The sequence below is a fragment of the Serinus canaria genome, chromosome 5 (assembly GCF_022539315.1).
Source record: "Serinus canaria isolate serCan28SL12 chromosome 5, serCan2020, whole genome shotgun sequence".
Lineage (NCBI taxonomy): Eukaryota > Metazoa > Chordata > Aves > Passeriformes > Fringillidae > Serinus > Serinus canaria.
This window is the reverse complement of record NC_066319.1, coordinates 32,451,033-32,523,121: the sequence shown is the minus strand read 5'-3', so window position 1 is coordinate 32,523,121 and position 72,089 is coordinate 32,451,033. Positions and strand designations below refer to the sequence as shown.

The 72,089-nt window shown below is 38.3% G+C and overlaps 2 protein-coding genes across 2 annotated transcripts; both read right to left on the bottom strand.

Annotated features, from left to right (window-relative positions):
* Window positions 1-46,211: 46,211 nt before the first annotated feature.
* On the bottom strand, window positions 46,212-48,202 carry LOC103826944 (outer dense fiber protein 3-like). The gene is made up of 6 exons (XM_050975626.1): window positions 48,091-48,202; window positions 47,776-47,976; window positions 47,453-47,554; window positions 46,979-47,100; window positions 46,417-46,554; window positions 46,212-46,307 (listed from the first exon to the last, which is right to left on the bottom strand). Exons 1-6 carry the CDS (start codon window positions 48,194-48,196, stop codon window positions 46,212-46,214), a joined length of 765 nt encoding a protein of 254 aa, XP_050831583.1. The 5' UTR covers window positions 48,197-48,202.
* A 1,989-nt stretch (window positions 48,203-50,191) lies between these two features.
* Window positions 50,192-52,102, bottom strand: LOC127059711 (outer dense fiber protein 3-like). Its single transcript, XM_050975625.1, has 6 exons — window positions 51,991-52,102; window positions 51,676-51,876; window positions 51,352-51,453; window positions 50,878-50,999; window positions 50,390-50,527; window positions 50,192-50,287 (listed from the first exon to the last, which is right to left on the bottom strand). The coding sequence occupies exons 1-6, from the start codon at window positions 52,094-52,096 to the stop codon at window positions 50,192-50,194; spliced, it is 765 nt and encodes a 254-aa protein (XP_050831582.1). The 5' UTR covers window positions 52,097-52,102.
* Window positions 52,103-72,089: the final 19,987 nt, after the last annotated feature.

Sequence of the window (72,089 nt, the reverse complement as noted above, 5' to 3'; positions counted from 1 at the left end):
GGTCTGCACTGGATTTTCAGGAGAAATACATCACTTCAGCACTGGTGCACTGTTAACAAACTCTATCAGGTTCCAGGGACATGGAATTGTGCCTCACCTCAATTCCTATTATGCAATTCATTGTTTGGTTATAGAGAATATACTGCTGAAATTCAACTAACAAGGCAACCTACAAAAACTAAAATAATTCAGTACCCTGTAGCTGATGTAGGAAAACTGAGAAGCTGCAGTTCCCTTTCCTATATTTTATATGGAATGCAACTAGTGTAAACAATTAATATTTTCAACATCCTCATATGCAGCAGTCTCACAGGATAAAGTACCAGTAAGAATAAAGGATTAAAAAAGAAAGTTCACATAGAATCAGACAGTTATGTAGGATGTAGTCAATAAATTATATACAGGAGAAGATTATTCACTTAAGAAAATTTTGCAGCAGAGAACAGCAGTAATTGCTAAAGCTTCCTTCCCATCTGAGTGAGCTAAAAGAGTTTGGTCAATTCCTGTCAGATCAGCTCATGTAAGTGTATTTCATGTAGGAAAATTGAGATTCCTAGTCTGATCAACAGAAATCTATTTTATCTTTCCCACCTTAGTGGACTACCGAATTCAAGTCTCATTAATCCACCCTTCTGAAAACTAGCAACACAACCAAAATATTTTGAAAATGATAATCCAAACTAGAAACAGAAACTTTAGTGATCATTTGTGTATTTTGCAGTTGTTTGCAATGCACTGTTTATATTCTGCTAATGTCGCTATATTTTTATTATTTTGAAAAGAATTAGAATACCAACAGTGATAAATTACATTTTTGCATTTCACAGAGTAACTATAATATAACATAATAGTTTTGAATGCTCACTGCATTTTTCTTGGGAACAAAGAATGAGCAGGAATTGTCCTCCCTGAAGAATCTTCAGGCCAGGATATACTAGGCATAAATACTCCTCCAAGATTTTGAGTAGATGACAGGATTTTCTCAGCTTGCTGACTTTCACTGATTAAGGATCAAAAAGGGCCATATGTGCTGTCTTTCCAAGCTATAGATGCATTGACATAGCAATATTGCATAAGAGGTTGTTCTGTGCTGAGGACACAGAGGTATTTGTGCTTAACTGGTCTTTATTCTCTGTGCAGGAGAGAGTGTGTATAAACAGAGACAAAATATCTCCTGAAAGCCACAACAGATAAGCATTCTCAGTTGAAATAAATGAAGTTATTCAGTAAGATTGAGCATTGTTAATTGAGATCATCATCACAGAGTTTTCTGGGAGAATATTGGAAGCAAGATAAAAAAGATTTAGAGAGATTAAATTCTCAATAGAGGCAGAAAAAAAGAATATTTGTAAATACAAATCTAACAGGGGAAAAATCCATAACAAGTAAAAACAGTGTGAAAATGGCATGGCAGAAAGTACCTCCAGTGGGTGTATAAACAGAGAGCAATATTGATTAAGCTGTATTCTAATCAATACACAGATACTTCAATGCTTTACATGCAGTGGCTTGGACAACCTGAAGAGAACATTGTTCTACTGAGTGCAAAGGTTAGATACCTATGCTCTAGCAACTGTGGAGATCTGATACTGCCAAATTATTATAGGGAGTCAGATTCTTACACAAAATGCCAAAATTTCTAAGCATCAAGGAGGCAGGCAACACTGGCAGAAATGTGTTGTTCAATTGATTTTAATATAAATATTTGAATAAACCTTAAAATGGCACTTCAACTATAGGGCATTTATCAGCTTAATCTAAGGAAGCCTTCTCTAAATTAATCTCTGATAATATTAGTGAACAGTAGAGATATTGGATAACTACATGGACATCTGAATTTCTTTACACCATCATTGTTTTTACACCATCATTACACACAGTGTATTTTATAAGAAATACTTTATTTTCCTTACGTTTTGTCAAAAGCCCATCAATATTGTTTGGATGTCAAAAGGTTTGCTTTACTGTGAGCACTTTATTGAGGAAAAAATCTCCTCCAGCTGATAGCCAACAGAAAATTTCTGCATAGAATAAGTGACTGACTCAGTGAATGACACCTGCTTCAGCTTTACCCTTCCTCTTCCTTGGCATAGGGAATAAGTTTGAAATAGCACTTTCTAAATCTGCACATTTCTTAAAAACCATGTCTGCCACGAGCTAAATTGCCTTTGATAGTCTGCAACTGCCTCTGCAGGTTTGATGGCAGTCTCAGCAATTTGGCAGAAAGGTGAGGCCAGTTTTCCCAACCAGTGTCAATGTTCAGGAATTTGCAGCTGCCCAATTCCCTGCAGACCAAAACTTGTTTGATCTCAGTCTCTGCCATCTGCTGCTGCTATCTCATGACCAAACCAGAGGAGTCATTTCCCAAACTAAGTGATCATCATCTGCAGTAATACAGGTTTGGGTTGGTACACCCCAAGAGCATTTTAATCTTCCCAAAGGTCTGAAGATATACTGTACTAGACATAAAAAAGGTTTTGTAGCTTATTCTTCTACACTGGCTTTATTTCAGGAAGCTGAAAATTGAAATGTCTTGGTATAAACAAAAGCCTCTGGAGCTGTATCTGCTCTACATATAATCTGAACAGAGTTGAAAGTGGTCATCAATGTCACTACTGCATCACTTTGTGCTGTGAACACTTCACTGGTTGAATTCAGTGGTAACTACAGATGCTCAGCAACTCTTACTATCAGGCACATAAAAATACATCTTCTGAACAAGCCATGCATACAAATACACAGACCTGAGAGAAAGAAAAGATTGCCTCAATAATGTGCAATGTGTTACACTAATCCCTTCATGTGATACATCTCAGCAAACATTTATAAACAACCTTGGGTATGCATCACAACATAATTTTTCGTTTTTAGAACAGTTGTTAGCTTTTTTTCCCAAATTGAAAAATATTCACAAGAAATGCTTTTGAGTAAATCTGAGCAGTTTATGTGTTAATCAGCAATTGATATTTGCAACCACATGGGAAAATATTTTTCAGGACTGGCATCTGATTTCCTGACTTACCTGGAGATGTCAGATAAAAACACTGTATTAAAAGATCAAAACTCGAGTTGCAAGCTCCAACAGGTAAAAGACAATTAAGAATGGCTAAAAGCAATAGCTCTGTCTTTGCTAATGTAATGCTTCAGTCCAGTGTAACAAAATACTAACGAAAACATTGTCGTGGCACTGATGGACAGATTTCACATTTACTCTAGGATTACACTAACAATTATCACCAAGGTCCAGGCTGAACATGCCCTGAATAATCTGGAATGCCTGCCTGGCTGTTAAAACTTTTTACATACCAGAAGACTTCCCTAACTTGAGTAAAGAAAATAATTTAGGATGGTAAGAGACTTTTAATTGTTTTAATACATTAGGATGATCCTAGAGCTATTTGTACTCCAGGGCTGACTTTGTATTATACAAAGTATTGAGAATTGAAGTAAAGCCCACTGATCTAAGGAAAGTGCAGTGGAAATAAATGCTTTGCTCAGGGGAAAAAACATTGACATTTGATCCCACTTCTCTGCTTTGAGGGTCTCACAAGGAGCATTTCTAAACAGAGCAAGCAGAAAGGGTTTTTTATGCCTTGGTGAAATCCTGGTAGAGTTTATCTGAGATCAGTTAAGATGAGTGGAAATTAAAATAAAGTTCAAGAATACAAAATATCAATGTATGTAGTGCTGCTTGGAGACATAATAAAAAGAGCTGTTTCCTGCATGTGCCTCGTAGATTGGTTGGTTGCTTTAAAGATTTTTTAATGGGCTTAAGAAAATAGATCTGAGCTTAATCAAATTTAGCACCAACTACTTTTTAAGTCTGCAGCCTATGACACTGCCAGTCAAAGCGGGAAACAAACTGACAAAAAAAGCAGATTATTCGTTTTGTCCACTCTTTTAACTTAAAATGTAGTTAAATATATCTCTATAATGGGATCACATCTTTGCACATTTATTGTACTCTTTGGGATTTTGAAGTCTAATTTGAATTTTCAATTGTATATTTAAATAATAAAAAAAATCAAGCAATGTGAACTTAAAATACTAATTTCTCTTTCAAATACATTTTCAAAGTTTAAAGCATAAGAACAACAGTTTTGTTTCTTCTTGCTAGGGAAATACACGAACATGAAACAGGTTCAAACAGCTATTTTATACCAAAATATAGATGAAAAATATCCTGACACACAAAAACCACTAAACCAATTCACTGCTATCCAGATAGACTTTTGCTGTGACTCTTGAGTGTCCTCATTGAGTAAGTCAATAAACTTACTTTAATACCATCACCACTCTCCCTCCTTTGGCCTTTTGTTTTTCTGTTGCTTCTGCATTTTCCTATGGAGGATTAGGCCAAAATATCTTTTGAGACAGGGTCCTCACTCTGCTTCTGAAGACAATAAGGTGCCTTGGCCAAACAGGGGGAAGTGTGAAATAATAAACAAGCCAGCCAACCAGCCCTCACACTTCATCATCTCACAGTGGCTTACAATATCTGAATGCATTGTTCCATCTCATAAAATCTGGCCATGATACAGGACTTTGGGGAATCAGGAAATAAGGAAATTTCTGTCACTGTTGGCTCTCCCTACATTATACAGGGGCTGAGTCTGATGAACACAGATACCATGACTGCTGTGTTTCCTCAAATAAAAGCAGACAAGGCAGGTCACAGCTGATATTTCTCACAGACTTCTCTGATCTTGCCTCTTGCCCTTCAGCAGACTAAAGGCCTACGTAGCCAGTCTAACCAGAATTTTGCATTATCTTGGTTTTCTTGTCAAAGTAAAAAAAGGAAACTAAGCAATTCTGATTTCCAGAACATTCCAATTAATAGCTAAGAGGTAGAAAGGAATAATATTGGGCATGGGTTTAGAGCACCTGCAATATGGTCTCATGTTGCTGGTCACTGAATTGGTACAAACCCATGGAGAAATCCTAAGTTACAAATTAGTGGACAGATTTTATTGATTCAGCTGTTGTTTTTTTTTTTATCACGTATCTCTGGGCAGAGAGTTGAGTATCCCTGGAACTGTTCAAAGCTGGGTTAGGCAAGGTTCTGAGCAACTTGACCTAGTTGAAGATGTCCCTGCTTGCCTATGTTTAAAGGTCCCTTCCAAACCAAACTATTATATGATTCTATGACTCTACAAAAAATGAAGGTAAGAAGCATATCTGAGGCAAAACATACATTCTTATAGAAAATATGCACACTGGAAGAGCTGTGGGTGGAATAGTAATAATCCCTGAATAGTGTCTGTAGAGAAGATATGGTGTTTTTTCCAGCTTTGAAAGCCACAGGCTTTCCTTCAAATAACCAAATATTGCTCAAGAATGCTGGGAAATCTATGGCAAGGATGACACTCTTTCAAGAGAAAAAGAAAAAAAAAAAGTAGCAAATAATAACAAAATCTCCACTCAACTAGTCTTTCTCCTTCTCTCTCAAGTTATGCCCCAATAATTTTTTTTTTATATCTTCCATAGTAAACTCCTCCTTCTTTCTTAAAGCAGTAATAAATCACAATATTCATTGGTTTCTTTTCCTCACATAGAGGAGTTTCTGAGCATACCTTTAAATGTCATTTTTAAAAAAAGCCCATCTTCATAAACTCATACTTTTCTAACCATGTCAGAGGTTTCAGTGGAGTTACTCATTTCTTAAGAGCCCAGTTTGGGTTCCACCAGACAAAAGGGAAAACTTCATTTCAGCTATGCCCTGTTTCCTTTTTTCTTGTAGTGCCTCTGGGCTGCTTAGAGACACAACAGAACCCTACATTGCCTCATTGCCCCCACTCTCTGTAGCCTGACAGGCCAAACACAGACATAAAATAACACATTCTTTGGCTTCCTAATGAGCAAATCTATCTAAGAGAAATGCCTGCACATACAACATTAAAGAATGAATGCATAAATAAACAACAGGTGCCACTTTATATAATCATGCAATTATGCATGGAGGAATCTAAACACAAATGTAGCAAAGCTAGCAAAACATGAATCAAAACACGTCATCAAAATCTTCCCATTCCTCTGCTGGGAACTTCCCAAGATTTTTTAAATACAGACAAAGTTAATTTATGACCAAAAGCTTTGCCACAGTATTGTGATGCCACTTGAATTGGACTCCAGATCTTAGTTTGCATTTTAGTGTTTCTGGCCCTTATTTTGGTATTAACATGACAACACATCCAATTTTCCATAGTATTGGTGGCTTCAACTTTACAGGGATGACAGTATTTAGTATTTTGCATATTTCACCTATTTAACGAAGTCTGATTTTCACAATCTTGTAATTTATATTTTAAATTGTTGGAAGCAGATAATTTAAATGCTTATATGGAGTTCTACATTACATATGGATTCTGTGTGCCTCTGGATTCCATCTGTGGACATACTGAGATTTGCCCTTTATTATGGAAACTTTCGCCTCCCATAATATTAGGAGCCCTAAATCATACATCAAAAACAAGACTGTACTTGCTTGCTATCTATTTCTTTATATAAGGAAAAAGCTTTTAATGTTTTTATAGGCATTCACCTAGATGATCACATTTTGCCAAAATCAGTAGATTTTTCTCAGTTCCATAAGGAAAGTAAGGAATTGCAAATAATCTTAGTGCAAATTTTAAGCAAACTGCTATCAACTATTTTGAAGATAAAAAGCTAGAATTTATTTCAGCCTTAACTAACCTCTCTTATCCATTGTGATGGGTCTCTTCTACAGAAAAATCTTCTTTTCCCAATAAAGGTACCCAAGCCCTGTTACAACATGATACACCACTAGTCATGTTTGGATTCAAGATTAGGCTAGCAAAATAATACTGTGTAAAAATACCACACCCAAGTTATGCTTATGGTCAGCTACAGCCTGTTCCAAAGGAAGAAAATCAGTTGTACACTCTTATTTCTTAACATGCAGATCTCTGAACCTTCAGCCAGACAGCACTGAAGCCCAGCTTTGCTCTGCAGGTACAAAGTAGCCTTTTACACAACACTGGTGTTATTCACATCTTTCTTAAAGTACAATATGAACAATTTAGCAAGCTTCTAATCTGTTTAGTGGACTCCACATGCAAAGGTGTTATTAAATATTTATTTTTAAGCTGACCTGGCTTATAATGACTCATCATATTGCAGGAAATGAAAAAATTGCATTCCCCTGCTTTTTCCTGTGAAAATAGAAATTTATGTTCAAAGATTCTATCTTTCTCTACCTGCTAGATATAAATATGTCAGAGATACATTAAAATGGCATTCAATATAGACTACTATTTTAAAAACAAACTTGTCATTCTCCTCCCGCTGAATTGCTCATAAATTCAAGTATGAATAAAGATATCAGATTACATTAAATGCATTTTGGTATCTGTAACTTTCTGCAATGAATTAAAACTGGCTGATCACGTCTCAAGTGCATTTCATTTTCCATTGATTCATGTACTGCAATATAACCTTCAAAATTCCCTTATGCCAACAAACTCATTCAGATATGCTGAGTGCAGGAGCAGATTAAAGTGGCTATAAGATTGAAAACTGCATCAAGACATCAGAGAATGCAGTAGAGGTATAATGAAAGTGTAAACAAAACCTGTAAATATAGAAATTACCTTTCATATAATCCACTACTGAATTCAGTGGAGAGTTTTGGTGTAAGAAGAAGACATTAAACCAGAAAAAATTGGAACCATCACTATATTGAGACTGTTTCATCCTGCTCCATTTAAGAATTTTTGCTTCAGGACTCAGCACTGAAAAATATTTACTCTTCTGTTCTCTGAAAATAGACTTTATCCCAAAGTAAAATTTAAAGCTAAGGTGTTTTAAAGGTAGAACTAAAAGAGCATTGCATCTTTGTCACCTGTTTTTTTGGTTTTTTTTTTTTTTGAAGTTACTTTCAAAAATAACCTTTCTTACTTTGCTTGTATATGAGCTTTTTGCTGCTGATTTGTGAAATCCAATCCATCCTTTAAAGGCTTTTTAAGCAAAAGTGCATAATTACTGACTTAGTAGCTTCTAGTTTTTCAGTGGTAGCTTTGGTTATGGATGAATGCTTTCAACAGAAGTTAAAAGAGAAAATGATTCATTAATGATGCCAAATCAGAGCTTTGTCTGCTTAGTGAAGCCTGACATAATCTTCAGGGTTCAGTTAGCACAGAGAGCTTATACAGGGTCTTAGTTTTCCAAAATGAAAATATCCAAAAAATGTTTTCTTGCATAACTTTTATCTCCAAGACTCTATCAGCAGAAGTTGCCTATGACACTAAACAGTTAAATGACACGAATGGGGGGGGGTGGGTGGAGATGAGAAGGAAAAAAAGAATAAAAAGAGGCACATCTGGCAGCAAGGAAAATAAAACCATTTTTGTAATTCAGTATCTCTGTTTATGGACCTTTTGTTGTCATCCTCCTCATTTCTATAGACTTCTCCTCCCCAAAGATTGCACTCATCTAACACACCCAGCCAGCAGCACTTAGACACCTGGTAAAGGACATGTTTAGAGACCTGGTTGTTCTTAATCTGTGCATTCATTTTAAACTGTGCTAAAATACCTTTGCCTTGTAGTTGGGTGGATCCTTTGATTCTGAACTAGACTGGTTTTCATGCATGGAGATGATTTGCAAGTGGGAGATTGGGGATTCAGACCATGCATCTGCACCAGCTGCTGGGTCGGGGCCACTCTAATTCCCATGCATGTGACCAGCTTCATGCCACTGCATTTCCGAGTTTCTGAGCTGGCATAGTGATGTGCTGAATCAAACCCATCATGAAAGGCACAGGATCAAAGGAGGAAATACTTGTAACCACTCACCCAAGTGCCTGCCCTTTATATAGCTTACCTCTTGCACCAAGTAGATCAGGGCTGATAAATAGCTGGAGTGCAGTTTCAGCCCTCGTAACATGCTATGAAAACATCTTGCATTCAGTGGCTAATCCAGACTTCTCCCTTCCCTGCCAGACCACAAACCTTTCATCATAAACTTCTCCATTCATCTTACACTGGCATGAAGAGGCGACCCATATTGGATACATCTACAGATGTTTTATTAGTAGCACATGTTTTGGATGCTGGAATTATATGAGAACATACTGTGATCCAGCTGCAGGTGTTTACTAAATAGGAAATAAGTAGAAATATCATGGAGGCACTCTAGGAATGAAGCAATTCAATATTAATTTAATTTACTCAGTGTTTATGTTAGCTGATTTAAATCTAAATCTGCTGCTCTTCTGAGTTTATTCCTATTCCCAAGACACACATTTCCCTAGACATGGTTACCTCAGCCCCCTGAGCACCCCTCCTGAGCCAGCATTGGAAGCAAGGAAATGCCAGCTCCACAGGGAAGGGGTGCTGACACGAGGGGTCCTGGGAGCCCCAGGGGAGGCCAGAGAGCAACAGTCATGGTTGTGCACGTCCTCAGAGGCATGGCAGATGTTGTGCAAAAGTTTAGATGATTCTATATTTAGATTTATGTAAGTAATATCCGTTTCCTGAGTTTTTTTTTTTCCTTATAAATGGTCTCTACATGCTGCACAGATAAAATCGGGAGAGGTGGTGCAGGAGGAGAGGGGAGTGAAAAGAAGTGTTTTAATGCCACTAACAGCTCATTGAGTTATGATTGTTTCTGTTTCAAAAACCCAGGTGATAGAAAGGGTTTTTCAAGTGAATTGTCAGGTAATTAGAACAGAAAAGTATTCATTTCCTCTTATCACTCATAGTTGTAATAGCTTTATCCTTTCTCCATGTAACTTTTGTCTTCTAAAACACAGCTGCTACCCTGAAGGAAGAATAAAACAGGACCCTTGTAAATTTAATAACAAAAGGCCATGAATAAATATCTCATCTCTTTTGGAATGAATACTTTAATTTAAGGAAGACAACTATAAGCTCTTCAATAGCTGCTATCTTAGGTAATCCCATAGGATATAGGGAAGAATCAATTACCATGTTCAAACTTGGAGAAATCCATGTTCAAATACAGCACAAGAAAACCCAGATAAGAAATCAAAGCATGAAAGACAGCATTTCTTTTTATTTCATACTTTTGAACTTGAAAAACAGGTTATTTGCAAAAACTAAAAGTTTTTGGCCCTTAATTGTTAGCAATTAAAAACATATGTTTAATAAGCTCATAATAGAGGGTTTATTTTTTCATTCACTAACAACATAGTTAAACACACAGTTAATTTCTGTAACACTTCAAATTCAAGGAACATATATTAAAAAATAACAGGCAATTTAAAATTAGACTTCTTCTTATTAGAAGGTGCATCCTGTAAACTGTCAAGACTTGCAAAAATGTGACAAAACATACATCAGTGCAGAGAGGTATGTCAGAAGTTTAACAAAAACAATTTTCCTAGGGTTAAGAAGTGCTTAAACTGCTGTTATTAATAATAACTTCTGATTATTTTATGACCACACAATAAGCATCTGTACTATCATTTCTGAGATTGTTGGGACTGCACACAGTATTCAAAACATGGATATACCAGTTACTCTATAGTAATGATATTTGGGGTTTATTTCTATTAAGGCAATTTACAATAGTCTGTTTATCTTTTTTACACTATAAATTGAGCTGATGTAAGCTGAGAAACAACTCCAAAGCATATAGAGGTGCAACAAGTATTTTATGATCTATCATTTTTATCCATAATTAGGTTATATATTTTTATGTGAACTGGTTTTTAGACAATTATTTTTAAATTCTTCAGCAGCTCTTTGAAGATTTATCAAGAACTGTCTGGCTTGCTTAATTAGATATCCACGTTTCTCTTTCAGAATAATTTTTCTCAGTTATATGCAAAAAAAATTAAACACAGGAAGCTTGGGAAACCTCTTTTCATTTTGAGCTGCTAATGAATTCCTAGTCTCTGCTACCTAAATTTAGTATGTTGTCAATCTGTGAGATGACCTTCCTTCTTATGACAACTTATTTTCTGCAAAAATTTGTAGGGGGAGATTTTATCTAAAGGTGCTTTCCTAAAGACAAAACTTTAACAGTCCTACTATTCTTCACTGCTTTCTTTGTGTATCTTCAAACATTTAATGATAGCCTAAGGTGTAACACCTCCTTACAAAAGCAATGTTGGCCTTTTACTGGCACATATTAATTAATGTATTGTAATCCTTTTCTTATTATACCCTCTGTATTTTATGCATGACCAAAGGTTTATTAGTTGATATTTCACCACATAGTCTTGTAATGCTGTTTAAGATCATTTGCCATCTTCTGTTCCTCTCATAAGGTACATTGTTTCTGTGAGACTAGAACCAAAATCACAACTCCTCACATTGCAACTTAAACCTAACAACAACTAATGGCTTTGGGACTCACGAGAAATATTCAGTTCACATTTTTCTCTAGGCAGAAAAATATTTATCTATTTAGCAAGGTAGTTACACATTGCTCTTGTGAGGAGGACATTATCTATACTTATTGTCAAAAACACAGAACATTGTCTGCTAAAACTATTTTGCAAATCAGTACACCTGCAGTTCAAGACTGAACCAAGAATATTCAATATTGATGTAAAGACACACTGTATCTACTTCCTGTGGGCTTCTCTTGTCTATATTCTCAGGTGACATACTAAAACTATTTCCAAAGTATCAGTATTTGTGGTTGATGAAGATCATGTACCCTTTTATTCATAAAAACAGTGAGCTGACTTCCATAGTGATATTTCTTGCACTGATTGAGAGCTATAATGTATTACACAAGAGTGCTCACACAGGCTAATTTCTTGTGTCTAATGTGCAGTAAATATACACAGCAGACTGGTGCACACTAGCAGCCTCATTTTAGACAAACAATCTCAGGTAAAATGCAGAAGTCAAGACTTTCTAGTTTCTAAAAACCAAATATGTGTCAAACAAGCCCTTTGTTCTATCACCAATAAAACTCTTGACTTTGTTCTTCTATATGACTCTCACTTCATTTTATGGTCTTCATTTCATTATTTCTAATAAATCAAAGAAGAGACTGACTCATCAAGGAAAATTGTGTAAAAGCAGGACAAAGATAGAGATAAATCCAGGAGATGTGGATGAAGGAAAGAAAATTGATTTATTTGCAGAAAGTTTTCTGTGGAGTAAGCCTGGAAATGAGAATGTGTTGTGAAATGTGGAGGGCATTAAATCATGTCTAAACCCAAGTTAAAACACCCAGTACACTGAACTGTTTTGAGTCAGAAAACTTTCAGGTGAAATTACAGTTCTGAAAAATACAGGCAAAATTAATGTGTGAAGGCCAAATATATGGTAACTTCACTGAAGTAGGAATGGTACTACTTCAAACTCTTTTGTCTTTAATTATTTCCCAAGTTTTACAGTTGAGTTGTATAGCTTGAAGAAAATGCTGACATCCTGCAAGTGTCTGCTGCAGTCTGTAGGTTGAACCCAAGGAAAATATGTATTGTCCCAGAGGCCATTTAACAAAATTTGATTAAGTCAATATTTGGGGGTAAAAGGCTTTAAAATCTTCCTGTCCAGGCTAGATAGATAGATAGATAGATAGATAGATAGATAGATAGATAGATAGATAGATAGATAGATAGATAGATAGTTGAAACAGATTCCAATGCCTTGCTTATCTTTTGACATCCCTTTTGCATTGAAATTGGAAAAGTATTCCTCTTTTTTCTTTCTTTTTCTGGTCAATAGAAACTTGTTTGCAAAGGCACAAAACAGTGATGTTCATCAGTCATGTAGAGCACAATGTACCAGTATTTAGTATCATCAAATTACCTTTCCTTTTATGCACATCACCCTGAGCTATCTGGTTTTCCCCTGGGCACACAATCATGTCCTGTATAAATTTAAAATACTTCTGTACTGGGAAAACAAAATTTCTGTGGTTTTTTGACACACAGTTTAAAATTCAGAAATAAGATTGCAATATGAGCATAAATGAAATAATACAGGCTAAATAAACTTGTTGAGAAACAAAGTAAAAGATAATCCTTCACAGGGAGAAATCCATGGCATGTGAAAGAATATTTTATTTTCTTGCTACAGTTTTTGCACATTGCATATACATTACTTGGGACAAGAACATGTCAGTACAACTGTGATTTTGCGTGAGTGCGTGTGAAAACAGGCATGAAGAATATTTAATTTAAAAATAAAAATTTATTAAGAAGTGATGTACATTAATACTGACCCTTTATCCATCAATACTAGGCTTTCTTTTCCTGTTGCATTTCTTATATTTACATTATTTTTATGCTCCAAAATATTTTATTTGTTCTCTCAGACACAAACACTAAAGCTAATTACATTTGCACATTTCATGTAATACTGAAGCAAACAATAACAACAAGAGCAATATTATAATATAAGGGAAAAAATGTTTATTTTTCTGTTTAGAATACTTTTTAGCTGGCAGTGAGGGCATTTAGGGCTGTTGCACCTAAAACAGCTACCTCTGTTGAAGGTGCCTATGCATCCTCTGTTCTGTTCATTGTCCAAACACCCAGACTTGCAGTGTCTGCCAGCTCTTGGGGAGAGGTTTGCACTGGACTTGACTGGGCTGTCAATCCTAATCTGGAGAAATCACTTTTGAGGGCATGTAACCCTGCACAGTAGAGACCAAGATCAGACAATTATTTGGAAAAGAGTAAAAAGTGGAATGTTATCTAACTCACATTGAAAATAAATGAAATAAATCAGTGTTATTTTCCATAAAGATTAAATAACAATAATCAATGTTATTTAGCAATTTAACAATTCAAATCTCAAATGAAAAACCATTCTTTCAGTGTGTCATTCTAACCTTTCACCCTCTTCGGACAATAGAACAAATTCCATTACTGCTCAATCTGAATTTATACAGATTATAGAATAGAATAAACCTAGAAGCTAATACTTGTATACGTTAATTCCATTTCTTTGCTTCCAACAAGACTAAAGGAAAATATTTATCAATGTGTGTACTTTTGAACAGTTATTTAAGATATTTAACAATATATGTACTTTTTGTACTTGGAAAACTAGTAGAATGTTATGTTGACTCTGATTCATGACTTTAGATATTATTCTGTGGAGCAGAGAAGTTTGGATTTACTTCCCTGAACATCCAAAATCCAGAAACAGCTGCAAAAAAAGCAAAGGATTTTTCTTTCTCATAATTTTTTTTCCTAAGAAAAATTCCAGGGTTTTCTTTGTATTTTCTGTCAAAAGCATGATTCATAGCATGTCTGGTTTCGAATAAAGAATCTTAGGAATGTTAAGAATATTAGCCCAGGATCTTAAAATCCTTTGATCATCCCTGCAAAGGTACAACACCTTTATCTCCTTGTTCTCCCTCTTTCCTGTCTTGTGGAAAGCAATTTTAGCTTTGTAACACTGAGTTAATAGATTAGTCTATAGGTGGTTTTTTGCTTTATTTTTTGTTTTCCATTTCCCTGTCATCTAGTGGTATAATGCAGTTGATACAGAGCCAGTAAGACCAACACAGAGCTCCTAGTTTAGTCACTTAACCCGTGAGGAGATAGAAAATAGAAAGCATATTCCTCACAAATTAAATGTGTATCCACAGGAAACCAGTAATTCTAATAGCCTCAAAAGACTTACCTATTCTGTCTAAATTAGCTGTGTATATGATACAAAATAAACTTTTTGTTCTCATTTTAATGCTGCTCCAGATTTCTCCATTCCAACTATAAATTTAAATGGAGAAATGACATCATGACTTCAGGCTCAGTAACTGAGAAAAAACCTCACGCAGTGGTAGATATGAATTAATCAATGGTCATGGAAGATAGCAGAAGTGATTCAAACAAGGTGGAAGCCTCAGCTGACTTAATTTGCATTAAAAAACCAAACTGAGCAAATTATGCAATTGAGGCAAATGATATTATTTGTAGAGAGACCTGGATTAAGGACCCATGATGCATGGGAGATTAAGTGAAAGGGTCAAGAAAAAAGTGCAACTTTAAAATAATTCAGTGTTATCTCTGGAATCAGACCTCTTTATCCTAGACCTGCAGAAAGCCTGTGGATCTATGTTGGTATGTGGTTTGAAAGCTGCAGGCTTTTAAATTTTTTTTTTGATTGATGTTAAAAATACTACTTTAAAGAAAGATAAACTCTGCTTTTGAAGAATGCTCCTGGCCTGTTATGAGAGGACCCTAAAAGGGTTGGACTTTTGGGCTTTTTTAAAATACTGATCTAAGTATTGCCCATTTTGCATTAAGACATATTACAGCTTTTGCTAAGAAAAAATTATTCTAGAGGCATTGCTTGATATTAGCTGAAAAAACTTATTCTTTGTTGAATTTGAACTGCTAATAATTACATGATTAAACAAAACTTGAAATACCTTCTTAGGATAGATTATTTTTACAAATCTGGCACTGAGGCATTTCCAGATGATACCATAAATTCATATTTGTCAAAGATTTGCCAAATATTTGTAACAAGCATCAACAGCAGTATTTATTAATCACTTATGAGTCTTAAAACAGTAACCATACTGTGACAGTGCAGAAGCCTTTTTAGATCTTCAGATTTGCTTTATAAAACTGAAAAAATACTTTTAAAGTGTACATGTAGCATGTATAAAAGGGATTAAATTAATCTGCACAAGCTCTCAGAAGTGACAGACCCAGCATATGAAAAGGACTGTAATCACTTCACCTGATCTCCACTTAATTTCATAAGCTCTGCAAACTACTCATACACCTGTACCATTTAACAGGTGATGAAGAAACAAGTGACATGTGAAGTTAGTCAACAGGCCATGCATTTGGGACACGTATCAATGCAGCCAGTTATAATGTGTGTATAGTGTGAATCCAGGTGTAAGGAAAATTTCATATGATTTGGATTTTTTGTGAGTTCAGATCAAGTCAGGAGAGACAACCCTGTGACCAAAAAGCAGCACAGTCTGACAAAGGAGGTTGACTAGAACTAGGCTAGTTCCCTTTCCAGGTCCCACTGATTTTCTCCAGGCTCAGTCTGGTTAGTTCTCCCTACTGGTTAAGGCCAAGTAGGAAATCCTCTCTGTCAGTTCTGATTCTATGAACAGTGAAGAACTAATTGGCAAAAATGCTGCAATAGTGATTACACATGAAATTCTGTTTGTGTAAAACCAGAAATTTTATGCATGCTTTTATATACATATATATGCTCTGGATTGTGCCAGCAGGTACATTCACTAATTCAAAATTTTAGACATTTTAAGTCCACGTGAACCATTGAGCCCTGGAGTAGTATGTGACATCTAAATTTAACATGAAATCTAAGTTTCCTTTATGAGGGATGGCAAATTGTTCCAAAATGGCCATGGTATCAGAAAGAACACCAGGAAAACTTGTCCCCTTTGACAAAACTGGGCAGCATTTTACAAAAGCACTTTACACCAGAAAGTCTGCAGATCTCTGAAATTGTAACATGATTTCACAGGCTTTGCAAATAAATATAGGACATATAAACACTGCTTTGGATTACCAACAGTCCTAAATTTAAAATTCCTGTCCATTCCTTTGCATCACTGCTTCATCTTGCAGTGACTGCTTATGAAAGAGTCACAAGCTTCTACATTACCTAAAAACTGTACATATAATATTTGTGCTTATTTGAAAAGTAATCTGTAATGTTTCTGCCTAGAGAAAATTTTCAGGAGTTAAATGGCTGAATACAAGCTGTAAAAGCAAATTTCATGGAAAAGTCAAAATATTTAAAATTCTGAAAAAGGGCTCCTTTTCATAATTCACAAGAATAAGAGGAATTTAAAAAATAAATAAATAGCTGCTTATTATTATTACTATAATTATCATACTACATTATGGTTAAATCATATAGATTCATTTATTCCGGTACATATATCTAAATTTTATATTTTGTTATGATATGAAATGTATGCTATAGACCTTTAGTCAGAAACTACTTTAAATAAAGGCATCGTTTGACATCACATTTTTTCAAGGTAGTATAAAACTTCATTTTAGACTAGAATTTTTCTCTCTATCCCTTCTTTTGCCTTTCTTATTTTGTTTGCTTTTTTTTTTTAATTGGCATAACATCTATGCTAGCAACTGATAATACTGCCTCATTCTCCTTATGTTCTATCCAAATTAATCTCTTTATGTTTCCCTTTTTTCTTGCTGCTGCCTTATTTACAATCTTCTTAGCATGGCTAAATCAAAATTTCAATTTTAATTTCTTTTGATTTCTCTTTCTTTCAATTTGTGTATTATTATGCATAACGATGGAGTTTCTTCCTCTGAAATGTATCATTCCTTTCCAGCTATACTTTCGATCTGTGCATCAGCTGGGGTATCAATGAATGCCCCTGTACTTGTATTTGGCCTTGGTGCACATCATCTTGCATTATTCTATACTGGTCAGTGTCACCTCTCAAGGCTTCTACTAAAAGTGTTTAGGGTTGCAATACCTTTCAAGAATTAAAATTTAACAGGAGCTATTTTACTTCTGGCACTAAGTGACTAACACACCCTGCCTGCAGGATTGTTTTACTTACCATTTCTAGGAAGTAATCACTAAACCTTTCCCATTCTCCATTTAGCTTTTCTATGCTGAGAGTATCCAAAAATATCAAGGAAGCCATTTAAAAATAAAAAATCTATAATAATCTATAATAACTTTCCTACCCAAACTGATTACTTTTTCCAGTGTACGGCTTGCTACAAAAGCAACATACATTAAATAATGCATTCTCTTGGGAAAATGTGAAGTGATTATGAAATTTAAGACAAATATGTAAAAAGAGAGCTAGCAAAAAATAGCACAGATAAAATTAGGGTAAGATAGGTTGAGGCTTTCTTCCCAGAGGAAAAGTAACCTAGAAAATGTGACTAAGAACCATAGAAAACTATAGGAAAAGGCCACTGAGAGGCATTATTTAGACTTGTGCTATTTTTGTACAAGTTATGGAAAAGTGAAGCCTGGGAAGAAGGAAGAGCTACATATTTTTAGCATTTTCTACTCTATTGCTCTTTCTGTCTTTCTCTGTAATGTGTGAGTACATATTTTAAAACTACATAGAAGCATCATAGGTTAATTTGGGGCATAATGGAAGCTTTATAAGCTGCATGTAATAGAAAATTATTAAAAAAATAATTTCCTTATGTGATCTCTTTATAATGTTCAGTGATTCAGGAAGAGCACTTCCATGAGTTTTCTCACCTTCAAAGATAGTTACTAAGGAAAAAACCCATCAACCATAAATAGTTTTCAAGTTATTTACTTGACGATGTATACAAATGGAGACACAGGCTTTGGGAACAGCAAACACTGTAATCTCTGATGCTTGTGATTACCACTCCAGCTGTGCTGTTCCATTCCAACTTAAATAAAATCAGGAATGCATCCAGTCCATTGATCTGTGCCTGAATGTCTGCAAAGATGTTAACATTTTATGCAAATATACAACCTTTACATTTGAAGTTTTGTCCATGGGTGTTGACATTATGTATCCAGGTGAAATGGCATCACTTTACCTCAACAAAATAGCTAATTCTGAAATTATAAATATACAAGGTACAGGGACAGAATTGTATCATTTATTTCTTTCTTAAATATCCCACCATAGCTTAGGTTAGACAATATTAAAATTAAAACAATGTCCTTGTTCAGGAAAAACTGTTTTCCTGCGAAACAAATGGGATTCCTTGTGATGGAAAACTGCAAAATTTTGTACCAGTGGTACAAAAAGGCTTTTCTCTTTGAATGCCTTACATCCTCGTGCCTCCACAAAATACAGGCAATGCATCCCACAGGACTGTTTTACACTCTGGTGTCTTCTTACATTATTTCAGGCATATTCAAGTGTGTGAAAAATTTTGCATTATTTCTCCTGCAAATCTTTTCCATGCAAAGAAGGTATAGAAGCAGAAATAGTGCATCAGCGATGTGCTCTTTTCTGTTCACAGGGTTAATTTTTTGCCAATTGTTGATTTTGAAAACAAAATAGATCTTATTAGCACTGCATATATTCACTTAAATCTTGTCATGTAGTCTCCAGTTCATGCTGTTCCAAATACCCAGCACTTTAAGTTTGTAATTGTTTCTGCTGTAGGGGTATTTATAACAAACGGAATGAAGTTTTTTATTCAAGGAGCAGCATTTTTATTGGTTTTATCTAAACCTTATAGTAGGAGCTCACAGTGTTTTTTAAGGGAATGATATGTGAAGTGAAAATGCTTGACTTTTGTCACACATTTATGTGACCTGCTTATCTGGAAGCATTACTGTAATTACTAGCATAACTGAAAGCCTTGCCTTTTAGGTTCATGTTTCTCCGTGTGCAGCAGCTGTAAACCACAAGTGAAGTTTCTTATGTTAGACAAGGTGTAGCCATTAGTTCCGCTATAAAGCTCCAGCCACCAGTGCTCATTGATTTCTAGTTTCATATATCTTTAATGAGGAGATTAAATACTTGTTTAGGAAGCAGAGTCTGGTTTAAGTGGTGTTTGCTCATACAGCATGGACAGTCAAAGACCTCACTAATATTTCCCTTTGGTAATAGAAGTGAAAAAACCTTTATTGCCTCAAATTTAAAGCATTTAGCTCATTCTGCAGCAGCATGGAATGGGTTATTATGGAAAAAAATAATTAGAGATTAAATGCTGCAGAAAAAAAAAACCCACTTTCTAATTGATAATAGACCTTTTCTCCCTGTTCCTTTAATTCTTTATGAACACCAGGGAGCATGCTAAATTACCATTTCAAATCAATAAAATTGAAAAAAAAAAAAGTCTCAGGTAAGTTTCATTTTCTGGTCAGTCATTAAAAAGCATAAAGGCTCTGTCCCAGAAAATGAAGTTTGATGCAGTTGAAGAAGTGTGGAGATGCATCAACTAGTTCTCACTGAGGACTTAGAGTGAGAAGAGTAGGGAAAAGTGGGACAGACACTGCAGTAGCAAATACTTCCGTAATGAGTGTCAAAATCTAAGACTTGAGAAAGCACAGAATCTCACTCTGGCAAAAAGCAACGAAAACATTCAGAGTCTGATAGGGATACATGGAGAAAAAAAGTAGGGCTGTCCTTTGCCTCACTAAATTCACATCAAGTTCCTTTTCTTAGGGTACCAAAAAGCTTTGGTAGTGACAAAAAATCCCCGACAAAATACCAGAACCCAAATATTCCTTTTGCCTGTATTATTTGCCCCATATCACAGCAATTTTCAAATAGGATCAAGAGGTAGAAAATTGGTAGGGCAGAGGATGAATCTTGGAGATCAGCATGCCACTAAATTGATACCATGTAAACACCATATAGTATTGGAAAACCACTGCTGGGGGTAAATGAAATGAATTCACTGGGGCATCTAATCCTATTTCTGGAACACTTAGAGTGTTTGAATGCACTGGAAAGCAAACAAACTTCAAAGTGATCATTATACCCCTGACACTAGTACTTGTGTGGCTGAAATCTTTATGAGATTAAACCCCTACAGAGAAAGGAGTTGAACACAGTCAAAACCACTTTGAAACTGTCAGGAGGATACCAGTTTGAAAGCTCAGTGTAAGTCAGAAATGAAGCTGAATGTTGAATATTAAAGACAGTTCAATATGCTGCATGGAACTCCCTAAGACACCCACAAGAGCCATAGACATAAAGTGAGCCACCTCCATGTCCACATTTTGTTCCTTACTAACTCTGTAAATGCTAACATCAACAAAGGCTGATGTAACATCAACAATTTCCTGCTAAGTGAGAAAGCTGGGTGACTCAATCACAGTTCAGACTAAACACATACATGAGTTACCGCATTGCCGTTCAACACTTTTTCTGTGATGAAAAAGCTTAAAAATGTACAGCCACCCCAGCTGAAGAGAAGCTATTAAAACACTTTAAAATCTTTCCACAATATTAGAATTTCAAAGTTAAGAAAATTTACACTGAAGGCATAAATAAATTTAAATATTGAGTGTGTGGATTATATGTTTTCAGCATGTGTGCATACATGTGTATGAGCTAAAAAAAATCTAACACAGTTGTGAATAAAAAATATGTTTGCACCTTGAAAAACAATGAAACACTAATTTATTTATTACTAGAAATCATGCTTCACACATTGTTTCCAGCCTTTTAATGAACTGCACTTAATGTTCTTCTGTTTTGAAGAGAGCTCTCTTTTTTTGCTGTTCAGTCTGAAATCTTATCAATATTTGCCACTCCAGCAAAAAGTTTTACACAAATGAACTGGTGAAATGGAATGTTAGCCTATAATAAAAGTCTGTCACAAAACAGTCACACTGGAGAAGACCTACCATTGATTTTTCAATAAATACAGCGAACAGTGAGAAATACAGAACACGTTCCTCAGCAGTAAATATCTGGGTGACTATTTTTCTTTTCTGCTATTTTTGGTTCTTTTGTCTTCTGGCAATACTTAATAAAATACGGTTTCTTTAAATATAACTTCTGCAATTTAACAACCAGTTGGGAGCTGTATGGCAAGAGGATAATTACCACGCTACACTTACTGCAGGGATGTTTTGCACTTTTATTCATTGGCAAAGCAAAAAATAACAGATTGTCAGTGATGTGGATGGAATGTAAAACCAGAAAAATCATATTAACTATTCTAAAAAGGTAATTTAATTGTGAGTAAGGATTGAAAAATTTTAACTCTGATATAACATATTTATACTTCTGAAAACTGCATATATGCGTTTTTAAACATTTGGACTATCTTCACTGATATACTATAGAAATAGTTATATATGTGGTTTTTTCATTTCCTATTGTACCGACTGCTGAGATGTTGGGGTCCAGAACCAAACCTCATTGAATGAATGAATGATGGACTTAGAAACCTCACTGAGATGCAGATGTTGCTGCAGGCAGCCCTCAGTCCAGCCCTCAGTGTTTGGCCCCATAATGTTTCTGACTGCCCCTGGCTTCTTAGGGTCTCCTACAGCCCTGAAGAGTTCAGGAGCTCTAGAGGGCTTCTCCTGTCCCTGAAACTCATATTGTCAATGCAAATTCTAAATTTTGAAGGATTCTTCTGGCCCTGATTATTTTCAAGGTTTAAATATTTGAATAGTTAAAGTGCATGGTGGGGCCATGGCAAAACTATTTTCTAGTGACAACTCCATCCCTCTATATGCACGCATAACCAGCTGTGTACACATGGCTGTTGTACACATTACTCCATAGATCCTTAGTAAGCATACAGTTGAAGCTTATTTGAAGGCCTTCTAAAGCAGACAAAAAAGCAATTCTTTTAAAATATATATAAATCTGTAATTAGTGTGTATTATTAAAGGTGCCAGTGTATGCTATGGTGTAATGCTGCTTGAAGTATAAGAATTTTTTTAGGTAATTTCCCTTAACAAGCAACACTTCTTTAAACTACACTTTACGTGCATAAAGTGTCAGTAGAAGCATTCATTGCACAGGACTTGTTTTTCTATATGAAGAGGAAATATATTCTTTTAACAGGTTTGCTCTTCTGTAGCCTACTTGTTTAAGAGGTGTCCCATGGCATTCATTTAGCTACAATGCTTCATCATAAAAACACATGAAAACTGAGCCTCTTATTTACAACAAGGCCCTGGAGAGAGAAAACAAAACACAAGGGAACTACCATTAAGAACACTTCTTATCACCATGGCACAAATAAACATAAGGGGTTGGCATCTCTTGGCAGACTTTGCAAATTAAGAGATGATTGATCAGAAGCTATGTGTGTTGTCTGCAATTTAATTTCCTCAATATTCGCTGTATCTTCCAAGTCACTTGTGCATCATGTGTTTGTAATGATTAATTAAGATGAGTAGTGGCGGTAAGTGACGAGACACAGAAATCTAATTAATGAAATGGAAAAATTACAGTTCTTTCAAAATTTCTTTAGTTGACCTTTTCTTGGAAAAACACTGATATACACAGGACCTTTTTTCAAATACAGTGGCCTCTGTCACTATTTCATCTCTTGATTTAATCTACATAGTAAATACTATGGTAGTCTATGACAAGCACTCTTCCATTGCTCTACAGTTGGATTATTCTGTAGTATATTTTGTAGTATAACCTGTTTAGGGAAAGACTAAATTGACATAACTGATTTGGAAGCGATCCTCCCTGCAGTGACTATTCCCAAAGGCTAACCTCAGCCTAGAAAGGACAATCTCTCCAGGCTCCCTCTACTATAAATAGGGAGAGATCACTTGACAGAGATCTCCTGCCTCAGAAGAAATAGTGCAGGAGCTTATATTTTAAATCATTGTCTAGAATAACCTGTCTGTCACCAGTGACTGGAGGCTGAGGCTAGGCAGACTAGCAGCAGCACGCTGACTTGCGTCACTATGATCATTTTAGCACTTGTGAACATGACTTCCCTTCTCCTGCCTCCAAAAGGGTAATTAAAAGAATACGAAACCTATCTTTATGTAAACTGGCAAGCCTACACACACTTGTAGGCTTTGGAAGATAAGAACTTGGCGTTGACAGAAAGCTTCACTGTTCAAAATCATGTAAAATTTTCCTTGCCTAGGGCATCCATCACTATTAGAGTAGAAATCATGGGCAAGCCACCTGTCTGCTAAACAAATAAGAAAGCCAGCTTGTCCTAATTCATTGTTCTATACCTGAATGTAGAAAAAATGAAATGCTGGCTTTTAACATCAAGATGAGAAGTGAAAAATCAAATCCCTGTAGAAGATTCGCACCTCAGTTGGTGTTATATTGCTTCTAGCCTCTTGTTTATTTGGGTAGGGGAGACTTGGAAGCAAACTTCAGTACTTGGATGACCACAGCTCTTTAGCATAAAAGCATTTTTGGAGCTAACTCTCTAAGCTCAGAAGCTTTTAATTGGAAGAATTGTGTCACAAGACACATTTGTAACCCTGGTTTCTAATGGTGGGTGGCAAATGAAAGCAAAGGCTCTCTATTTCACAGCTGGCTGTGTAGCGTGGTGTTCAAGTGTCCAGCTCAAGCCCACAGCCAGATTACCTGGTAGCTGGCTTTCACTATTGTCATGCCTCACACATCACACAAGTCATCTTCTCTGCTATGCAGGTTTATTGCATGTCTTTTAATGCTGCAGAATTATTTCCAGAAGGTAGGCTCAAGGCCATGGTAGGAAGACATGGTATTAGTCAGAAAAGAGTACCTCTGGCCTGGTGTTCTGCTTCTGCAGTAGTCACAATCTTCTATTAATTCAAAAGTAATACAATTACTTTTATAGAATAACCTCTTTTTTAAAATCCAGCAGTGGAATTGGTTCCACAGACTCATTCTGAAGCCCTCCCATTGCTACCCATTATCTATGCATATACAAATTAGGAATGCTACTAAGTTAAAGACTGTTCCTCATGAAAATGAGTCTCACAGATCTTAGCATTTCACTATGTTTAGAAAAAAGCTTCCACAAAAATACTAAACATATAAGTTTAGGAAACAAAACTGGAAAAAAGTAATAATTTTAAGGGTTTTTCAAATCCTCTTGTTACTGGTTTTAAGCAGTGTTTGGTATAACTTCCCTATTCTGTTCATCTCTAAACATCTTTATCTTTACAGAATTTTGCTGCATTTTAACATACACTCTGAAATGTTTCCTGTTTTTTTTAGCTTTTAGCAGGGATGGTTTCTAGACACAGCTATTTAGTGTGAAGCAGTGCCATTTATTTATTTATTTGAGTATTACTGTTACAATTTTTTCTGTCTTCTGAAAAGTAGTTCTTCATAAATTGCTTGCTTTTAAAAATTTCACTGTATAAAGAATACTTTCAATCAGCTACTAAAATGATTGCACAGAGCACTCACTGCTAGTTCAACAGCTCACTAAGCCCAGCACTTGTTACATTTTTCAGTATGTTTTACGTTTATGTTACAACACTGCACTGACCCTAGCATCACATTATCTTTTAAAGATCTTTTCCAGGGTATTTTTTTTTTCCTTTTTTGACCCATTTAAACATTGTGCCAAATAAAAAACTTCCTGCTTCACTGGCAGTCCTCTCCCATTTTCATCAGTCCTGAGATATGATTTTAATATTTTCATGTTTCAACAGTTTGCTGCAACTCATACTCTATTTCTCCACCTACTCACTTTTCTGAATTGTTTATCCATAAGATTTTATTATAAGAAATTAAAAACTCCAAATAACTTACTTTCTAACCCATTCTCTTTTGAGAAGAAGTTTTCTTCATTAATTTTGCTTGCTTGTCTTTGTATTCCAAAATATTATTTGATTTAATTTTCCTGGTACTGAAAAAGGTGTGGATCTGTGTTGCCCTGCATGATTCTTCCTTCAGCTACAGAAGGAAAAAAAAGCTGCTACCTTCTAATCTTCTGGTATAGTGACCAGTTTAAATCAAAGACTGTGTACTTATGTTAGAAGTTCAACCACTCAATCCTAAAATACTGTGGAATTCCTTCAGGTACAGTATCCCATTGCAAGTACTTTTCTTCCTTTAATAGATCTGCTTGACCCAGTACATTCCCAATTGAAGTTTTAAATCCTTGGCAGGCCTAATTTTTCTTAAATGCAAACATTGTTCTTAATATACTCTATCAATAAAGTTTACAATTTTCAATACTTTGATCCTCCTTAAAGTCATTGTTATTCAATTTTCAGATCACCAACTCACAGTTTTTGCTTTGCTGATTTTAACGCAGGTATTCTTTAGTAAATACAGAATCCACAGAGAATATACAAATGAATATCTAATTTACATCTATATTAAAATTTTTATTTTGATACAATTGTGTCACTGGTATTAGGGATCTTCTGCTTTAAGGGAAGCATTATTTAAAGTGTTTTGAGTTAAGAAAGTGGAGGAAATAATTAACCTAAATATGAGTCTGGGCTTCCAAAAGAAAATTAGTCTGTGTTTTGCAATCCATAACATTCAATATATTTTTAATTTTCCAATTGCAATGAATTATGTATTCACCTAACAAAGCAAAATGTCATTCTAGCAGGTTGGTCATATTTTATGTGTCCTTGGACATAAAATGGACCCACAGGTTTGTGTGGACACATCAGGGTTTTCTTTGGTCCAAAGGAGTTGCAGCACCTCAGCTTGCAGTTGTGTTTTGAGGCAAAAGGAAGAACAACCAGTGTGAAAATACTGAGTTATGTTCAAAAGCATTGCTCACAGCAGGGAAAAAACAATTGCTGGTTTTCCAGTTCCTGGTGACTGACCACATGTTCAGATCACAGATCATAGTACTATGGTGTAAACCCAAAATTACTCATTCAACATGGCTTCCTTAAGTTGTTGCTGGTTTCCAAAAACCAAGTAAAATTAAAGAAATGACCAGATACCAGAGTCCTGTAAACTACAGCATGACATTGAAATGTTGCCTGTAATACATGGCACACCAAAACTTTCACCCAGTTGATATTCTCTATGCAAAAGTCTAGAGTTAGTTTGCAGCATCAAAATGATACAGGAGTTCAGAAGAATCACCAAGAAAATCTGGTTTTGAGGAGACATCATACAGAAGAATTCTGTACAGTGCTTTTACTCCACATTTTGGTATTGAGGCCTTAGATACAAAGTGGCAGTTTTGCATTCTTTGCTTTTCATCTCCATTGTTTACTATCTAGAGCAAATTAGACAAATCACTCATCATTTTCAGAGCAGGTGACAAGAGAGACTGAGAGAGGTTTATTAATATTTGTTTGTAGAGAGATGTTATTTGGAATAACTTTTATCTTCCAATTTAAATAGGATTAAAAGGATTAGCTTGAATAATGGAAGCATACAGCACATTATAAATACTTATAATTCTTTTAATTAATAGGTTTGGATATGAACATAAGATACATCAAATTATTCCAGATTAGTCCATAATTACATTATTTTTAAATAATAGAAAAGAAACTCATGAGTCATTAATAAGAAGATGACTTTGGAAAAAGGCAAACTCATTCAGCAAATTTAATGTTTTACAAGTCATATTTTCTATTTATATGTAGAGTTAATAACGTCTATTATGAAGCCTTCAACTTAGAAGCCTGTTTGCTGAGAAAAGTGCTTTAAAACAGATATTTAATTACATGGTGCGAGACTCCACTTCACAATATCAAGAGGGAGGAAGTAGTTTTTGTTTTAATGAAATGTTCTGAAGGAAAGAAACGACTTTAGTTAAATACTCCACAAGTTTCAAGCTGTAGAAAAAGTATTTGGATTTCAGCATTTGGATTTATGTTTTATCTGACATACACCAGCATTAAAGTGACTAAAAACTATGGTATATGTACCATATTATGCAAGACAACTGCACAATTTTTGTCTTCTTTATTCTTCACTTCAGTTTTTTTTTTTTTGTAATGGAAAGAGTAATGGCATCCTGAAAGTGTGCTGGAGGGAGGAAAATGTTCATTTTAAACAATCTCTAAAATGCTCTTAGAGAGAGATTTGGTAAAACAAAGTATGTGTAAAAAGAATATAGGAACCTGAGATAAGGATGTAAGGTGGACATGCCCATCCATATTTTACTTTTTGTTAAAAAATTGACATAGCTCCTCATAAAGCATGTTGAGAACAGGAGAAATAATGGAAGCTCTGGACAAACCATATTGCAGGGTGTTTGTCATTTCTAGCAGTCCTTTGCCAGAGGATCCCTTTGAGGTGGTAGACAACTATATGAATGAACTTATGTAAAAAAATGCATTTGGTTTAGCATAGCAGGACTTTCCTCCACTGACTCACCACACCATCTTTCTTTTACTTTATATCAGCTTTAATTATCCTAAGAGATGCTGGAATAAGAAGCCTATTGTGAGTTAAGTGGGAGCACCAGCAATATAAATTTTTACACCATCCAAACCATCTGTTTCAAATCTGCTCAGGCAACACCAGGGGATCAGGAGAAGGATTAGTCCATTCTTCATGTTCTCCTATCTTCTGAAATTTCAAAGTTGTCACTTAGCGTTAGCTGCAGAGGAAGCCCATGGTGTGATGGACTGTGCAGTAGTAAATGCATCAGCATCATCAGAAGATTTCATGAAACAGAACAGATGGAAAAAATTTTCAATCACTATGATTCTATGCTGGTTTTTAACCACTGAGCTAAAAATAGAAGGAACACAGTTTCCTTAACTAGCCCCCTTTAACATCCTTTTTCCCCTTTTTTGTCTGTATTTTTATCATGAAGAATAGCTCAGTTTAAAAATGTGATGACTACAGCTGCTAATAAAAGTAAGGAGCTGTAGAGTTGTAAGGAGCTGGCTTACCTTCTTCCCTTTTCTTTCTTCCTCCAGCACTACCTTCTCCACTCATGTGCTGTGCAGCTCTTCATAAGGACCTTGACACATAAAATCACAGAATGGTTTGAGTGGGAAAGGATCTTATGGGTCATCCAGTTTCAATCCCTTTGCCCTTTTCATTTGTCCTTTGCAGGGACACCTTTCACTAGAACAGGTTGCTCAAAGCTCCTTCCTTGGCATTGAGGATTTGCTCTCAATCTGGCCATTGCCAGTTTGGGTGGATACCAGGAGTTGTCCCAACCCAGGTGCAGCACACTACACGTAGTCTTGTTAAATCTCATGAGATTCCCATGGGCACACTGCTTGAGCTTTTCCAGATCAGGAGACCCATATGCTCACATATGGCAGCAACAGCAGCTGAGGGGAACCACAGGCTTGCCCAGTCTGGGCAGAGGGCATCCGCATCCAGCTCACACAGGCCTCCTGTATAGTGCCAACCCTGACCCTGCCTGTGGCACTCACCTCCTATCCCAGAATCCACCTTTAGGCATTGCAGCAGTTTAGTCTCTCCAAAGAGGGGCAGCAGCCCACACAAACCACACAGAATCTGCCCACAGACCAGCAGCTGTGGCAATCGGAAGTTATTGATATATATCAAATAACAACATCTTGGCTGCACCAACACATTACTCATTTCACTATTCAGCAGCTGACCTTTTACTGAGTTTTTTAAAAAATAAACCAAGTCTTAACATAAGAAAGAGGCAAACCAATTAAACTGTGTGCTCAGTTTAATCCTTTTCCATACTTCTGGGTCATTTTGGATTCATTGCTTTCACTTGGATCTTGAGAGAAATTTCTTGCAAGCAATTTATGTAGCCACCTCAGTTTCTTTTTTTTGTTGTTCTTCTGTGAGATTTTCAATGGTTTTAAATTAAGACTATCCACTTTAAATTCATAGGAGTGGATTGCTGAATGTAGTCGAATGCAATAGCTATTGAATGTCATGTGTGTATGCAATACTGTGCAATTAATTTCAGTAAGAGCTCATTAGCTGTTGAGTCTTCATTTGAAACACAGCACTCAGTAAAACGTTGTGGAAAAGCCAAGACTGTCTGGGCATGCACAGATGCTCACATGCATTCACACATGCAGAGTGTCCATTTTGCATTTCTGGTATTTCATTGATTCTCAGATCCCACTGCCATGCATTTTTGCGTTAAGTAATAAATACTTTTTGAAATTCATTGGATTCAGGTAGAAGAAGTTTATTTTAAAATTATAAGCAAATTTTTTTGGCATTCCCATTTGCTTTAAACAGACTAAAAAGTGGAGAGTGTATAGGGGGAAAATTCTCTGCTGAAAAAAATACCTCCTATGATTTTGCCGAGTTTTAACCCAGAGGGAATTTCTAGCCCTAAGTTATAAATTCCAGAAAATAGGGGCCTATAATAGAAACACTGACAGAACCTTAACTATAGCATTGCTAAAGGCAACACTGCAATAAAATGGAATGACCTGTGAGATAAAATGTTTAATCTTTTGAGTGAGATGTGGCCTAATAACTCAGAAGCAGAGATGGGGGAGGATTCAGGCTCTTCCTTGCAGCCTCTTATATGCCCTTTATGAAATTCACTGTCACTCTCAGCTGCTTTTCCCTTTCAGGCTGAATTTTTTTTCACTCCATAACCAAATGGACTAGAAGGGTCATGAAGAACCAATCTATGGTCCCTAACTTTTCAGAATGTAAATTAATGGCAACAGAAGCAAAAGGATCAGAAAAAACACCCTTGCACATCAGACAAATAATAGAGGGAGAGAAATGGAAGGTACAGATGTGGTACAGATTGTCCTTCTCTACTATTTCCCAGTAGTGTTTTCCCAAGAGAGAAAATCTGTATTTGCAGATTTCTTTATTTCAGTGTAAACAGTTCTGTGCAACTTTCTTCTCAAGATCTAACTCTTGTTTTTGTGCTATTTTTATATCACAGGGAGGGCAAATAAAACCCCTGCATATTAAAAGATTTTTGAATTACATGATTGACATTAATTTTATATGACATATTTCCCTGTGCTAGCAAGTGGAACTGGGCATAATGACTTAGGAGGTCTTTTCAAATGCTATGTCTCATCAAATAAAAAGATGTAATCAGTAGGCCTGTAGTGATCTCTGTCTGGTCAAAAATCTCAAATTAGTTAGAATTTTGCTTATTCAAACAGTGCCCTAGGCCAGGATAATGGAATGCTGCCAACATTACAGTGGTAGATTTAAATTTTTTGCTGTTCTGAAAGTAGGTAAAAAAGACCTACTCTGTCTTGATTGCTTCTAATTCATGGAATGCTTCTACCTGAAGAAGCAAGGTCATATGAAAGTAAATTCTTTGAAAGTTTGTGGGCAATTTTTCATCCATGTACATAAGGAATCATTATAATCATGATTCCATCCCATTAAGAACAGCTGGAATTATATATGTAATTCCTTGCATACCACCCAGAAAATTTACCCATAGCCTGTAGTCACTTCTGTTCCCCAAACTTCCCTCAGGCTAAAATCACTATGAAGAACATCTGGGCTCTGTTCTTTGGGGATTTCTATTTTATTCTATCAATATTTTCCCTTGTTTTAACAAATGAAAATTGTAATTAGATATTCCCATATTAGGTATATAGGAACATCCATTGCAGATGATGCTCCCAGGAAAAACTGGTTTGTGAATCTCCTGTACTGGCCATTATTATAGCTGTCATTTCTGATTCAGTAGCATTTTGCACCTGTCAGTCATAGCTAAATGAGGCACTACATATTGAGGATGCATTTGGTTGCTCTCCCAATGCTTACATGTTGCTGGATTGCACTGGACTCCACAGGGGTGACTTACAAACTCACAAAATATTTAATCATCCAAATGCTCCCAAATATTTAAAGCAAAAAAACCAAACAAAACCAAACAAAACAAACAAACAAACAAACAAAAATCACACAGCTGTATCTGAAAATGTGGAATGGAGTGAAGTTAAAGAGGTTAAAAATTAAGCTTATATTCATGATTTTGTATTACTACAAGAATAAATTTATTTTAAAAATAGCAAAGAGAATTGGAAAAATTGAGGATTCGTAAGTACTCAATAAGAGTTTCTAAATATTCATACACATGGAAGTATATTTTTATTATGCATTTAAAGGTATATATATATATATATATATGCGCTAAAATATATTTTCTTTATCTGAGCCCCTATACTATAACTGACCTGTAATTAACTCTGAAGATTGTATTACTACTATTACACTAATTTCTTCTGCTGCTTGGTTAGAAGGCTCTACTAGACATAATGTCAGCGGAAGGAGCCCAGTGTTTACCCTTTGCTCACTCAGAAAAACAGAACTGGGTCATTTTATACATAAGAAAAGATAAAATTTTGGCTGTCTGAAAAGGAATTTTTTTCTAAAGGGAACAGACATATTGCAGCTGAACGTACACTAACATTTGCCATTCCGTCAAATTTGAGTAAGATAGTTTCCAGTGTTGGAATTATGATTTAAAAAGATGTAGAAGGTCCTATTTTGGTCAGTACTCTGTGTTTTCTTGCTTTGTATACTTAAAAATAAAAAAATGCCAAAAGCCAGTTCTAATTAATGTCAATGTTTTTATTTCTCAGTTATGCAGACCAGTGTGCTATTCATCTGTGAAGATCTGATTGGAAGTGATTTCTGATTTTACCTGATGCAAAGGAAAAAAATACATTATTTATTTGCTTTCAGATTACAGCTCTCAGATCAGTTGTTGTTTTGCCTCTTGTTTTCAAATTTCAAAAAAATGTACATTTTGAAATTATAATTTAAAAGGATTCAAAAATTATATTTAGAATTTTATCGCAGTTGACCCTGGAACAAAATTTAATCATTTTAAAACTAGACAGTTTGCACTGCTAGACATCCAATAAAAAAATTCACTGTTGTCTGGAATAAGATTGTTTGTTTTCAGCCAATCAATGTTGAGTTATTATACCTGAACCTCAAATTCACCTCCAATCTGATATGCCATCCAAATTCTCTCAAAGTGTTGCACAAGTAAATATAACATGCAGACATATTGGTGTTATGGGGAAAGAGATTATTAATATTGACTTCTAAATCTAGTGACATTTTATTTTATATGCATGACTCTAAAATGAATACGGAAAAATACCAAACTATGGAAATAGATCATAACCATGGCAGTCATAGCAGGAAATTTTGTAACTATATTTTTTTAAATTCCTCTGCTCAGAAAAGAGCTTGTGCAAGTGCAGCTCCATATATTCTCTACTTCAGAAAGCAGTTTTTTATTAAGATTACACGGAATCTTCTGAAATGGACAGTGTATGTGTGTTTGTATACACACATTTGTGTGCTACACAGGTTTTTGTGTGAGCTTGGCATATTGCTTGTGGCAAGCTGCTGAAACATGAATAAAGACAGTAGGAAAAAGGCAATGCACATCCTGCTGGTAATCTAGGGAAGGGATTTCTGCACACTTACCTTGTGCCAAATCTTGTGGTTCACCCAGAAACTCCCAAGATAATTTCTCAGCTCCTAGATTTTCATGTTGAATTATCTGTCTTGTTTGGTAAATGAACCTGCTTCTTATTTTATTTAAACCACATGAGGTAGGTGTATTTGACTTCCTAGTAGGGAATGAAATATTTAAGTAATTTTAGTATGCACAGCTGTGAAAAGGTGAAGTATATTTTGTGAACATAATTCGGGGGTAATTTTAAATGGCATACCTTTTCCTCCAACTCCTTTCCACAGCCTGAAGCTGGAAACATAAAGTGTAGCTCATGTGCTCTTTACAATTTACTCCTGAGAAACACTGACCACAAAAGTCAGTAAACATTCATCATGAGCTTTAGGCTACTTTCCTTGGATATGGCCTCAGGCTAAGCTGAGGGCTAAAACCATTTCATGAGGGGGTTACGGTTTTAAGAAAAATAAATATAGTGCTAGTACAGCATGGTTACTCAGCTTGGTCTCACGCTGTAAAAATTCCTTCTCCCAGTAAATAGCAAGATTTTATGTTATCCATCCACCACTTTATAACTGATACTGTGGTTTTAAATCACCAATATGCTAATCAACAGAGCTGTTGTGACCTACTTACCACATATTTCTGCCAGAGCTTCCCATAACATGTCACATTGAATCCTCTCTTAGAAGTACAAACCAAATCTACTTCAACCCATTTAGCACAAAGATTCTGGGGAAGGGAAAAAAAATGGGGAGGGGGGGGTGGGAAGAGAAGCACAGCAAAGCAAAAAAAAGCTAGGTCAAGTTCTCTTGTTTATCCTGGGCCTCTGTGACATGAAGCCATGTTTGCCACCATCTACTGTCATAAGTAATGACATGATTACTCCTGAAAAGGGCTACAAATCAAGAGGACAAAGACCCTATCTAATACCGTTTCCTGTACTGCAGAGCAAACTTGGAAGATTCCTCACTAAATGGTTGGTTGTCTTAGTGCAGTTACTGATCTCTTTCAGCTAAACAATGCTTGTAACAAAAGGACTATGTTTTAAATACATCATCTTGCAATTTTTGTTTAGTAAAAAAAAAAAAAAAACTATCTAAAGAAGGTATCTTTTACTTGAATGAAAAAAAATCAGAAAGAATGATGTGAAAATATATCCTTTTAACTTTTCGAGAGGTTTTAATAATGTGTCCATAAAGTATTTTATTTGTTCTGGGGGGAGTTCAGCATTGCTTTTTTGATTTTTAAGTCTAATATATTTTGCTTTTAGAATATATTATTAATATAGGAAAATTATGTGCCACGGAATACATTGATCAATAATTATTTTACTGTTAATATTCATTTAGACAGTAACATCAGTACACTGCACTTACATCAGAAGGAAAATGAGCTAAAATAAATTATAAAACCAAGCATTACATCAGATCACCCATTTCATATTGCTGAGGACCCTCACATTGTTCTGTTTTAAATCACTATCTAGGATAGTGGAGATGTCTAGGACAGAATACTATTATTCTAGATGAAGTGAAAGGAGAAGTTTCTATCTGTAAGGAAGAGCTCCTAGACCATTTTTACAGGACATGTCTTTAAACCTGCTTCCCTAGACAAATTCTAGCCTAGAGAACTACAGCCTCCTTTCCCGAGTTCTGAGCTTCCACTGCACTCATATAAATGCAGCGTAGAGTGTACTTAGACACAATTTTATAGAATTGGAAATTATATTATTGTGTGAACACTGCAAAAGAATATCTGAAAATACTAATTCCACCATAAAGCTCACTGTGTCTTGAAAAAGAGAACTAACTGATGCACAGTTCCTCTCAAAGTAATTTCTTTTTCTGGTCCTGATGGTCAGCCCCAATGTTGTGGGGTCAAACACTGTTTTCCACTGCAGATAAATGACTTCTAGTGAAAAGAGAGTTTTACTTAGGCAGTCAAAAGCAGAACTTGTCTCTCTGTCTTGAATTGAATGCTTCAAACTACACTGCAATAATCACAGATGCTCTGCTCTTGGCACAATGAGAAAAGCTTAATACAGATTCACAAAATAGCTCCATTAAGTAAAGACGCCATCAGTCTTTATTACCACTATTATCATAAAGCAAATTTCACCTAACACAATATCAAATTAAACTTACAAAAAGAATGAGGAGGAAGCTATGAATTAATATAAAATGACTAAGAACAGAGGCCCAGGGAGCTTAAACCCTTATCAACACCAAAGCAAAGACAGGAATCAAAGACGTAGAGCGCCATGTTAATTTGTTCCTGTGTTGACTAGAGCAGCAAAAGTAACAGTCTATCATGTCAGCATCTGCTAGTGAGTTTAAATGCCTGTAAGCATAGTTTATAGCTGACATTTGTTCAAAGTAGCTTTTTTCAAGGAGATAGTTTAATACTTTAACTTTACTCTCCTAACTCTATTTAATTTCACAGGTTATGTCCAACTTCATCAGACTTTTTCCCCTCTGCTTTAAAGATAAAACAGTGCGGTATATTACTTTCAAAAACTCTAGTTATTTTTACAGTTAAATAAAATTGCTGGTTTTTAGAAAGACCAGTTTTCTCACTCCAATGGTCATTCATCATTATCTCATTATCAAGAGATAATGTCCCATGTAGCCTAAAAGGATGTTCCAGGATTTTCTGAACTATGGGATATGGCTTGTCTGTCTTGCCCTATTTTCTGATAAGAAAGTAGCATGTTTTGATGGGGAATGGAAGTTCCTTTGCAAGTGGAGGCAACACAAAATAGTTTGTGAAACACTGCCTTAAAATTGTGTCATTTCACTTGCCGTTAAAGAACCTCAGTCAATGAAAGTAACTCATTGTACGAATACAAGTCTTCCCTCAAGACTCAGAATACTAAATAACACTATTTTTTTTTTAATTCATTTATTTAAAACAGAGAAAAGTATTTAACTTTTTTCCCTGGAAACAAAAGAAATCTCACTTACATACTCTAATACCTAGTCTAGGAGCAAACACCAGAAGAAAAAGAAGCCATATTCTACTCAAGTTCTTCCCAGGAATCCTACCTTTCCTTCTTCTGTATCTCTGAAAGCAGCTATAAGGGTAGCATAAACAAAAGAAGCAATCTTGAATATTTTAAATTCTGTTTTCTACTTATAGCCCAATTGATGTGCTAACATCTTGGAAGTGTTAGTCTTCCATCACAGGAAACTTGGCCTGAACATCTCAGAATACAGTTCACTATTCTACATCAGCTCCCATTTCCAATTACACCCTGGCTATGTGCTAACCAAGTCACAATGATTTAAACAGGTCTTATTGCTGAATTTCCACCCATGAAAAATAAGTTGAAACAAATTTTCAAGTGGTGGTAATTCATGGATGAACTTCCATATGTATAAATGGTGCAAAGTTTATTTATGCTGGCTGAGGCTGCAAGGACCTGAGGAATAGTACTTGCTTTGCAGAGTCCAGTAGCTGATTGGAAATTTTCTGACATGAAGTCTTTGGATAAATTCAAATGGGGGGACAGTGAAGAACATACATAATGGGCTCTATCACACATTTTATATTTTGAATGGTGTACCTAGGCATACCAAAGCTCACACACAGGGTTCTTGAGTGTGTGCAAGTGACAGAGTATTATTACTCTCATGGGAAAACAGCTCTAATGATATCTAGATTGCTCAGAGTCTTACTAGACATATGGTATAAAATAATGTCTCTGAGCCTTGGGATAAGATTTTACTCATTCCTACCTCCATTACTGAGAACTAACTCTGACAATCTTCCTTTAAAGATGAACAAATATCACAGGGAATATATTACACACCAGACAAATAGCCCTAGCTTAAAATCCTGCCAGATGAGTATGTTGCCTTTTATGGATCTGAAATGCATTTTAAATCCACAGCACCATATTACAATCTTATGAAGGTAACCATGGATTTGGACCACATAAGTTGTACTACCGCTATGTCCTGTGAACACTAAAGCTGCTAAGACTGACTGAGATAGACAAGTAAAGGATTTCAGAGTCTTAAAATACTATATTGAAAAGCTTTACTGTACTGTCCAAAATTCAGACCTTTAGTAGAAAAAACTATGAGATTAAAGAAAAAGATATTGAGATATTTTCCTCAGGTAATAAATTATAAAAACAGATGTCTATTTATATAACAAAAATGCTATAGGGATGCAAACCTTGACCTTCACTTGCTTAACTGAATTTGGATATTCCAGTGGCTTATTTTAATTTCCTCTGTTTTTTGAAAATGAAAAAGGCAGATAGAAGGGCAAAGCAAAAACAACCTTTATCAAACCTTTTGAAATTATACCGTTTTAGTCACATCTCTTAAGATAAGCTAAACACCTTATGTGGCAGGCGTGAAAGTCTTGATAAGAGTATAGCATGCTGAAGTTTATGAAAATGAGACATTTTGTTTAGATCCCATAAAAAACTCAGTCCTTATATCTGAACTTCATATTTTGCAATCAAAGAATTAACTTAATAAACTCTGATATAAATAAAGAAGCATCATCAAAGTACCATTTTACAAAGCATTAGCTGGGTCATACTTGGTATGGAGAGCAAGAATACATTTGAAATGTTGGATTATCATAGCCCTAGGACAACCCTGTTATGTGGAGTGCTTTCACTACAGGCAATCTAGCCCAAGACAGTGAAAACTTCTGTCCTAAATCTGTGGCAGCGCCTTCGGCAAAGTCAACCCAGAGCTGCAGATCCTGGAAACCTGCCATCCTGGCTTTGGTTAAACCACAATACCTGCAAAACATGACAGGCAAACTCTGTAAAATCTAGATGTGACAGGATACTTGGAGGCTATGATACATTATTAAACCAAACTCTTAACTGTTCTCTGGCTTTTAAATCAAACACCATGGCATGGTGTGTGTTTATGAAACCAAACTCCCTCTCTTCTGCCACAATAATTTCTCATCCACCACAATGCCCAGCACACTCTCTGTTCCCTGGCCTAATGTGATTCCTGAACCTTACCCAGATCCTTACTAGAAACTGCAGTTTTCTTGGACTAAAACCATGTCAGGGATCTTGTCTACATTAAACAGTCTAAATGCTTGCTAAACAATGTCCAAACACATGTCCCAGCCTTGTTTAATTAATATGTATGTGGAAGGTTGTAGCTACAGAGACATCAGGGGTTCCAAAGCCATGAGTCAGAGCTTTCCAGGCTTCCATGCTTCTTGATATGTGATACCAGGAAACGTGCTACTGGGAAAGTCAAGAGTGTCTGGGTAATCTGAGTGCTAAGAGTGCCCCAAGAGCTCAGACTTTTGACTCAGACCATCATGGGATAAAAAGTGACTTATGGACTACCAACCTTGCCTGTGCTACTCACTCCAAGGGGGTCCAAGAGCCCTAGCTTGGCTGTTCTTACTTCTCACCACTTTTTGGCTCCCAGTAGTAGAAATACAAATTCAGTTCACCAGTTGTCAACATATTAGCTTCTACTCTTTTTTTTTTTAATCTTTTTATTTTGCTCAGAAAATATTAAACCAAACCAAACAGCCCACAAAGAAAATAATAAAGCAGCATTTCCTTGCATATTCTGTTGCTAGCTCACTTCTTAGGATGAAATATGTTTGTTTCTCCTGATTGAAACTGAATGTGTGAATCATTAATCATGAAAAACAAAACTTTTTCAAAAGACTGATGCAAGTCTGGGAAGCTAGCAAGAACACAGTTTTGAAGAAGGATGCTAATATTAGCCAGATGGCCGCAACAAGAAATTTGGATCTGTGTCTGGATATGAAGAACAGCTTTATTTAAAGCCAGATCTCTCACAAAGAAAGAATGCACCTCTGTTCAGCAATGGATCCAAACTCCACATCCCCCTCAGTGGAATGGTGGGGAGAAGCAAAAATGAAACTCCTAGGTTGAGATAACAGTTAAATAATTGAAATGGAAAAAAAAATTATAATAAGAGCAAAGTAAAGAGAGATAACATTCAAGAAAGACAACTTATCAAGAAATGCACAATGTAAATGCTCACCACCTGCTGACCAATGGCAAACCTTGATTGATTTCTTACTAATTTCCATGCACCAATGCTTTAAATAAACAACTTCCATTGAGTATAGAATTTTCCTAAGGTTTTGAAGGAGATCACAGCTTTTGGGAAGAAGGTTGGATAGACTGCAGTTCCATGGTACCTGTCAATCAAAGGGGCCGACACCTCTATTTTAGAAACCCTTCAACATTTTCACTGTCCAATTATAACAAGGAACTGAAGCTGTTGTCTGTGAGTGATTTGTGACAAATAACTGCTGTGTTCTTTGGTTGTGACAATTGTTATTTTTAGGGCTAAAGGAAGGAAGAGAAGGCGTTGCAGTTATTTTAAGACAGATTTAGTTTAAACAGAGAAGCTGTAGTTGTATATGGATAATCCATTTGGCAGGTCTGAGAATAGCAAGGTAGCATTAACCCGATATTTTTAATTCTTGTACTTTAGTACAAAGAGCAGAAATTTATGGACAATCCTATTCTTTGAAGAATGAAGGGGTCATTCAAAGAATGTGTGCATACATTTGCACACACTTTTTTTAAGATGTTCCCAGAATGGCCCAGGATTGCAGCACAGCCTTGAGAGATTTGAAAAATATGTGTTTTGTTAGCCAAGATTAATAGACTGGTTTGAAATATTTACATCAAGGTACTATGACACTTGATATTGAATTTTCCTCCTTTAGGGATGCTAGAAAACAGGAGGAACAGAGGTGTGTTTGGGTTTTTCTAATAAAGGAGCTCTTTTACTTTCCTGTACCAGCCCAGCTGCAGAAATTCCTGACAATGACCTGCTGTACTTCTGCCTTTCAAGGAAGAATATTTTGCAGGAAGAAATGTCAGGTGCTCTAAGGATGATACCTTTTTCATTCCTTTGTTCAGGCAAAAAACATTAAAACCATTACCAGCTTTTGAAGTAAACAAAGATGGGAAAACCAAGTGGTCTTTCTGAAAGCAAATAATTGCTATTTTTCCTCACTGTACATCATTTGCTCATCTTTGAAAGCAAATCATTCATGGGAACATTATGCAGCTTGATGACAAAATTAATTGGAGGGGTGGGTCAAGAAACTCCTATGGAACTTCAACACACCTGACTACGAGGGTGTATTGCATACATGTGTTTGTAGCTTAAGGCAGGGAAAAATCACTCCTTAGAGTAAGAGCTGAATTTAATAGGAATTCCTATTTTGCATTGGGATGACATCTTTCATTGATTTAATTCCTTTCTGTACGTACTTGTATCATATGAGGTAGTTTTGGTTTTCATTTTACATTCATGTCTATAGTATGATGAATAGCTATTGTCAGCTTTACTTCACCCTGACCAGTGGTTGCACCAGTGGAGGTAGGCTAGGGTCAAGGAGATGGCCGCAAATACTCTACAATTTTCCTAACCTTATCCCTATCCCCCTTTCCTTAGGGACTTCCTTTATTTATCTTTTTTTTTTCTTTCTTTCTTTTTCTTTTAGTGCCCCATCTATCTTGCAGCTTACTGAGGCTAGAACTCTGACTAGAAATGACAGATCAGCATATGTCACACGTTATTGTTTGTTGCACTTTTATCACATTTCCAGCATCTTCTTTCAAAATCAGCCCAACTCTGAGGTATATGCTTCTAATTTGTATTACAGAAAAATTCTGCCTCTTTTGTTCACTTGGGTATTTCCCCTTGGTTCAATGGGTTATTTACAGCGTAGTGGAATCTAGCACTTCAAACATTGACTTCATATGAATTACTATACATTAGTGTTATTAATGTATTAATAAATTTGTAAAGCCTGGCCTTGAAGTATTTGATTGAAGCTGATTTTTATCTGGAAGTTCCTGACCAAGAAAGTTACACCTCTTCTCAGAATAAAAGTAGGGATAAATTCACTGCATATAGCTATTGATGATTTTCAATGAGAAACCAGGAATAATAGCAAAAATATAACATTAGGAATAGACAGGTAGGAGTGGGAAGGGGAGAGAATATTAATTAAGGAACATGACTTGTTAGAGGAAGTATATACAGGGCATTTGAGACTGGAAATTCAGATGGGTAAGGCTTAGACTTGTTTGGTGAGAAGGCTGGGAGGAAATGAACAAGCTATTTAGAGTGAGCTGGACAGGTATGACAACAGTGCTAAGGGCTGCAGCGGAGGAAAGCCTGAGCCCAGTGAACAGCACACTTCTTTTTGTGAAGCTCAGGGTAAAATTTGCTTTCTGGGCTGCATACACACATTGGTGGCTCATATCTAATTTTTGATCCTGCGGTATGCCTCTGCAGGGGTGCTCTCAATCCATTCACCACCAAGAGTGCACTGAAAATAATGATTGCTACAATCCAGGTGCGTGACCTTTCACTTGGCCCTGTTGAACTTCAGGAGATTCACACTGGCCCACTTCTCGAGCCTGTGAAGGTATCTCTTCCCTCAAGTGTGTGTCAGTTAGATGAGCAGTGATGCCTTGTGAGATAAAAAAGGGGTTCTTCAACTTCAGACCACTAGAACTCATTAGAGATAGACCTAAAACAGACTTAATTTAAAGAGCCTACTTGCCATTGTCAGAACTGGGATTTAAAGATGTACCATAAACATAATAAGCAGTTACTTGTATATAGACTGAAAAGACAATATTTTTCTATACATATGTAAACTGCGCCTACGTACTTACCAGTAAGCATCGTCACCAGGCTCAAACAGCCTATGTAAAAATGCTAAATATTAGATAAGAAGCAAAAGGATTACTGGGAAATAAAAGAAATATAAATGGCTAAACATACCCCTGAGGCCTGCATCATAAGCATCACTATTTTATTGGAAGAGTAAAATACCAGACCTTGTTCATTTTGAGCTACCTGACAAACTACCTGCAGTTCTAGCAGATAATCACTGCCTTTAAAACTAATGGTTTTGATACAGATTCTCTCCTGCAGCCAATTGTTACAGAGATTGAAACTGTTAAGCAGCTAGTCACATTTTCTGATTCTGAGGAACTTATTTGCAACTTTGGCCCAGACATGAGCAAAAACAGGCAAGGAGCTGCATTAATTTATGCCACTGTCAGACTCCCTCACGGTCCCTCTACCACTGGAGCTCCTCTCTGCCACAACCTTTCATGCTCTGACTAGGGATTTCCCATGCAAAAATATACATATGCGCAATGCACAGATGGTTTGCATATGCGCAGTAGGCTTAACATAGCTGATTTACTGTGTATGCACGGACCATCTGTGCAGCACATGTGCAGCAGGTCTGATGTGTACTGGACACATTGGACTTACTGTGCATGTGCTACACAGTTAATCTGCACACACACAGTAGCCACAGCTCTGACTGAGTTGCCAGACATCCAGATGGCCAGAGTCCTTAAATCCCTTCCAGAGAAAAAATAAAGATGGAATAAGGATGTTTGGTTTTGTTTGGGTTTTTTTTCTTGGTGTATAACATAGCTTATCCTTTATCCTCAAATGTAGGAACATATTAAAGTGGATATACCACCTCATCACATTTTAGTCTAAAAACAGAGACAGAGAGAAATTCACTCTGGTCATGCATGTCCAAAAACAACTATAGAAAACAAAACAGAGCTGTGATAAAAATTCTTCTCTGTAAACTTTTACAGAACAAGCAAATCCATAACAAATGAACTACACAGGCTTCTCTTAAAGAGGACTGGCAGCCACTTCAGATTTTCTGACTACAAAAAGCTTTTCAATGTGGAAATATTTAAATTATTCAGTTTAATGCTCAGAAAACTCAGCAACCCAGATTGATCACAAGTCACAGTCTCAGGAAGAGTTAGTTGTCTTGGGCCTTGCCTTTTGGGTAGTTGAGATTCAGTGTCTTAGAGTGCACATGCTGTTTGCTTTCCCATCATTAAGACTGTGAGTTAATAACATTGTGACTAATGTTTTTGACAAATTCCCCATCAATAACTCTTCCCTAAAACTAAGATGCACTTAAACATGAAAATAACTTATTAGATCCACCAGTATTTCAATAATTGCTAAGCACACTGGTAGTTCCAACGTATGGAGAATTTATCTATGTTTACTTACTGGGGAGAAGTCTGAAAATACTCTGCATCTGTGGCTGGCATCCAGCTTTTTTTTGCATGACCTGAAAATGCATGCAGGGTCTGCTCCATTTCTTCTGCACTCTGCAGAAAGGCCTCTCTCACCTTCATTTGCACGCTCAGGCTGACAAACTCTCAGAAGTGGCAGCATAGAGGTGTTTTTCCTAAACATGATCTTCAGCAGAAAATTCTGCTTACAAACACCAGGCCCAAATCACCTTTTCCAGAAAAAACATAAATTAAGGGACCACTGAAAAATAAGACATGAAACAGAAGTCTGAGGCATTCAAATTTGCATTCCTATTATGTAACCCAAAACTACAAGAACATACAGCTTTTAGACAAACAAAAAATCACATTGTTTTTTCTCTCACTGCATGTTTCTGCCTTGCAGACATCATCAAGCTCTGCTTGTTGTGATTTCAAGAGGAAAATATACTAGATGCCTTTCCCATAGGCACCAAGTTGTTAGGTGCACTAAGGCCTTCTCTACTCCATTCTGAACCAGTGCCATCCACACAGACCTTCCCATCCTAACCCTGAGCCTCCTATCTCCAGGAACCCAAAGAGGACAGAATGCCTGAATGAGGCCTGATGAGTGCTGAGCAGAGGGGATTACCTTCTGGCAATAAGAGAAAATAGGAGAAGACCCATCAGAGCAAGCTCTCGTGGGGCATTGGGCCAGGCAGCACTGTAGTCCCAGGCTCCTATTCTTGCCACAGGCTTTGTAGCCACCAACATGCATGGAGCCTGGGTGGCCACCTGGGGGTTTCATCACCCATGTGGCCATACCATGGCAGAGTTCAGTACCCTGGGATTCACTTATACAATCCCTGAGATGACAGGTAAACTAGGAATAATGAAGGATGGGGCAGGGGCAGAGGGGGGAGAGAACAGCTGGAGGATCAGAGCACATCTGCTGCTTCCACTTAACAAACTGTAAGTTTAACACTTACAAGTTGCAAAGAGCCAAACATTCCATCACAGACAGCTGCTCTGCAGGTACTCAGTACTACATTCACCTCTGTATCATTGTGAATGGAAAGGACTCAGCTCCAGCACTGCACATCTGTGGAGGTCCCAAGATGAAGACCGAGGTCACCCTGAGTACCATTTCTCCAGCCCTTCTTGCAGGAGAGACAAGCACACCTTACTCATGGGGGCACAAAACCTGACCAGAACAAAATCTGTCCACTGCTGCCTCAGCATTCTTCCCATAGAGCACAGTATCATTGACGTCATCTGTGAATACAGAAAGGATAAAATTTATTTTGTGGATTAAAAAAACAAGTTATAAAATTTTCTTGCACCACAAAGGACTGAATATCCAGTGTATTAACCAAAGCCTCATTAGCCTTTGTCCCTCCCCCGCAACAGCAACTTTTAACAAATATTTTCCTATTCTAACTTTGTGTTCTCCTGTAATCTTTCTAACTCACTTCAATCTTCATGTAAGTTTAGTTAAAATACTTCCCATTAACCAGAGGCATTTCAAAATGAAGAGAAAGGCATGAAGCCCTGACAAGGAAGATGCCTGCTCGGGGTTGGACTGAGAGGAAGCCTCAGGCAATCAAGGTCCCCGCGGCTCCTCCTCAGCAGGAAAACAAGAACAGAACACAAGGTGTAAAAGCTCGCGAATTGAGATAACGACGCGTGAAACGGATTCGGCTGGAGGAAATTAGTGCAATTTACTGCTATTTATTCAGATAGTGAGAAAATTAAACCCCAATACCACCCACCCACCGCTCCCCTTTCGCAGTCGGAGCTGCCTCCCATGGCTGCCGGCTCCAGTCCGAAGCCGCGCTCAGGAGTGCCTGGGCCCGCTCTGCCCAAGCTCCCGACGCTGCAGCTCCTGGGCACACCGCGTTCCAGCCTGGGCCCGCTCTGCCCAGCTCCTGGGCACACCGCGTTCCAGCCTGGGCCCGCTCTGCCCAGCTCCTGGGCACACCGCGTTCCAGCCTGGGCCCGCTTGCCCAAGCTCCCGACGCTGCAGCTCCTGGGCACACCGCGTTCCAGCCTGGGCCCGCTCTGCCCAGCTCCTGGGCACACCGCGTTCCAGCCTGGGCCCGCTCTGCCCAGCTCCTGGGCACACCGCGTTCCAGCCGGGGCCCGCTCTGCCCAGCTCCTGGGCACACCGCGTTCCAGCCTGGGCCCGCTTGCCCAAGCTCCCGACGCTGCAGCTCCTGGGCACACCGCGTTCCAGCCTGGGCCCGCTCTGCCCAGCTCCTGGGCACACCGCGTTCCAGCCTGGGCACGCTCTGCCCAAGCTCCCGACGCTGCAGCTCCTCGACACACCACGTTCTAGCTCGGCACCGCCGCACAAGGCCTAGAGGGCACGCCTGTCCGCAGAGGACGCGGCGGGGCTCTCTGTCTCCGTCCCGAGAATTTGCCTTCCTCCTCCCTGAAGTTTGTCACACACAGCCTTTCCCTCGTTAACCAGGGGGTTAATCAGCACCCGAACGCTGCCGGCCGGAGGTTAGGGCCAGCCGCCGGTCGGTCCGTGCGGCAGCGCTGCCGCATTGCCTGCGGGGCTCCGCTGGGGCTCGGCATGGAGCTGCCTCGGAACTGGCTCAGTCAGCCCTGCTGGGGCGGCCCAGTTTGCCCTCACAAAGACCTACTTCTTCCCCACGCACACAAACACAGCACAGCCCTTTCCAGTGCAATGGTGCCTGAGCACAGGGCTTTGGTCTAATCGGTTGAGTCTGACTGAAGTGCTGGCCAAAGAGCTGAGAGAGGCTCCTGCCATGGTGTGCCTGCGAGAGCTGCCCACTCCAATTCCCACCCTGTTCCCTAGCAATCAGGGATGTATCCTTTTGGCATCAACACTTAGCCAGAGAGGAGAAACAGCCTCCCCAGGGGCACAGAAGAGTCCCATCCCTGGCCACGATCAAGTGTGCAGTTGGCTGGGTGCTGGCTAGTTTCTCCCAGGCTGCCTCTCCCACACGAGAGCTGGATGAGGTCACCCTCCAAGGTCCCTTGCCACCTGGACTGTTGCAGGATTCTATGGTGATTCCATTTTCAGACTGGGAATAATGGTTCTTTCTCCTTAGCTCTCATTGGTCTGGGAACTTGCCTGTGGAAATGAGCCCCTGCCTGTGGCAAGAGAGGATGCAGGGCAGATGTGTTTCTGGGCACGCCTTGGGCAGATGCTGCCTATGTGCACTGAAAAGGGGGACACTGAGATGGGCTTTGTCCTTGAGGTCAGCATGGGCCATGGGGTGAGAGTGTGTGAGGCAGGGCTGGAAAGCTTTCAACAGTGTTTTGCTCTGGTTAGGTGAAACGGTGTTGTTGGAGATGTAAGCCTGCCTCATGCTGTTATCTGACTGCTCTCCCCTCACCCTCATCCTGCCATGTTTTGACTGAGGCATAGAAATTAAACAGTGAAGCCAGTGGTCTACACCGATGCGCACCTAACCCCCACCCTGCTGCAAAGGAGGAATAGAAAAAGATCTCTTCAGGTATCTGTCTTTATTCAAGATGTGATTCAGGTATTAAAGAAGCTTTGTAGAGAGAATGTCGGACTCCAAAACTGAAGGCAGGATCCCGGGCCTTGGTCACTGACATCTGGATAGGAAATTGGGAAGAAAATAGGTGAAGATGGTGCCTCATTCTCCAGAGTTATCCTCAAGGGAAGGTTGTGCAGCATAACTTAATGTTTGAGAGGCTTCCTTACCTTTCCCAGGCTGTATTCGGCTGGACCTGGAAACGATCCCTTTCCAGGAAGTTTGGTTTTTAGTCCCATTGAGAACTTCGGAGCCCTGGTTTTGTAGACATCCAGATCCACCTTGTCAAATGCTGCAGGACCTGGTGTCTGCAAGAGAAGCAGTGAGGTTGGTGGGTACAAGAGGCAGTGTGGATTCTTGCTGGGTATCCATGAATACTGTGCTGCTTTAGGTAGGTGGCTGGCCACAGAAGCAGTGTGGGAGGCTTGGAGCTCCTTGGGAAAGAGGGCTCCTTGGGAAGAGAGGTAGATCTCCCAGAGGATGAGGTAGATTGTTGCCGTTAGTGCCAGTGAGCTGTACCGTACCAAAGCTGCTGGTGTGGAAAAATGAGGGCTGCAGTTGTTGGTGTTACTGGTAATAGCAGGGCCAGAGGCACTGTGGCTTCTTGGGCTTTGCTGCATTGCATGGAAGCGTGTGTTATGTGGGAATACAACAGGCACGGGGGCCCTTCTGTCCTAAGCAGAGCACACAGCTTCTGCTGCTGCTGTGAGAGAACAGAGAAGCACAGCTCACCCTTGCCACATCTTGAAAACAGCTCTGGTATTTGCTCTTCCCCGTCATGGAGTAGCATGGTTCAGCATGAGTGTATGCTGTCTGAGGTCCCAGAATCCTGGGCAAGGTGTAGGCTCCAGGACCTGCAAACGGAATAGGAAGACAGCGTAGGTCAGTCCTGTGGGAAAGAATGCAGTGCCTGTGTGGAAGAGAGTCAGCCTGTCAAGCTGGTTGTGAGGAGCAGGAATGGTATTGTGCTCCTCATCCCAGTGCGTCTGCCTGTTGTTGCATGTGGTGTGCCTTGGCTGTTTGAAACCAGAGCTGCCAGTTCTTCTGTGAGATGGGAGAAGTTTGTGCTGTGGGACAGCTGAAAGCTTGTTGAGCACACACTGTGTCTTGCTGCCCAGGCTTTTTGCTAGGCCTGTTGAAGAAGCTGCAGACGCTCCCTGGAGGACATGCAGGCTGTAAGATTTTCTGTTTCCCTAAGTTCCGTACCTGGTGTTCGGAAACCTTTTAAGTCCTTGCGTCGGGATGCCAGGCTATTCGCCGGTGCAGTATAGTAGACGTGTTTGTTGGCCCGATCCGTGGTGTAGTCACCTGGGACAGAGATGGAGACAAGAAAAGAAGTGAAGCTGGGAACCTAACTGCAAGCAAAAAGGCGAAGTCAGGAGGAGGTACTCAGTCTTGCTTGTTTCCTGTCTGGAACTGTCTGAAGCCCTTTCAGGGCATGAGCAGTGGGTTTTGGGCCCCAGTGGCCCAGGGCAACAGTAAGGCATACTTGTCTGGCCTGGATGAAGGGCTGCAGAAATACTACTCACTGGGCCCAGGGGTGACCAAAATCTTGCTCTTGGGACGTGCTGTCACAAGTGCCGATGGAGCCACCTGCTTCCCAGTCTTGGTAATGGATGATTCGATGAAGTATCGAGGACCTGGTGAGCAAGTTGCTGCGGAGGGAGCATTGCTTCCTCGAAATGAGTATGCAGGGGCTCTGTCTCTGGTGGGATCATGAGCCATATGACCTGGGAAGAAAAGCCTGTGAAAGGACCTGTGCCTGCAACTGTGTGGTGAAAGGAGGTTTCTAAGTGGAAGCAAGCACTGTGCTGTGCTATCACCTCCCCTGATAGTTGGTTTACCTGTTAACCCAGGGAGCCCATACTTGGGACCTGGGGTAGTGTATTCTGCAAGGATTGGGCCCCGTCGCGGATGAGGTCTCCAGTTGCCTACCCAGGGTCCCTCCATGCTGGTGGCCAGAGAAACTACAGGAAAATCAGGAGAGCTACCAAAGGGCTTCTCTGACACAGCGCTGGTACAAAGCTTTCTTGTAGCCCAGAGCAGGAAGAAAGCAAACTAGCATCACGAACGAAAGTGAAGGAAAATGAAGAACAACAAGCAGCACATGGAAGGGAAGGAGGAGTGGGGAGAAGCAGCAAGTTAGAAGCAAAGATGCAGCAAAAACTCCTGGTGTGCCCTCAGGCAGCAATTGTTGGTGTAGAATGCAGCGCTAGCCTGGCTGGGAGGTAGCTTCCTGCGCTTCTACACACAAATTTGCTCAGCTGGAGTGTGGCACTGACTGGGTGAGGTGCCTCTCGGTGACATCATAATCCATTGCTAGGTGGATCCATCAACATTGACATCCATCGCCAGGTGACATCCCAAAAGGGCCATTCTCACCCAGTGATGAGCAAAGCCCACTGTGATGTTGAGACCCTTAAGCTGTTCGTGTTGCAGCACTGCTGTATTGGCTGCAGGGCTCCTCTGGGTCTGGGCATGGGCCTGCCATGGAACTGGCTCAGTCTGGTGTGGGGCAGTCCCAGTTTGCCCTCACACAGGCCTGCTTTTGTCCCTATGTGCCCAGAGACCCAGCACAGCCCTTTCTAGTCCATTGGTGCCTGAGCACAGGGCTTTTTTTCACCAAACAGTGTGAAATAAACCTATCCAAAACCAATTTGTTGTGAATAAGGAGACACTTTTATATTTCAGTGCCAGGAACAAGGGGGATAACTCCACCAATTTTTTTCTGATTAGCAAACAAAATTCATTGATTTTATATGCTTTTTCTGCTGTGGCATTTTTACATAAGTTCTTTTACATAGGATGCGTCATCTGCCCATTCTTAAATGTAACCTTTACAGTGATTGGTTTCACTAGTTATATAACTGCAATAATATTCCTACCCTAAGACTATCATTTGCCATATCTGTTGAGATCTACTGATTAGAATCCTTGATACTCAAATTAGGATGGGAAGGTTAGGGGGTTTCCAAGCACACTAACTGGTGTTGACAATTTCCACAGGTTCTTGAACAAGGCATAGGATACCTGGTAACTTCTTGGAAAGGTTTCTCTGGCTGAATACTTCAACAACAGTGCTCCTACCATTCCTATATCATATGCTTCATTGTTTTCTACTTGCAATCATAAGTAACATTTTTGTCTTTTTTTAATTAAAATATTTTATCAGTGTATTTGTAAGAGGCTGAGTAGACTGAAGTGCTGGCCACAGAGCTGAGAGAGGCTCCTGCCATGGTGTGCCTGCGAGAGCTACCCACTCCAATTCCCACCCTGTTCCCTAGCAATCAGGGATGTATCCTTTTGGCATCAACACTTAGCCAGAGAGGAGAAACAGCCTCCCCAGGGGCACAGAAGAGTCCCATCCCTGGCCACGATCAAGTGTGCAGTTGGCTGGGTGCTGGCTAGTTTCTCCCAGGCTGCCTCTCCCACACGAGAGCTGGATGAGGTCACCCTCCAAGGTCCCTTGCCACCTGGACTGTTGCAGGATTCTATGGTGATTCCATTTTCAGACTGGGAATAATGGTTCTTTCTCCTTAGCTCTCATTGGTCTGGGAACTTGCCTGTGGAAATGAGCCCCTGCCTGTGGCAAGAGAGGATGCAGGGCAGATGTGTTTCTGGGCACGCCTTGGGCAGATGCTGCCTATGTGCACTGAAAAGGGGGACACTGAGATGGGCTTTGTCCTTGAGGTCAGCATGGGCCATGGGGTGAGAGTGTGTGAGGCAGGGCTGGAAAGCTTTCAACAGTGTTTTGCTCTGGTTAGGTGAAACGGTGTTGTTGGAGAGATCAGCCTGGCTCATGCTGTTACCTGACTGCTCTCCCCTCACCCTCATCCTGCCATGTTTTGACTGAGGCATAGAAATTAAGCAGTGAAGCCAGTGGTGCGTGCCCACACCCCCTGCTGCAAAGGAAGAACAGAGAAAAATCTCTTCAGGTATCTGTCTTTATTCAAGATGTGTTGCAGGTATTAAAGAAGCTTTGTAGACAGAATGTCGGAGTCCAAAGGTGTAAGCAGGATCCCGGGCCTTGGTCAGTGCAACCTGGAAGGGGAAGAAAATAGGTGAAGATGGTGCCTCATACTCCAGAGTTATCCTCAAGGGAAGGTTGTGTAGCATAACTTAATGGTTGGGAGGATTCCTTACCTTTCCTGTGTTGTAGTCTGCTGGACCTGGAAACCGATCCTTCCCTGCAAGTTTGGTTTTTAGTCCCATTGAGAACTTGGGAGCCCTGGTTTTGTAGACATCCAGATCCACCCTGGCAAATGCTGCAGGACCTGGTGTCTGCAAGAGAAGCAGTGAGGTTGGTGGGTACAAGAGGCAGTGTGGATTCTTGCTGGGTATCCAATAATACTGTGCTGCTTTAGGTAGCTGGCTAGAGGAGCAGTGTGGGAAGCCTGGAGCTCCTTGGGAAGAGAGGTAGATCTCCCAGAGGATGAGGGAGATTGTTGCCGTTAGTGCCAGTGAGCTGTACCGTACCAAAGCTGCTGGTGTGGAAAAATGAGGAGCTGCAGTTGTTGGTGTTACTGGTAATAGCAGGGCCAGAGGCACTGTGGCTTCTTGGGCTTTGCTGCCCTGAGCAAAGCAGCTGAACTTCTGCTGCTGCTGTGAGAGAACAGAGAAGCACAGCTCACCTTTGCCACATCTTGAAAACAGCTCTGGTATTTACTCTTCCCCGTCATGGAGTAGCATGGTTCAGCATGAGTGTATGCTGTATGGGGTCCCAGAATCCTGGGCAAACTGTAGGTTCCAGGACCTGCAAACGGAATAGGAAGACAGCGTAGGTCAGTCCTGTGAGAAAGAATGCAGTGCCTGTGTGGAAGAGAGTCAGCCTGTCAAGCTGGTTGTGAGGAGCAGGAATGGTATTGTGCTCCTCATCCCAGTGCGTCTGCCTGTTGTTGCATGTGGTGTGCCTTGGCTGTTTGAAACCAGAGCTGCCAGTTCTTCTGTGAGATGGGAGAAGTTTGTGCTGTGGGACAGCTGAAAGCTTGTTGAGCACACACTGTGTCTTGCTGCCCAGGCTTTTTGCTAGGCCTGTTGAAGAAGCTGCAGATGCTCCCTGGAGGACACACAGGCTGTTATATTTTCTGTTTCCTCAAGTTCCGTACCTGGTGTTCGGAAACCTTTTAAGTCCTTGGGCCGGAACACCATGTGATTGGACGGTGCAGTATAGTAGACATGTTTGTTGGCATGTTCCGTGAGGTAGTCACCTGGGACAGAGATGGAGACAAGAAAAGAAGTGAAGCTGGGAACCTAACTGCAAGCCAAAGAGGAGAAGTCAGGAGGAGGTGCTCAGTCTTGCTTGTTTTCTGTCTGGAACTGTCTGAAGCCCTTTCAGGGCATGAGCAGAGGGTTTTGGGCCCCAGTGGCCCAGGGTAACAGTAAGGCATACTTGTCTGGCCTGGATGAAGGGCTGCAGAAATGCTACTCACTGGGTCCAGGGGTGACCTCAATCTTGCTCTTACTACGTCCCAGCAAAAGTGCTGTTGGTGGCGCATACTTCCCAGTCTTGGTAATGGATGGCTGGATGAAGTATCGAGGACCTGGTGAGCAGTTGTCTGTGGAGGGAGCTTTGGTCCCTCGAAATGAGTATGCAGGGGCTCTGTCTCTGGTGGGATCATGAGCCATATGACCTGGGAAGAAAAGCCTGTGAAAGGACCTGTGCCTGCAACTGTGTGGTGAAAGGAGGTTTCTAAGTGGAAGCAAGCACTGTGCTGTTCTATCACCTCCCCTGATAGTTGGTTTACCTGTTAACCCAGGGAGCCAGTACTTGGGACCTGGGGTGCTGAATTCTGCAAGGATTGGGCCCCGTCGTGGATGAGGTCTCCAGTTGCCTACCCAGGGTCCCTCCATGCTGGTGGCCAGAGAAACTACAGGAAAATCAGGAGAGCTACCAAAGGGCTTCTCTGACACAGCGCTGGTACAAAGCTTTCTTGTAGCCCAGAGCAGGAAGAAAGCAAACTAGCATCACGAACGAAAGTGAAGGAAAATGAAGAACCAGAAGGAGTAGCAGATGGAAGAGAAGATGGAATGGAGAGAAGCAGCAAATTAGAAGCAAAGATGCAGCAAGAACTCCCTGCTGTGCCCTCAGGCAGTGATTTTTTGCCAGGCCGGCAGCAGTGGAGAAGCGCAGCGCTGGCCTGGCTGGGAGGTAGCCTCCTGCGCGTCTACACGCGAGCTTGTTCTGTTGGAGTGTGGCGCTGACTAGGTGATGTGCAGGGAGGGATACCAGCCTCTCGGTGACATCATAATCCATTGCTAGGTGGATCCATCTTCCCTGATGTCCATCACCAGGTGACATCCCAAAAGGGCCATTCTCACCGAGTGGTGAGCAATGCCCACTGTGATATTGAGACCCTTAAGCTGTTCGTGCTGCAGGGCTCCTCTGGGGCTGGGTATGGGCCTGCCATGGAACTGGCTCAGTCTGGTGTGGGGCAGCCCCAGTTTGTCCTCACACAGACCTGCTTTTGTCCCCATGTTCCCAGCACAGCCCTTTCTAGTTCAGTGGTGCCTGAGCACAGAACACTGGTCTAATGAGTTGTGTCTGCCTGAACTGGTTGCCGCAGAGCTGAGAGAGCTGACAGAGGCTTTTGCCTCAAAGCGTATATGAGTGCTGCCCACTCTAATTCTCACCCTGTGTCCTAGAAATGAGGGTAAAATCTTTTTGACATCACCTCTTAGCCAGAGGGGAAAAAACAACCTCCCCAAGAACCCAAAGAATTAAAGAGGCTTTTTCTCAAGTTTCGCCCTTGTCTTGCTTTGGCCCTTCCATTAACTCCTGGTCTGGGGGGAAAGGAGTGAGCAAGCAACTGACGTGGCTTAGCTTCAGTTCAGGCTCAACAACTGAGCTTCTAATCTTATTTAGCAACAGTGTAAGAATGCCCTTCTTTAGTGTTGAAAAAATTTTGTGTTTTAGCTGTCACTGCCATTTATTTCACCTGCAGTCATTTACAATGGGAGATCCCCTGAAATGAGCTGGGAAGTTGATAGTGTCCAATGCCCAGCTTGTGCTTTTTATCTTTTGATGCTTTTCCAAGGTCTCTGTGCTCTGAGCTTACTATTAGAGGGGAGGGAGAGAGCAAACCTATCAATAATATCTGTTGTTCTGGCCTCTCCATTTGAGGGGCCCCAGTTTCTGCATCACTCCTCAGATGCTACTGATGTGTTCAGGTAGTTTTCTCCCTTTAATGCCCACTTCTCCAGGTTGTTTTGGGAGTTCATGGTCAACAGGATTTTCCTGAAGCAATGTTGAGGCTTCAGGAACATACTAATTCTTTAAGGTTTCCCTGGAAGGGTTGGACAAAGTTTCATTATTCTGATTTTGTCAGCAGTGTGTGAATCTCTAGGCCTGCACTGTGAGTTCTCCCTCTAGGTTTTTCCTTCCCCAGATTTCCTGACTTTTTGTCTGTAACACCACTCATTACCCATACATACTTTGTTTAGTGATCCTTAAAGCTTTTCAGTCTCCAAGTTTTTATGGTTTGAGACCCTTATGGCTTTTCTTCCATTGCTGTGCTATATGGGCTGTGGTTAATATAGCATCAGTTAGGAAATCATTCTGAAGCATATGAATTGTGATTTGAATGGAGACGCTGTGGGTGAGGTAAAATTGTGGAGTGGCAAACCAGTTTAGAAGACGTAAGAATCCTTTAACACAAGCTGATTTGTGTCATGAAGGGCATTTAAACTTCAAAGGCACACACAGATGGAATTTTCTCCCACTGGTCAAGTACTCATGCAGTGTAAGCCACAGTTTTCATAACACTTGCAGTCTTTGATACACTAACAAAATTGTATATGAGCTTGCTCTTTTACCAGAGGTGAAGCAGATATTGAGGGGGCTGGCAGAAGTTAATACTTTACCAGTGTAGCTGGCTAATCACATTTCTTGTTGGATTGTTTAGAAATGCCAGCATTAGTTGATGAGTCCCAGTTCTTGTGTTCTTGGTGGCATTCACCGGAATCTTCTATGTCCATTTTTTTTCCTCCTGCTTTCTTCTGTGCCCTGTATCATGCAAAACTGTCAAATAAGTTTTGTTTAGATGATGCTTTGAAGCCTACTGATGGCTGCTCCTCCAGACTTGGGGCATAGTTTTCACTCTGGAGACTTAAAAAAAGCTATTCCAGTAAATAGCCTTTTTGGGTGATAGTATTTTAACTGTGAAGCCTACTGATAACAGCTACAGATAAAAGATTTTCAGTGAGTTGGAGGTGTTAAAGTTGGAGCCCAATGATAACAGCCCCCCAGAAGCATCCCACAGAAGGAGGCATTTGCCCTGGAGCATACTGATAGCAACCCCTGAATCATCCTTTGTGGAGAACATTCAAAAAATGAAGAGGACAGCCCTCAGCCCAAAGGCTGTTTCCCAAAGCTGCCATCAGTAGGCTTCAGAGCCTAGAATGAATGAAAGCTAGAAATTTATTCACATAGTCTGTGAATAGCAATAGGCAATGACTTGCAAAACAGGATAATTTACTGGTATTGAAACTGGCAGTGGGCGTAACATATCTGGCACATTTTTAATATACTTAGCATATTTTATTTCAAACTTCTTAAAAGGATATGCTGTAACTGATTTGTGTTTAGTGAGAGTATGGAAGAATGTTGCTGGAAGTTGTAGTCTGTATCAGCACAAAAGGATGACAGACTTAAAAGAAACCTATTAAAAAGATTAAACACCTCAGCAGTAATTACTGTGTATGATATATTATTTACAAATAACTGGATGCCTATACATTTTCACTGCATGTTACAAGATCTTTGTACACTGCTCTTTAGGAAGTGACACAGTTGGCTTAATTAAAACAAAAATTAGTATAACAGATTTTTACCTGTATACTTCAGAGATAATTTCAGTGATGTGGAGAATCCCTGCTGTACCCACAGCTTCCAGCACAATACATGCTGATGCAGTCAAATATCAAATTGTATGAGCTCTAGTGTATGCAACACACGATGCCTTCTTTTGACAAATAAAAGGAAAAAAAGGCTAAAAATGTCAGCAATTAAGTTTGATCTGTTTTCAACTTTTGATTTTGAAAGAGGTGGAGGCTTAAATATCTATAAATTTGAGGGCTTTCATGTCTGTGCAGTTTCCATTCTGATTCAGTTAAGGACAGAATTTGAGTCTTTACCTCTCATCATCAAGGTCATCTTAACAATTAATGAAAATGCTTGGATAAATTTGTCTGGTTTTCTTTTTTCTGTTCCACTCCACTGTGGACATTTAACAGTAGTGCTCCAATGCCAAGAAATAGTACTCAAAAGTTTAATTACATGGAAGTGGCAAGAAGTACCCACCATGAGGGTTCTTTTGGTTCAGAGAACACAGACTAGAGTTATCAGACCCTGCTGTACCTCTCTTTTAAGAAGAGTGTTAAGCATTTTCATTGACATTGATTCCACTAATGTGTTTGGTGTCAACTGTGTACATGCACTTAGAGGTCCTGAGGCTGCTTCTATAAGCCCTTCAAAACTGTAGAACTTCTGCTTCCATCTAGGGACTCATATATAGAACACTTGCTGGACCAAACAGTATGACAGATGCTTTTTGACATCAAAATGAAAAATAAAAGAGAAACATCAATGCCAAATCATTAATTACATTTTTTCCTTAGAATATTAGATGAAAACTATATGTTCATAGGAGAAATTAATTTGATTTACATCTCTAGTAATTAATAAATGCCATGTATTTAATAAATCCAAAACAAAACTTTAAAACAAAAATTTGAGATCGCACAGGCATCAAAATTTATGATATCACATAATTTATGGTTTATACAATCAGGAACTGGCTTGTACAGCTCTAATCCTCCATGAGATGTTGGGTATATGTGGGATAACTATGACAACCAGCATGGGATGGGCGAATGGGTTCTATAGCAGGGCTGTGTTTCTGTGTTTCTAGCCACCCTGCACAGGTGGCTAGCCCAGAGAAAGGTGTAACTCTGGCCCCTTCCTCTCAACCCTTTATTGAGCTGAACAGAGTTGCTCACTCAGAAAAGAAATGCATGCCAAGTACAGCTTGGCTCCAGTTTACCCCAGAGTCAGGGGATAATCCAAGGACAGATTAGGAGTCTCACTGTCCAGCATCTTCATCTGGGCTTCTAGCTAGTTTATACCAAAGAAACTATTACATTAACTATACATCAGTTAACATTTTAACTTTAATTCCTCTGTTACCTTAGTGGAAATTGGTTTTTTTTAATTTTTATGTAGGATAGCATAGGCTTGAAATTAAGTCTGTGATAAGCAATTTGGGTTTTTTTAATAATCATAGATTTATTGATGAACTTTTCAAATAAAAAGCAGAAAATTAATGATATCTTATAAAGTAAAGAATATTATCTAAGGAAAAAAATTAGTTTGCAAGGAGAGTATTACCTCCTATTTTTGGAATTTCTGTAAGATTCCTGTCTCGGCTGTATTTCAAGAATCTGTCTATAGGTTGCATTCCTGAGCCTATCAGCCTTACAGATCGGTTAATAAAAGTCAATCAGTGATTGTTTAACTTGCCTGAAGCAGAATTACAAAAGCTAAATGTGTTCAAAACTCCACCAGGAGTTTCTGTCATCTTAAAACTCCAAGTGTATGACCTCATGGCAACTAAAAACTAAATATTCCACAACAGCTTGAAGAAACTTGCAGTTACTATGCATTCATGTCAACAAAATAAGAAATCATGCTTGAGGAATAGCAATGTTTGTGCTCTTAGAATGATTCATTTAGAAATGGAAACTAATGGCAAAAGGATGATGAAAATGGAGCAACTGACAAGTAGAAACTAATGCAATTAATTAGAAAATAGTAATTTGATTGCTAACTGAGGAGATTTATAAGCAACATAGAACTGCCATGTGCATTAATCAGGTTCTCTGCAGTTGCAATTAACTGTTCAATACTAAACCTCCTCACATATTCTGAATATCCTGACTGATTTACCATGAATTTCTACGTAGTCCTGACGTTGAAGTTTCATTAGTGTTCATTCTTCTGCATACTCAGCTAGGGTACATTTTGTTTCATGAAGATGACTTTCAAATGCAGTAAAGTAATTTGTTAATGCAAATTGGTTTTCTTTCATGAAGTCACACACAATTTTTGTTAAATGTGAGGAGAAACACTCTAAGTAATTGCCATAGAAAAAAATCTGCAATCAGCTTTCATTACTTTTTAAATGAATTGGGGGTGTGATTCTTATTGTAAAACAGTATTATATCTTATTCCATTGTTCTAATTTGTAACTTTGACCTGAGAATTAGTGAAAATATTTTACTCATGTAATGGGAACTGGAGTTAGCAAATAAAGTGATTTTTTTTATTTCAATCAGGAATTTTAGTTCAACTATTTTAGCAATAGTTTTTTCATATGCATTTTCTTTCTAAAATAATAGCACTTCGTCTCACCAACACATGTTCTAGAATCTTTAAGATTATATAAATATAACTTTAAGATGTAAAATTTTGGAAGAAATTCTGTATCTTGGTTGCACAACCAGAAAGCTACGTGCTGTTTTCCTCAAAGTCTAACAAAATTAGATGCTGACCTTAAAACCACATCACATGCTGTTCCTATTTTTCAAAGCTCATGATGGATCATGGTCTTAAGTTTAAAGGACATAAATGTGAGAACAGCTCAGGTTTTAGAAGAGGCATGGATCTGAACTTACATTAGAAAAATACTGAAGAAGTCTGTGTTGCTTTTAATGAGCATGGATTATTTAAATATATTTAAATTTAAAAAGTTAGAGTTTAATATTAGAAAAGTGAGACTTGAATACTCACACTGCTGTGAAATTCTGCAAAATGAGGAGTCAGACTTGGGCTCTCATCATCAGTTTCTCATTGATAGTCATAGTGATTTCCAGTCAACGTGGATTGATTTATACTCATAGTTTAATTTCAGAATGCAAAGTACAATGCCAATGGTTTTTTATGTTTGTTTTTGTTTGGTGATTTGTTTATTATTTGGCTTGTTAGGAGTAGGATTTTTGAAAAAATCCTTACAGTAAGCATCTCAGTAAGCAAAGCTTATGAAGGCTATCAGGAAATAGCCTTATACTTCGATAGAAATATTTTCATTTGGTATGGCAATCAGTGTAACTCCTTTGAAGGCCTCAGAATCAGTTCTGCTAGTTTTTCTTTTTCCTCTGGTTCATTTCTCAGGAACTTCAAGGGAGTATAACCCAAATCAGTGCTACTGGTTCATTTTCCTCTCAAGCTTTCAAAGGAAAGTGTTGAAATAGATCAGGCCACATGCAGTCTTGTTTTATACAGTTACCAGACTTGTACCATTAGAAAATGTGGTGCATTTATTTTAAAGCATCCTTTCCACTGCAGTTGTGTGGAACAATGATCTGCTGAATTTAATTCACAGATCAAAGAGGGAGGAAATTAACCAACACAGTAAATTGATTATTTCATGGGTGACATAACCAAGGCAATGATTTATCTTAATAAAGAGCAACATCCCTCTAGTCCTTAACTGAATTCCAGCCAATGCAATAATACTCAGTTGTTAATGACTTTGATGTTGATGTGGAAAAGTGAATGACTGTATAATCACTGAAATGAGACCTCATCACAGTTGGAAATGTTTAAGCCAAATCATTCTGGACTGTGAAAAGAGCCCTGAGTGGTATAGATTGGCTGGGTCCCAGATTTTCAGCCTTAACTAAACAGGGCCTGAAAACTTTATCATACAGCCATGCCTCAGGCTGGTCTGCAATTCTGACAGCCCCAGAGAATTGCAGTTTAATGTATATGTGTGGACTCACTGCAGAAAAAGAATTCAGGATGTGCAGAATGCCATGGAGGTACACGAAACCCACCTCACGCAGGTAACGAACTCGAACTTTGGACTCCCAAGCAAGTCCAATGGCCAAAACTGGCAAAGAGGGGCAACCATGACATGCTGGTGACTCTGAACAGGCTACAGGCTCGGGGTGGGGCAGTTCAGGCACTGAACTCCAGGGTGTGTCCATGGTGGCTCCCGGTGGAAGCACAGCCCAGCACAGCGGCTGCGCACAGGGCCATGCCACACTCGGGAAGGCTCCGGACAGCACATGGTGCTGGGATCCACCCTGGGGGGGCTGGCTGCGCCTGCCACACATCACCCACAATAAACACCTCTATCAGCAGCTATCTTTAGGAGAGGGAACAGAAGAAAGGAAGCAGAAGTCAAATAGGAAAAGTTGTACTGAGAGCTTATATTTATATCCCACATCACTAAATATGGCTTAGAGGCTGAAATGCAGCATTAGTCGTTTGTAGCAGCCTTCACCTCCCCCTTTACCCTTCCCTACAAACTCTTACAATAACAAACCAGGCTAAAATTAGAGCTGCTTTATAGTACATTAATTCCATCATCATTGTCTCAGCACTGATTGAAGATCTCACATCAGTAGGAGGGATACCCTTTACATCAAGCTGCCCTGATGATGATGCTCAGGTCTTGGATCCAAGGGGGAAGTCAGGTCATTTTTTTTCTGCTCAGGTTTCCTTCACAACCGCTCAATTCCTGGAGAAGGATTCCTAGCCTTGACATTACCCCATCCGTGCCTTGTTAAATTTTCTTTTTAAAAAAAAGGACAAGAGGAACACTTTTCATCCTCCTAGCCTGGCTTTGTCCCTGCACACTGTGAGAAATCAAGAGGAGATGAGGGAGGAAGATGATGGCAATTTACAAATTGTGTAAGTCTAGCTTTTCTAACCTCAGCAGAGAGGCAGAGGCAGCTGCAGGTAGGTTTGGAGGAATTTCAAGAACTTACCCTATTTGAATACCACACAGCCTCCAGGCTCCAGAAACATGATACTCTGATGCTGATCATTTAAGGGAAAAAAGGGCTAAGGATTATTAAACTGCTCATCCAGACCTGCAGCTGGGGGTGACTCAGAGTGCAGAGTTGGAAAAATGCCCATGTGGCAAGATTAGAAACTCATTTGTGTAGTTTATGTGGCCTTGCCAGGAGCCTCCGTTTTTTCCAAACCTTCAGTTTATTAACTTTAAAAGCACTCCTTTCCTGTTGGGGATCTGGCATGGCTGCAGCCCGGCAGCTCTTTCTCCTTTTGCATTAACAACACTTAAAGGCTTTCTTTCCTTTTCAAAATCGACTGTGTGAGATCATCTGGAATTTTCAAAAGTGCTCACTCTTTCTTTTCATTTCTTTCTTTGTCCCAGGGTTCAATTTAAATCCAAGTGCTTTTAAACTAACTGTATTCATCCAGCCAGCACTTTCAGGAGTATATGTTATGAAAGCAGGAAAAGAAAAGGCCTTCTTGTCATCAAAACCATAATAATTATGTGTCAAATGTAATTACTGCTCTGTGGGTAATACATCTAATACTCGGTGACAGAGTAAGCAGCCTGCAGAAGTGGAAAGTAACTGGTGGCAGGATCAAATTTGATATAAAATTAACCATCATGCTTAAATACTCTGTCTCATAAAGTTCTAACAAAAATGCAAAGGCAAGGAAAAAGGGTTTTTTCTTCATCTAAAATTGTTAATGTGCAAAAGCTCAGTTCTCTCCACCTCCATACAATGAATCACGTCTCTTTTAAAATAAGAAACACTGCTATAAATGTGTACATTACAAGGATCACACTCTTGTGAAGGAGCTCATCTAGCAGGAAGGAATTAAGTGTGGGAGTTCTCTGCTCTTAACCCATTATGTTTCCTCCTTATTACCTTCACACTGCACGCTTGATTCACTCGCTAAGAAACAGGCTTTCCACTTTTCCCTACCTTCTTTAAAATACACCAGCTAATGAGCAGCTGGTGAAACTGACATGTGCCTGTGAATTTGAAGACTACTGAAATGTGGAGTCATATTCTGAAGGAGCCAGAAAGTGCTATGTCAGGAAACAGTATTCTAAATATGACAGCATGTGTGAGAAACTTGTCCAGTTTAAAAAATACATGTCTCTCCTCCCTAACACTCTTCTAAGTAGACGTAAAAAAATCTAACTTCAAAAAACACTTCAAAACATAATGATTTGCTAATGTGAGTCTAGATCCTGAAAATAATCTTCAATAACTGTGTTTAGCAGTTATGAGTAAAATTAATTCATGTAATTGTTACCCAAAGGCATACGTTTTTTGTAGGATTGGTGGTTTTGACTGGAGCTAACATTATGTATGCATGTGTCTTTACTAAGTTGTGTAGGACTACATAATAGTAAAGTTAAGAATAAGAATACACAAAGTGGCTTTACATTCTAGTCCTCAGTTTTATATGCTCCTGCACGATAATCAGAAAAAGACGATTTTTGTACATTTTCATTTCAGCTTTATTAACATCCTTTGATTTTCTTTACATTTGATTTGTCTGTTTCAGGAATATTATGTTTCCTAGCAGGCATACTTAATGAAATATTTATAACATTAGAGATCTTTAAAAAGTTTGAAAGATTTTCAACATGTCTTTACATCAGAATTAATTTTTTCAATCTAAAGTTTCTTTGAAATTTTGTAACTTGAAATACTCATCAAGTAACTATTAGTGGTTCATTATATAAGGAAAATTCATGCATATAATTTATTACATTGGAAGCCTGATTATAAAGATCACAGTCATCCAATTAAATAGCAGTGTTTAGTCACAGAATTAAAATCAGGTTTCTAAAAATGCAGTACTTAAAAAGGTACTCCCAAATAAGGAACTGACCAATATTTGGTGATTTTTAAATTGCAGACTTGGGGGAAAAGAAACCCTGGAAAATGCTGGACAAAGTACCAGCTTTTAAAGATTCAATATGAGATATTTGTTCATTTCTCTCTGGGCCTATTCATGTCTTTCCACATATCAAAAACAAAGCCCAGAGGGTTTTTTTTTTTCTGGTTTTTGAGCACTCCAAGTGTTCTAGTAAAAACTATTTGTTAAGTTAAACCCAAAGTTTTTATCCAATATTAGGTGTGAGAAAATAAAGGCATCTCATGAACTTGTTTTTTTGTACTCAATAGACATGTTCAAATACTATTGTGCTTTGTAACAAGACTTTGGAACACATTTCACTGACTACCAGACTATGTGCATGCAGACATACTTAGCAGCATTTCCTATCCATCTCTGTGCAAGGGTGTTTGTAAAAGTTATTGGTATTAGCTGGAACAGGTGGAATATAGGAAAGTATTTCCACAAATAAGCCTCAGTGTTCTCATGTGTTTGTTTCTTGAAAAGGTTTGACAAGTCTGTCTCCTATAAATGGCTAATTGGCACCAATTTTAATTTATGGAAAGTAGGCACTAGTAGAGCTCCACACTCAAGTTAGCTAGAGAAACTAATTGTTCCATCATGAAAGAACAGTGGTGACTAACAAGGGTTATTTCTTAAAAAACAAAATGCATCCTAAAGGTTTAAATATTTGGTGGTTGCCTGGTGCACATACCTTAGTCCTTCTCCAGGGTGCTTCCTTTAAATTTCAGTAGTATTCCCAGTTCCACTGGATGTACTCTGTAATACAAGCAGTGCTATCTATACACATAAATATCAGCACTTGAGGAACACTTGAGGCCCAAAAGCATTCTCTGGCTTTCTTTTGATAAATAAGATTGATGAAAAGAATGGCTCAGAAGTTCCAGGTTTGGTTATGGTTTCTGAAGAATTAAGTCAACATGAAAGAAATCGTGTTCTCAAACAGTATTGTTCTCTTTAGAATGATCCCCCAATTTATTGAAGTGTACTCGTTGAGTCCCAGGTTCAAATGCCGCTTCTGCTCATCAGTCACCACTTGTTGCTTGAACTAAACAACACATCTGTAATTTTCAACTTGAGTAGAATTAGCTCCCAAAAGAAAAAAAAAAGTTTCATATAATTCTGACTGGCTTCTAAATTGGAAACACCTGTTAAGAGTTGTATCTTTTCCTGACATAAATTAGTGACGAGGAGCTCATATAAGAGCTGCAGACAGAAAAATAAAATAGTACCATAAGTATTTCAAGTACCAGAAAAGGATTGCTGCAACTGGGTGGGTATAAGAGAAAAGAATATATGACCCCAGCCTGCTGACTTCCTATAATACTGAAATAGATGCCTGATACCTCTATTGTGTTAACCAGAAAATGACTGCCTGAAGCAAGATCAAATGTCTCATTAGCACTTATAATCGCTTCCATAAGATGAAAACAGATGAAAGAAGAAAGGATGAAATTCAAACAGTAGATTAAAAAAATGGATCCCTTTTGTTCCGTGGTGTGCCTTCTCTCTCAGAGGAGCCTCCCTCATAATTAACCTGAGTTCAGCAAAGTCATTATAAATGGAGTTCCAGAAAACCCGATCCCGCTTTTCACACTGTTCATAAATACAGTGGATGGTTCTCTATATAACCACCAGTAATTACAATAAAGCATAACAATTCCTCCTGAACCAAAGTTTAATATTACTGCCCTCCAAACTGATTACAGCATGTTCTCTCACCTCCATATCTCTATGTTTTCAATGTGATAAAAAATATGCTTTAAAAATTAGAAAAGTAATGTTCTTCCAGAATTCTAGAAATCCACCTTGATTCCATCTCATCAGGGAAGTTATCACTTAATTTATTGTAACCTATGGGCTGAGCTAGCCTATGAGAATGCAGCTGATGATGCATGAAGAATAATATTGATTCATATTACAGTTGCATAAATTTGATATGTGGCTAGACCTACCCACACACTGAATACATGAAGTAAGGGATAGCTACATGCAGTTGCTTGGCTACATTTAATGACTTTTGACATGTGCTCAGGAGCAGAATGCTAATAAGAATTTGTTTTTAAGAAGTGATGCTAAAGAGATGGAGGCTACTGCAGTCACTCTGCATAGTGCAACATGGTAAGGAGCACCAGATTTCATCTTCCAGAAAAGATGACTGACAGACCAAAGCATATGCCAGGTGATGCTGGGTGATGGTTTTTTTTTTCATGCCTGTGTTTCTGTTTACTATAACATCCAATATTTACTGAGGAAGCCAGTTCTGTGACATTACTTACCATTATGTCCAGGGTTCAGAACAGAGTGCTGTTATGAGAGAAAGTAGTTGTAAGAATCCATAATTTCTTCCCATTTAATTTGTTACAGTTTAGTAAAACACAATATATTTAGATGAGTGTAGGTACTGTTTTACTTTGTTGGTGCTTAGATTGTTTATTAGTTTCTATCCACAAGCATAATCATTCAAATCTACTGACTTGACAATGTGAAAGTACTGTGCATTTGGACCTAAGTGCATTAAGACCAAGAAAGATCAGAAACAGTTTGAATATTAGTATTTCCTTATAATTTTCCTCTCTTCCACTTAAAAAAAAAGTCTTCAAATATCTCTGATAGGAGAGTCACAAGGAAGAAGGTCTAGCAAAATCAAAATAAGTAATTTGCATTTAAGGATAAGGCTAACATGTATGAAAGAGATGGATACCTTGATTCACATGATTTCCTTGGTGATGGTGGTATTTACCTCCAGGTTCCCTAAGTCAGTATTGTTATGAATGATTTATGTACAAAATGAACTTTAAAAGGGACTCCAGAGCACCCTACTGAAAAATTATTTATGGTCCAGTGAGTAGATACTAACTTCTTGTTTCATAATATGAACTGACCATAAGCAGGTATAATCACAGGAAAATTTGGTTTTGTCAGAGTTTTGAGAAGTGTTGTGTAAATTATAAAAGTCTGAGAGTGTTCTATGTGAAGAAAAGGTTTCTGTCATATTTACATGGCCATATTTATTTTGGTAATGCCAGGCAAGCACTGTCTTCTGAAGTGGACCAAAATGAAAAGTTAATGATACGTAGGATAACTTGTGGTAGTGTGAAAGTGTGTATGAAAGTGACAGCATTTACATCACTGAATGCTCACAATGTAAATCCAAAAAGTACACATAATCTTAACTGGTCAGTATCATTTATCAGCAGCTGTGAAAAATCCCACACCCTGATGAAAATGCTGCAGAAAATGCACAACCGGTTCTGTGGGAGGTTGATGTTTTGCTGTTTCCCACTTGGACTTATTGCTTCTGATTGAAGGATGAATGTAATGCATGCTCTCCACAATGGGAAATTGTACTTTTGGTGTACTATATTCTTCATGCTGACTAGAAATTTCTTCCATACAAGCAATGTGCTTACAGTAACTGCAAGGTCAGGCTGTAGCTGCAGTGACCAGGGCTAAATTTAAGTGAGAAAACTGTTGCCTCTGTTTTTCACAAAGAAGGAAATATTGATTTAAAAAGTGATCTTCAGTTTATGTCTCCCCCTCTCTCACCATTATGTGAATTTCCTGAAGTCCCCTTTCTTCCTTGTGCAATTCTTTAGAATTTCTTCTTCTACTTTCCTCCCATATATATAACAAATAAGTCTTTAATATTGAATTTACTGAACTTATAAAACAAAGTGGAATTAAAAAGGACATGCTGATTATCAAATTATTTTTATTTTGCAATTGTCTTAAAGTTTTTCCTACCTCCATTTCCTGCCTTTGAAATCTTCATCTTGATGAGAAATTGTGTATGTATAATAACTAAATCAAGACAGAGATGACTATAAGGCATTAAGCATGTATCAGTTTTGCCCCTTAGTTCCACCATCTGCTGTGATACACACAGTGCATTTCCAAAAGAAAAATATTTTGTTCTTTAAGCCCATTATAGAACTGACAAACTTAGATAGGAAAATAATAATTCTCTACATTGTTGCTTTTGCTATTTCAACATTTACTATCAGCTGCTGCTTAAATTCAGCTCATTACAAAGCCCACTGCTCAGTCTACTGCACAAAAATACACATCAGCATTCAACCAATTTGGTTTGAAGTAAGGAACACAAAGGACTACCAAGGTATACCTTGGGCTGTAAAACCAGGGTTATCAGGCTCATAGGAAACCTGAAGTCAATTACACTTCTTAGAATGTTCTGTGTCTTTCTTCAAATGCAGAAAATTAATGAAATTTCTTAAATAATGAAAATGTGTTAAATCTACAAAAGTAATAGAGATCCACACCTTGTATATGAGAAAAAAAAATACATTTTCCCACAAAGAACCTATGGTCTCATTTTTATGGAGACAACACCTTCACAGAACTAGCAAGAAAAAAAAATGACAATGATAAAATATTACTACCATACTCTATTTTGGTGCAACAGCAATATATTACATACACATAAAGTTAACTCAACCAGGAAGGCACATTTTTCAGAAGTTCAAAAAAACAAGTTCAGTTTTATAAATAGTATGATCATGAAGTCATTCAAAACAATGGACCTTTCTCTCAACTATAAAAAGCTTCTAGATATGTTTTCTAATGTATCTTTAAAAAATCAGGTTAAAAATGGAAAAGGAAAAACTATTTTTATTAAACATATACTCTTCATGCTGCTTTTTTTACCTTTATAGATATACTATATGCATATGAAGATAAATTATAATATATAGAGATGCACAGTGACCAAAAATGAATTATTATTAATCTTTATTATATACTTTGGTAAAAGCATTGGTATGACTTTTTGCACGGTGACATTCTGTGCTCTGTCTGGAATTCACCCCTCACAAACTTTAGGAAATGCTGAAAAACATGTGGTTACTTGTCATCAAGTTTATATAACCTTGCCCTGCATGAGAACTGCAACTGCCCCCTCCAAAATATAAACAAAATAAGGAAGGGATACAGGGGTTCCCCTCCCCCTTTGCCAAATGAGTACGTTTGTGTGTCCTGTCCTGGCTCCAAGAGAAGGAAGTTGAGTTCAGCTGTCAGAGTGCCAATGCTGTGGCTCAGGAGAATAGAGCTCCCTTGCCTGTTCTTGCACTGATGTCCTGTGTGAACCCGGGTGCCTCACAGTTCCCTCCCTGCCCCTGGAAAACGAGAATAGCACTGTCCTAAAGCCAGATGTGGCACTGATAAAGAAATACGAGGCTGCAAAATATCCACATTGTGTGAGGGGTGGGAGCACAGGCACAGCAATACAATGATTTCTGTTCTTCAGTTGGCTCACAGAAGTATTGCTGCACAACATACTTGGAAGATACAAATACACTTTCTCTTTCAAATTATCCAACACAGATAAAGATGTCCGGTTCCAATCATTTCAACGTTTTTCTTTTCAGAAAACTGGAATAACAAAATCTGGGAGTTTGGCATTGTGACATCACCACCTAACATTACCCATCCATTTAACCACTGTTATTAGACAAAAAATGTTACCTCTCTTATTACTGGAATAGCCACAGACATGACTATGTTAGAGTATTATAAACCAAAATATTTTTTGACATAGGGATTTGAGATACTTTTTTAATGTATAAGGGAACAGTACTGGGAGGGTAGTGGTACTGATTGTACATAACATACACTTGATGATATGTTGTACTGTTCAAAGCAGAACTGCTCTACTGAACTCAGTGATCCACCTTCCATTTTTGTAATTCTGTCTTTCCTTCCACACATTCTCATTTCAATTTATTTAAAAAAATAACACCTGATTTATTTAACTGAAGCATATTCCTTTAATTAAACTTGAAAATAGTTGAGAGTAGAAATACTCTTGAGAAGAGTGATAACTGTATTTCCTCAATTAGCTTATTACTTTTTATGGGAACTTGCAAAAAAGGACAAAAAAGCTACGTAACAACCATTTGAAATTAAATCACTTAGTCTTCATGGAAAAGTATTTTCCTGTAAATATTTGATTCTCCACTTGCCCATCACATGTCCAGTAAAAACAAGGGATGGAAAGTGGCCATTTCAGTGACCTTGTGTCCCTCCCTTAGAGGAAGACGGCTGACAGGTAGATATATGAACAGTTTGTTATTGCAGATTCCAGATCTTGTGATTATCTCTGACTCAACTTCTGGGGTTTTATCTGGAATTCCTGTGGCAGGTCAACTTGTGTACTACTCCTTGTCTTTACCTTGTAGCGACCTTAGGTTAAAAATACACCTTACAATAGTACATAACAGTTTCCAAAGTTATTGTTTGAGTTGAAATAATGATGACAGGCTCCAGACTTAGAATGATCCAAAAAATATTTCTCAAAATGTAGACTCCAGTTTGTCTGTGAAGATGTTATCATTATGAGTTTATCTATACTTTTTTGGTTTAGTTTTCAGCTTTACTTGATGCAGCAGATACAGTACATAATTGCCATTCATTTTCTTAATGAATAAACTGTATCAATTTTATCATCTTTCAGCATACTATGTGGTACTGCCAGATGGAATATTTTCAAAATATCTTGTTAGAATTGCTAGGGACTTATTTGATGAGGAAAGATAAGTCTTTTATATGTTTAGAATATTTATCCACTGTAAAATAAGCAAAATATAACTTATGAATCAGTGTCACTAACGTTTATAAAGTAATCTAAGTTCCTCTGGCAAATATTTTGGAGAGTGGCACACATTGGCAGATTTTGTCTAAATCTTTCTGCTCTTTCATCCAATATCAGGGTATATTTCCTTGCCTCCCCCAAATAAATTTCAAATTCTACTGATGTTATGTCCTTTTCTAATATTTTTTTGCTACATTAGGCCTCTTCAAAAACTTTATTATTTTCCTCATCAACCAAAAAAAAAAAAAAAAAAGTGAACTTTTAATCTCTGAGAGCTATGGATGTCTCATTTTTTAACACATCCTAGTAAACTAGTGTAAGATCTTTAGCCTTTCTTACAGCAAAAAAATAAATGCTTTTTATCCCTCTTCCCCGTTATTCACTTCCTCCTGTAGATAGCATAGGTGTTCTGGCAGAGATTTGCTAACATTTTGCTTCCTTCTCATTAATCTCTATCTTCTGAGCCCTCACTATAGCACACCTATCATTCTCAGGGTAGTGTTGCAGGATTTCTCCAATCAGGAATATCTTTCTAGCAAGATGCAGAAGCCAGGAGAGAATTGTGACAATGTGCTATAAAGTGAACAATGCGCTTGTTATTGGAAGACTAAGGGAAGAACAGGGGTTCTGAACAGGACAAGGGTTCTGCTATTATTGCTCATGTCTCAACACAAGATTAGCCTCCCCTGCACGTAAACACAGGAAAACAGGACATCTTCTCCTTCAAACTTGTACTTCAAAATGCAAGTTAGAGCAAAAACCTAAATTTGGGTGGTTTGCCAAGGCTCCCTCCTTTCACTGTATTATGATTTGTTGTTTCTCAGTAGTACTGGCTCACTGGGATTTCCTGAAAGGTGCACAAGTACCAAGAGATAAACCGACAGCAAAATAAATGCATCTGAAAAACAATATATAGCATTTTATTACAAATTGAATTTATAATGCAGAAATATATATTTTTTCAATTTTTCCAGTTACAGTGGTACAATCACTAGAAAGGCACAACCCTTCTAACCAGGCTTGAATAAGAGAAACAAGAAGGAAATACATAAAGGGGTCTACTGCCTCAACGAAGGCATGCAAATGTAGCTGTTTAGATCTCTACCATTTTGGATACTCTGTGCTATCAAGCTTGCCTCCAGCCACCCCTCCAGAAGCAGTCAATATTCCTATTTGTCTTGCAGCACCTGTTCTGTCTCCACATGAATATCCCAGGTACCTCAGAACATCTCAGATGACACCAGATGTTTGACTTAGACACTGAGGACCACCCGTCACACCTGCATGCTGGGAGCCTGTTAAATAGGTATGCTACAAGCCCCTCTTCCTGTGCAGGCAATGTACACCCAACTCCCAATGTTTTTATGCTTCTCTGTTGGCATTTGATGAGGCCACTGTCAGAGGACAAAAGAATAATTCCTTCCCAGCAAAGCTTTAGATTGATCCCTTTATCTTCTCAGGTTAGGAGCACAATTATGATAAGATGAAATGCACATTAAAGCAGCAATGCTTTGGAAATGGATATGGAGAAGGTGAGATCCTTGCTCCTTAAAGCAGCACTTCCCTTCATTGCTTCCTGTTTTCTCAGCTGCCAAAGAGGACTCATTTTTTAACTCCTCCCCATTTTTTCCATATGCCTGTGCATTACACTATCTATAGGACAACAAATTTGAAGTGCACACAGGGAATTAAAGTATTTATTATTAGAAAAATATTCATGTAACAATTGTTTGATTGCTTTCGAAGAATGCTTATAGCCAAAGTGGCTATATAATATATATGGCGGCTATAATTGTACCAATTGTTAGAATTATACCAATTACTAGCTCTTTCCCAGAAAAAGTAACAATAGATTATAATCCAAACTGTTTAGAGAAAACACATTGCTCGATGACCTGGGAAATTCACTGTTGTGAATGTGGCTCCAGAATTTATTTTTTTACACCATACTTCACTGGAGAAGTTAAAGTGCTATAATGTCATGGATGTTGACATAAGTGGAAAAAAGGAAAATTAGCCTATGAAACAAGCTATCTGGCATTTAATGGTGAATGATGGAAAGTTGAAGATATTAAGATCATAGCTGATAATGGAAATCTGGAAAACAAAAGAAGTAGCCTATGAGCTATGGCTTTAAAGTATCTAGGAAAATAAATCTCTGACTTGAAAGGTTTAATCCCTAACCCCTTTTCATTTTGCAAAAGAAGGTGCTTATAGTTGGACATTCTGTATCTCCACTCAATGGGCCAACATGGTGGCATACAGTGGCTGAATCAGAAATATGGATTCACTCTCTGACCCAAATGTACAGCTCAACAAAAGGATCCTTGGTTCTGCTCAATGACAAATTTCTTTTAAGTCTATTTGTTACATCTGTAGAAACACCAGCCTATTGTGTCAATAATATTAGTCTAATGATGGAAGGTAAAAATAGAACAATTATCAGGAAAATAAACATTTACAACACAACTGGCTACAGGGAAGGAAATAAACCATCATGTAAATAATGATTACACAATACCTTCTGTTTGACAGTCTGAGTTACTGCTCTTCCTTCACTCATAAAATGTTCTCTCCAGTTTTGTTCCTTCATACAAAATATCCTAACAGTCTGTTTATGGAAGAAATAATTCAGCTTACATAGTAAATGCCAGTTTCTTCTAAAAGTATCTATAAAGCACATATTTGCATAACTCTACATGTTTTCAGGTGCAAAACATTATGGTTTCTGAATCAAAACACCACCTAACAAATGCTTAAGACCATCCTTACCCAAGAAATACCTTCACTGAGATTGAAATAAAAGCAAAAGGGGATGATTTTATAATTTGAAGCATGACACATACACATTTTAAAAAATAATCTGTAACAAATAAAAGTGCAAATAAAAAATTAGGACTTTTTTTATTTACATAATTTGTACTGTCATAATTTCAAAATGCCTCAGTGAATTGAGGACCCTGTTGCTACAGATAATATGCAGATGAAGTAGGAAGCACACGTATCTCATGTCTGCTTAAGCAAAGCAGGCTCTACAGAAATATATAGAAATAGCTGCATGGAAGCACTAAGTACCTTACCAGCATGACAGTGAAAGAGTAAGCTTAAAATGGTGAGTCACATGATGAGAATACTGAAGTTTGAAGTCCTCAGACCTAGCTAGATATCTGCTTTTGCTGTCCATTCAATAATTTTATCTGCTTTTATCTGTTCTGCTCATACAGCACACACCAACATGAAAAACACTGGCTCCATTCTGGTCAACAGAAAAATGAAATATTTTTCTGTAAAAAAAAAAAAAAATTAAAAATTGATGTACAAGTAAAACAAATTCTTCTCCAAAGGATGTGGTTTTAATGGTTGTATCTCTTCCTTCAGAGTCACCATTAAGGTTATAAAATTGTCAACTCACTTTTGTCAAGTCTTGCAAATGAACGATTAACATTGTGAGTCCCCAGACTCTTTTACAGAGTTTTATCAGTATTATTGACACAACTGGGTAGAAGACTAATGATTGGAAGGTACTAAACATCTGCTTC

Bases quoted from the DNA above. Each gene is read 5' to 3' on its own strand.
- LOC127059711 (XM_050975625.1), bottom strand. From the start codon at position 52,096: ATGGAGGGACCCTGGGTAGGCAACTGGAGACCTCATCCACGACGGGGC. The intron at 51,877-51,990 runs GTAAACCAACTA...TTTTCTTCCCAG, and splicing joins CTGGCTCCCTGGGTTAACAG to GTCATATGGCTCATGATCCC. The intron at 51,000-51,351 runs GTACGGAACTTG...TTCCGTTTGCAG, and splicing joins AAAAGGTTTCCGAACACCAG to GTCCTGGAACCTACAGTTTG.
- LOC103826944 (XM_050975626.1), bottom strand. From the start codon at position 48,196: ATGGAGGGACCCTGGGTAGGCAACTGGAGACCTCATCCGCGACGGGGC. The intron at 47,977-48,090 runs GTAAACCAACTA...TTTTCTTCCCAG, and splicing joins TGGGCTCCCTGGGTTAACAG to GTCATATGGCTCATGATCCC. The intron at 46,555-46,978 runs GTGAGCTGTGCT...CTTCTCTTGCAG, and splicing joins GTTTTCAAGATGTGGCAAGG to ACACCAGGTCCTGCAGCATT.